This window comes from Gopherus evgoodei, chromosome 13, assembly GCF_007399415.2.
Source record: "Gopherus evgoodei ecotype Sinaloan lineage chromosome 13, rGopEvg1_v1.p, whole genome shotgun sequence".
In the NCBI taxonomy this organism is placed as follows: Eukaryota; Metazoa; Chordata; order Testudines; family Testudinidae; genus Gopherus; species Gopherus evgoodei.
Genome location: NC_044334.1, coordinates 3,368,327 through 3,438,456, shown reverse-complemented (window position 1 = coordinate 3,438,456; position 70,130 = coordinate 3,368,327). Strand labels below are relative to the sequence as shown.

Here is a 70,130-nt window from a genome sequence, read left to right as displayed (position 1 = left end):
GCCATGTAAACTCTGAAGGAATGTCCCCTGAAGATACAAGTTCACCCTTCTCCTACCCCATCCTCTCTTTGACCTTTCTGCTGCAGGGCCTGCTGGCAAGGGAACACACTAGGGGCACTGGGCCTTTCAGACACAGACACCTGCTTCCAACTCCTTTCACAAGAGATTGGCATGACTTTGGGTTGTTGTTGTCTCTGGCTGGATTAGTAATGTGGAGACAAAAAGCTGTCTGTTGTCCTCTTCTCCTCCCCAGGAGGCCACCAAGCACCTGGCTGCCATGGAGCTGGGTGGGTAAGTGAGCAGAAAGATGTTCATTGGACTAGATGATCTCTTGAGGTCCCTTCCAACCTTGTGAATCTATGAAAAAACTGCTCTCTGGACACTGGTGCCTGAGATGCTACAATTTTCACCCCTCCTAGAAGGGGAAGTAAATGTGGCATCTCAGCACTAGAGTGTGGCCAGGGCCGTCTCACGGGCGTCATGTTGTGTGGGTAGGTGGGTTATATACCTACATGGATTGATTTGCTTTTAGGGGGGCCTACCCTAGTGCCAGTATCGCGGAGCAGCTGGGGCGTGGGGCTTGGGTGTCCCTATTTCACCGGTTCAGACTGAAACAGGAACTGCCTGGCTGACGGAATTGAGGATCAAGTGGCCTATGCACCGACCGCTGTCATTGGTTCCCAGCCTTTGCCCGGGTGACTGATTTCCATGGAGCTGAGCACTGCCTGGCCACACTCTAACTGCGCAGCTCGACTTCAAGTGCAGGGAGCTGGGCCATAAGCCACAGGGCACTCGACCCACTGCTTGGCTTCCTTCCATGCCTGGAAATCTGATTAGTGGCCTTCGAGGGGTTAGTAGCAGGAGGGCTAAAACCAGGCAGCCCGTGCTGCCTCCAATGGACCCCAGCGCAGCCGCTGTCCTACATTACTGCCTGGGGATAGCTGACGGGAGGCAAGGTGTCCGCTCCAGCTAACACACAGGGATTACCAGCTTTGCTTGAGCCCAGAAAAGCGGCTTACCTTCCCGAGGAGGTGGAGACAGAAGGGCAGGAGCCCTTCACCCTGTAATACCCTGAACCCCAGCTCTGGCTGCAGAGAGAAACTGAAACCTTTTGGCTTGTGCCAGCCCTTGTGCCCATTGGGAGGGCTGGGTGTCAATATTAACATCAGGGCAAAGATGTCAGGCTCTGACTGCCCAAGCCAAGTGGCCAGGAGTTTACCGAGACTTAGAAAGGGCTTTCCCTGGCCCAGAAACCATTCCCACCGCCACTCGGGCTCAGCCTGGGCCTCCCTGGGCTGCCACTCTGGTTTGCTTCAGATGAGGAGATGGGTCCAGCAGCCGGAGGGGGTGCGGGAAGCAGCTCCAAACTGTGTTCCAGCCGGGACATTACCGGGATTTGTGTATCTATAGTGTGGGTTTTAAACAGATCGTGTGTGTGTGTGTGTGTGTGTGAGAGAGAGAGAGAGAGTGAGGGGGGGTAAGATAAAATCCAAATGTGTGTGTGTATTGTCCATTAACTCCCCCCCTACACACACACACACAACCTCTCAACTTGGCACATACCAAGTGTGAAGTAGCCTGGGGACCCTTAACTCTGCCCCCTTCATGGCTATGACTCAGTGCCCAGGCAGCAGGTCAGTGCTGGGAGCCTTGACTTTCTAGGCAATACGTGTGATTACCCAGCATCTCTCAGCACCGTGTGCAGGGGGCCCTGGGAAGGCCCTCGTGTGGCCAGAACACGAGCGGCCAGTGCTGCACAACAGACCCCAGTAGGGAGCAGCGCTGCCCACGTGGCCTGTGCAGGTGCTCAGGTGCTCAGCCGACTGCCAGAGAATTGGGCTGATGCCCAGGGAGTCCTGGGGGCTCATGCTTTGTGTCATGCCCTACGACTAGCTCTCGGTGACTGGCACTGGCATTTCATCAGGCAGAGGCTGCTGGCTCAGCCACACTGTTAGGAGGACCCTGGAGAAAAGGAATCGGTCTTTGCCATTTGGGGAGTCAAGGGGGGTCATGTGGAGTTTGGCCTTCGAAGAAGGTCTTGCAAACATGGGCCAGAGCAGGGGCTCTGGGAGCTAACCAAGTCATCCCACTGGGGCACCCATGGGCTGGCTAGTGACTTTCTGCCCCTTTCAGCCAGCTGAGCTTCCTCGTACCAGTCTTGGTGTCCCCTGTAGGTGTCAATCTCCAGAAACAAAGCTGAGTGTCCGGAATAGGCCAGTTTTTCAGTCTCCGTCTTGGCAGCGCCTGTGCTGCCGGGGTCCTGAGCTCTGACGTGGCTCTGTCTGTGTAAACCAGCATTGGTGCGGACTCCTTGTCAAGTCCGAGAGGAGTCAAAGTACAGCCAGAGACGTGGGCCGTGGCCATAATTGGGATGGAGTAGAGGGGCGAAAGGCGTTAACAGAGCCCTGTTACTGTCCATTGTTAAACAGTGGTACACGAGGCCTAGGGTGTGGCTTGCAGAGACCGCAGCCTGCTTTGTACCAGGGCAGATACCCCATTAAAAGCACTTTTAAGCTTTTATTAAAGACCAAAAAGAAGAGGAAACAGTGAAAGCATTTGAAATGTATGGTATTAAATATGGCTTTCATTCAAACCGCGTCCCTTGGTCCCTGTCCCTTTAGCGGGAGGCAGTTTTTAGTAGGAAAAAAATCTCTTGTTGTCTGACAATCTAGCAATAACTGTCATCCCTGCTGTTGTCTGGGATTCAGCTGGAGCTGGTAGGGCTGGTGATGATCTGAGTCCGTCTCTCTGGCCCGTTCTGGTCAGGACCCCTCTGAGGCCTGGGGTTCCAGGAGCCTGTGGGAGTGGCAGACACCTGCATCTGTTCTTTCCCTCTGTTCTTATATTCCCCACAAAAATCTCACAGACATTAAGGCCAGAAGGGACCGTCGTGATCCTCTAGTTTGAGCTCCGGCACATTGCAGCCCCCTGAACCTCACCTGCCCACTCCTGTAACAGAGCCTGGACCTCTGGCTGCGTTACTCACATCTCACTTCTAAGGGTCCAAAAGGGGGTGTGCGGCGGGGGGCGGGGGGCAGGAATAGCCCATCCCCTTATTATTTTGTCCACCATTTAGGCCAAATATCCAACATGCCAATTTAGGCTTATTAACTTCTGGCTCCACATCTCCTGTATCTGCTTCATCCCGCGCCCCTGCCCAGATCTGCTTCCATTTGGTTTCACTGGGCACAGGACCAAACCCCAACTCTTCAGGCACTAGGTTGCTGGCACACCTTTGTGGACTTTTCTCCACTTTGCTTGATGGATCCAAACTGCTGCTTGTTACCTGTCAGAAGCAGCAGAAGCCGGCTGTCCCCTCCTCCCAGGGGAACCCCTGCTACCAGCTGCACGTGGGACTCCTACAGCCCCCAGAGAATCTGCTCCCAGTGGGTCTGACAGGACAGATGAGACAGACAAGAATTTATGGAGCAGGACACCCTCTTCCCCTAGTCAGGCCCCTTGCCTTCGGCCTCCCCCGGGGATCTGACCTGCTCTCCCTCCCCTTCAGTGGCTCCATTCCCCTGGGAAAGGTGGTGAAAGGCTGGCAGGGCAGCCCCTGGCAGCACACACGACACCCAGCTGTAGAGTTCCTTTAATGCAACGCACCGAGCACCCTCGCCAGGAGCGAGCACGTGTCTAGACTGGAACGTGGGCATGCTCAATGGTGTACTAGCCAGGAAGAGAGAGGTTTCAAAGGGCTCACTGGGGCACTGACCTCCTCTCCCAGCAAAGGCATCTGCTCTGAACCCTAATCCTAGCAAAGTGGTGCGATGCATCAGGGGCTTGCTGGCCTGCTCATGAACCCTGCACGTCCCAGTAGAGTCAGCATCTCCAACCCCAGCTGGCAATGTAACTTCTCTCCTGCCCCAGACTAACTCCCTCCTCCAGTGGGGCAGGACCCAGGTACATCAGTGGCTGCACCCCTCCAGGCCAGTAAAACTCCCAGCCAGCTGCTGGTGGGACTGGCCCTCTGGGAGCAGGAGAGAGTCTCCCATTGGGAAAAGCCATAAAGTGGGGAAAATGGATTCTTTGCCTTGTTTCCCAGGGAGGATGGGGGCTGGGACTCAAGGGGCCGGGATCAGCAGCATGCCGTCTGCATATGTGAGGCATGCATTGCATGCTCCAGGACCGGCTATGCCCCTGGGACCATTCCATCCAGTCCCCAAATGCACGTGGAGGACCGCAGTTTTGTAGAACACACTAGCATCCTCCACACAGCGTGACCTCACATGCACAATATGTACAAGGTCACGCCGCATGGAGGATGCTGTTTTGTATGGAGGTGTACAATGTCACAGCACATTACGGGCTGGGGTTCGGTGTAATAAAAGTCTCCATGCTGCAGGGACCCCGTGGGAAGGGTGGGCACAGCAGGAACTTTACTTTGGTATCAGTTTCCCTTGGTAAAAGGAATTCAGTGAAGAGGCCTCTACCATATTTACCACTGTGCTATAAATCAGGGGCTAGCAGCTCTAAGGAGCAGCGTGATTCATCTAGCAGGTCTAGAAGTCATTACATTTCATTATGAGGTGCACTGGGTTTTTATTATTTAGCAGTTTAATTCTCCCCTCAGATATATCCGTCTTGGCAGATTTCACTGTACATGGGAAGATTTCAAATGTTTAATGCACAATGGCCGTGTTCCTCTTTAACAGGTGCCTGCCTCTATCAAGTATTCATTTAACACAAGCTCTGGCGGATATCTGAGAATCAGACTGCACCAGATCAGGTAAGTAAGTCGATACTCACAATGAATACAGACAGCTCAGCTAGGAAACAGCAGCTGGCAATACAAAAAGAAACACTCTTCAGAGAGCCCAGTGCAGACATGTTCTGGGACCCAGGGCAGTGTGTCCATGTGTGCATGGAGTCCCTGTACTGACTCATAAATCCCAGTCATCACCAGATGGCACTTTTGTGACCATCAGTAACAACTCGTGGTCTCAAGTATCAGAGGGGTAGCCGTGTTAATCTGGATCTGCAAAAGCGGCAAAGAGTCCTGTAGCACCTTATAGACTCAAACATTTTGGAGCATGAGCTTTCGTGGGTGAATACCCACTTCGGCGGATATAAATTGCACTGCTGCAAAAGGACGCATCCGACGAAGTGGGTATTCACCAATGAAAGCGCATGCTCCAATACGTTTGTTAGTTTATAAGGTGCCACAGAACTCTTTGTCACTTTAACTCAGCATATGTGTCTGAATTCTTATGAGAAGCAGTTGCCAGGAGTAGTGTTAAGTGATCTTCAGGCTTCCTATGGGCTCATTAATCTCTTTGACCTGATCCTTCTTCCAGGAAGAGCTCAAAGCACTTTGTAAATGTCACATTACCCATCACTGAAAGGCAGCCACCCCGGGCATGGAAGGCAGCAGCTTTCTGACAACTCACATCTAAGGATCTGTGACAGCTTAGAAGAGGAGGTGGCTATGGATTTGATACTATATTGAAACTGGAGTATGGTAGATTCTGAGAGCTGCAAAATCCGAGGGCTCTGTGGAATGACAGTGGCAACAGAACTAACCCACTCTTGATTTTCTAATCACTTGCAGGCATTCCCTTCTCCAAGTGTCACATCTCACCCTAAAGGGGGAACTGCCATGAGCACAGCACCCCTTTACCCTACACAGAAAAGGGATCCCTGTACTGCATTGACACACCTGGGTTTCTTTGGAGGCCTCCCCTCCAAGCACTGAACTGCCCCAACCCTGCTTAGCAGGTGAGATCCCCACTCCAGGGGTACAGCCTGTTTCTGACAATCAGCTGATGCAATTAAGGAGCGATGCCATCCTGGGGTCTGCATCATGCTCTTCTAGCAATGCGCTAGCAGGCTCTCTGCGAGGCAAGGACGTGCACAACGAGCAGTTTAATAACGTGTCAATGGGAAAATAATGACATTTCTGGTCTGCAAATATCTTTCCATTAAAATAATAATAATAATAATTTTAAGGAAGGAGCCGATGAAGCTGATATTAAACTTTGAGTCTGTGTGGACTCCTTGAGAGTGAGGAGACAGGCAATATAAATTGCACTGCTGCAAAAGGACTTAAAAAAAGCCCCATCTCTCATTTTGATTGATATTAGCTTCACAAATTAAGCTTTAAATTTATCTAAAAATAAATTTGCTTCCGCACTCTGCATTCCTGATGACAAGTGCTTTTCTCTTCTCTTTGTTGCACGCTGGCAGGTTTGTCATCGTGGTATCAGCTTCCTAGGAAGGGAAGCTCTTAAATGAGTTTGGAAGGGCCTGCGTGCAGTGGGGCAGGGGCCTGGTGAAATGCTCATGGGTTGCATCAGATCTTCACGGAGATGCCTTGGGCTGTGGGGTCTCATTAAGGGGGCTATCTGGATGCTTTTTCTCTCCCCCACCCCGACCCCCCAGGACTCCAAGGCAGAACTACAAACCCAGCTCCACACAGTGGGAATATGCTGTGGTCTGCGACTGGTCCTTATATGCTTGCTGGTCTTTGGGTGTGTAGCATGAGCCCTTTGCCATGCATTTATCGACTGCTTTTTCAATCCTCCCTTTGTTTCAGTTAATGGGGACCTCGGAGGTCAATTTGCTTTGAAATTGACCTTAAAATACATCAATATGTGTTTATTACCCAGTCGGTGTTCCTGCAGCGTCCCATTTGTGGTTAATGCAAGGCTCAGGAATAATTTACAGACTATTGACTACAGGCTGAAATACATTTCATGTCCTGATGCAGTAGCTGCATGCATCGTTACTGTGCTGCCACCTGGCCTGTTGTCCTGAGCAACTAGTACTCCAGAGGAACTCCTCCTTCACTGCCCAAGCTTGCCATGACCTTCAGGGGCGTACAGCCTGTTGGCTTCGTAACTCTCCCCCTTGTCTCCAGCAAGCCAGGATCCCTCCCTAAAACAGCTGCACCCAGTTCCTGAACCAACACACTCCTCAGTCAGTCCCGTGCAGACAGTTTGGGGAAATGGTGCCTGGAGAGAGAGACCTTGGGAGACCCCCAGCTTCCTCAGAATCTGGACCTGAGCCTCAGTACCCATGTGAAGAGCATGCAGGTGTATTAGATACCTTAGTGCAGGCAGTAGCCAGCCATGGACTTGGGCTGGCCCATAGCAGGGATCTGCCTGACCCTTCTGCCCCCGTGTTTATGGGTAGAGTCTGCACTTCCCAAGGTGCCTGTCTCTCTACTGTAGCTAGTTCAGGTGTGTATATGTTGCAGGGTGTGACGAACTGGGAAAGTTCTTAATGTTTTCTCTGAGTACTGTGTTGGTGCCTCAGTGTCCCCATGTCAGTTCTTAAGTCTCTGGCAGAGCCAAGGGCCAGTGCACCTAAATGCCTGACCCTCTGTCTCCTAGCAACTGATGGCCTGGGCCCCTCCCCTGCAAAGGTGCCAGCTGAAGGTGTTGGAGACAAAGGGATCAGGTGACCTCCTGGCCCGGGAAAGGAGCTGAGCAGAGAGGAGGGGCTGGGAGGGGTTGTGAGTCTGGAGCTGGCTGGGGTCGAGGGTGGAGGGCAAACCTGGGGGTCTGGCTCACTGGCCCCAGAATGGACCCAGCCGAGGGGTCCAGTTCGCTGTATCTACAAGCTCTGTTTTAGACCCAGTTCCTGTCATCAAATAAACCTCTGTTTTACTGGCTGGCTAAGAGTCACGTCTGACTGCAAAGTGGGGGTGCAGAACCCGGTGGCTTCCCCAGGACCCCGCTGGGGTGGACTCGCTGTGGGAAGCGCACGGAGGGGCAAAGGATGCTGACTGCTCCAAGGAGAGACCCAGGAGGTAAAGCTGTGTGAGCTTCTTGCCCTAAACAAGTCTGCTCCAAGGGAGAGGAGGCTCCCCAGAGTCCTGACTGGCTTGGTGGGGAGCAGTTCCAGAGCATCGCCCGGTGACTCCGTGACAACTGGTGGCAGCGGTGGGATGTACTGCACCCTGTGAATGGCGCTGCTTGCAGTAAGTGACTGGGGAGCAGTAAAACAAAGGAGGGATAATGAGGACCAGGCATGCTGAAGGCTCAGAGAGGGATGGTTTCAGGGGGCAGTTAACCTCTGGGAGCGTGTGACCAGCGAGAAGGACTGTTGGAGTAACAGGGTCCCCCTGAGGACTGCAGCGAGCAGTCTCAGGGGCGGAGGAGCTTGCCGCTCGACCCTGGGAGAGAGAAGGATTTTTGCAGTAGCAGGGTTCCCCGGGGGATTGCAGGAGCAGTCCCAGGGGCGGAGGAGTCTGCAGCTCGACCCTGGCAAAGAGGTGGTGATCACGAGAAGGGCTGGCACACCCGGGGTTCTTCCTGGAAACCATCGGGGAGCCAAGAGCACACAGGCCTGTGAGTCCAGAGCCACTTGGGAACGGTGAAGTGATGGCCTATCACCATCTCCTTGAGAAGGACATTGTGATCCTGTGCAGAAAGAGAGGGTTACGCATGGGGAAATTCACCAAGGCACAGTTAATCGTGCAGTTGAAGGAGAAGCACCGCTCTGAGGAGCAGATTCCTGGCCCAGATGGGGCTACAAGAGGATCTGGGAGCAGCTGGAGCATCAGCCAGGCATCCCCGGGAGTCTGGTCCCCAATCAGACGAGGGTCTTCACGATTGGGTTCCCCATCAGGAGATTGGAGACGAATGGGATGGGAGCAGAGCCCGAGAGAGCGAGAGGACCATGAGAGAGAGCAAGAGCCTGAGGAAAAGCTGCATGAGAAGCAGCAGCAGCGTGGACTGGTGATGGTGGAGCAGAGAGACATAGGGGGCTGCCCAGGGGTCAGTGGGGAAACACGCCTGCAGGGGCGAGACCCTGGGACAGAGAGAACTGTGGTGGTGCAGCCCCAGATGCTGAGGGGCTGTGGGACCTGGGTGAAGTTCCCTGGGGTGAAGCCCCTCGCCCTGCCTATGGCCCAGATCCCTGTGCAGACCCAGGAGGGGTCGGGCTGGCTGGTGGTTGGGGTTCTCCAGGATATCGGCTGGGAGGCCCTGTTGGGGGGTGACTGTCTCCCCATGGGACAGGATCCAGGCCCCGCTCCTGTAATGGCCGAGGGTTTGAATTCAAATCCAGGAAACCAATTGGCTAGGATGGAAATAGTCAGTAAAAATGCAAATGACCTGGCTGGCAGGGGGGAGGGGCTGCTGGGCTCAGGATACCTGCCTACCTGTAACCAGCCCCCTGGGGCTGAGTGGGAGGGAGAGATGCTCCCCACCCCCCTGCACACCGGAGAGGGGGCTCACGCTGGCTCTGATGCTGGGACCAGAGCAGAGAGCTCGCTGCCTGCCCCCACTGGGACAGCAAGGGCAGCGCTGAGCACGGGGGGAGCTGAGACCCCAGCTGAGTGGGGGGACACTCAGGCAGGGCAGGTCAGCTGCCAAACAGGTTTGCCTGGTCCAGACGTGCTGCTGGGAAGTGATTACACAGCAGGGAGGGAGCTACCAGGGACAGGGCTCAGGGGGGCTGTGACCCCAGGTCCAGCCAGCGAGAGGGAGCAGGTCCCACTCCCTGCCCCAGCCGCTGAATCCCAGACTGAGCTGCAGAGGGATCCCTCCTTGGAGAAGCTGAGGGAACTTGCTGGCCACAGCGCTGCAAACCCCCTTGGGGAAGGCTGCAGGGACAGAGTCCTGCAGGAGGAGGAATTCCTGTACCGAAAATGGGCTCCCCAAGGGGAAGCAGAACAGGGGGGAATCGGGAGACAGCTGGTGGTGCCCCAGGAATCCACAGGGTTCTTCCCTTTCGAGCTGCTGGATGGGAGGAGAGTGAGGGGACCCCTGAACCTGAAAAGGGAGGATTGGATGAAGAAGGGGGAAGACCCCCAGGGGGATCTCTTCTCTGAGGTGGGAGACAATCTCCCTATCAGGTGTTCCCCATTCAGAGTCACTGGAAAAGCAGCCCAGAACCTGGAGAGAGAGGTCAGGGACATGCTGGCTTTAGATGGGATCCAGCCATTTTACAGCCCATGGGCCTCACCCGTGGGGCTGATCCCCAAGCAAGACAGGATGATCTGGTTTTATGGGGGCTATCAGAAGCTTAAAGCCATCACAGTGTCCGATGCCAACCCCATGCCTAGGCCTGGGGAGATTCTAGACAAGCTAAGGGGGATGGAGAACTTGGCCCTGGCAGACACTGATAACATGTGCATCTTTAGCCAGACCTGGGAGGAACAGGTGTCCCAGGTGAAGAGGGGGCTGGGCTGCCTCAAGGAAGTGGGACTGATAGTAAAAGCTGGAAAATGTAAGGGGGGACGGCAGAGGTGTTGTGTCTGGGCCACAAAGTGGGAAGCGGCTGCCCAAGCCCAGAGCTGGCAAAGGCCAAAATGGGGGCTCTTAACCAAGGGAGCCCGAATCACAAACCAGAGTGCTTGGAAAAGACCCAATCCCAGCTTGAAGCCCAGGGGTACTGGGGTGGCAAAGGGTGTGGGCTGCATAAACCTTCCCACATGCAGCCTGCAAGGGCCATCAAGCACACCCGACCTAAGGGAGGGCGTAAGACTGAACTGTCCTGGTGTAACTCACACCAAGGGATGGGAGAGATGCTGGGGCATCCATGGGAACCTTGGTGGGTTCGAACTTCCCCAGGTCACTGGCTGGAGTGACCTCGCTCAGTTCGGTCTCGAAGGGGGGAGAGATGTGACGAACTGGGAAAGTTCTTAATGTTTTCTCTGAGTACTGTGTTGGTGCCTCAGTGTCCCCATGTCAGTTCTTAAGTCTCTGGCAGAGCCAAGGGCCAGTGCACCTAAATGCCTGACCCTCTGTCTCCTAGCAACTGATGGCCTGGGCCCCTCCCCTGCAAAGGTGCCAGCTGAAGGTGTTGGAGACAAAGGGATCAGGTGACCTCCTGGCCCGGGAAAGGAGCTGAGCAGAGAGGAGGGGCTGGGAGGGGTTGTGAGTCTGGAGCTGGCTGGGGTCGAGGGTGGAGGGCAAACCTGGGGGTCTGGCTCACTGGCCCCAGAATGGACCCAGCCGAGGGGTCCAGTTCGCTGTATCTACAAGCTCTGTTTTAGACCCAGTTCCTGTCATCAAATAAACCTCTGTTTTACTGGCTGGCTAAGAGTCACGTCTGACTGCAAAGTGGGGGTGCAGAACCCGGTGGCTTCCCCAGGACCCCGCTGGGGTGGACTCGCTGTGGGAAGCGCACGGAGGGGCAAAGAATGCTGAATGCTCCAAGGAGAGACCCAGGAGGTAAAGCTGTGTGAGCTTCTTGCCCTAAACAAGTCTGCTCCAAGGAAGAGGAGGCTCCCCAAAGTCCTGCCTGGCTTGGTGGGGAGCAGTTCCAAAGCATCGCCCGGTGACTCCGTGACACAGGGGCATGGGGAGAAGGTAACATCTGCTCCTAATGCATCCTAAATCATTTAAAAAAACCACTCACATCCGGTCCCTCAGCTTTGGGACATTGAAATCTTCATTGGGAAAAATTGGTTTGGATTTTCAATTAAGCTGGAAAATCCCATCTCCTGAGTCGTAGCCAGAGGCACCCACAATGGTGACAGCCCGAGCAGCGCTGAGCATCCAGGCAAGGAGGAGCTGCAGGATCAGAGCATCAGCTTTGCCGTGGCAGGGGGTATTCTCAGCGTGGCCCTGAAAGGTCCTTTTGCATGTGCACGTCTCTAGGACAGGGCTGCGTCTGCCTCATGCACAAGATGCTTGCTGGCAAGGGGCCTGGCACGTGTCCTCCATGCTAGGGTGGGAACCTGACTCGAAAACAAAGTTGATCATTTTCAAATATTATCTTGCCTGAAATCTGCAGCCGGTGCAGCTCCTCATTTGATTATGCAGCCTGAGCTCAGAGCTGAAACCATCAGCCTTTCCTAAGTAGTGATAATGAAACGTATTCATTGCCTGGCCCTGGGGAAATACTTACACCACCCTATGAGAGCGATGTGTAAATCACATTTAAACAGAGCCAGCGCACTTAATGCTAGGGGCTAGTAATCAAGTCTGAAGATGAAGTGTCCCCTTTTTTGCAATCTAATTTGCTTAGCGACTTGGGTTTTCTCCTTCCCGAGCGCTGGTGAATGGCGACCTTTGCTATCAGGTACTGCCAGGGTCAGAGTCAATTCAGGGGACAGCTTCACATCGCCGAGACGTTCGGGTGCCAAAGAACCTGGCTGAGGGCTGACGTTTTGCAGGCAGCTCCAGTGGGAACCCAAGAAAAGGCACTATGAGTGCAGGGAACCAGCAGGCCTGTGTAATGTGGACAAAGGGGCCTGGTTTCACAGGACCTGGGCGCTCACTGGGGCTATGAGCTTGTTCCTGTAAATGGACTCAGCTCAGAGTCTCTCATGGTGATTTTTTTTTTCCTGTGCAAGATGCAGGCATTATTTCATCTGCAATGTGGGTTCAATCCAGGCAGGACAGGTCCTCGATGGGTCAAGCTCCAAGGTGACCAATGAGGGCCTTCCAGCGGAGCCTGATGAGTGCAGCGCCGAACCCTCGGCCCACCCTGGTTCACTCTGCCCCCGTTCCGTTGGCTCCCAGCCCCAAGCGCACGTCCCCACTAAGTACCAGGGTGCTGCAGCGCTGGAGCTGGGGGGCCTGGCAGCGCTTCAGCACTGCTACTTAGTATTTCTGAATGCTGACACCACCTTTAGTTAACACCCGTGTCTCTCTCACCTCTGACTTTGGCTACATCTATACTTGGAGCTGGGAGAACGCACAGACGGACTCTTGCTAGCTCTTGTCAAGCTAGTACACTAAACCGAGGAGCGTAGCCACAGCAGTGAGCCACTGCACCGCGTGGCCACCCCCAGGATGGCCCCACGGGCTCTGGCTGAGTTTGGGGTGGCTGCCACTCATCACTGCCCTGCTCCTGCAGCTCCATTAGTAGTGTTAGTATGCTGGCTTGCTGCGAGCTAGTGCATGTATGTCTCTGCGAGTGGGGGACTCCCACCCCGAGCGCCAAGGGTAGACACCATCTTTGGGGGTGACCCTCAAGGGCCAGGGAAGTGCTGGGGTCATCTAAGGCAGCAGTTCCTTCTTCCCGGTCACGGGCCCCTTGCACTTGCCTTGCTAGTGTTTACGACAGCAGGCATGACAAGCAGAGGCACTGGACTCTCGTGGGGTCAGGCCTTATAGATGCCTGCGTGTTCAGCACCACAGAGTGGGAGCCTCCAGGCCCCTGGCAGTTCGACTGAGAAGTAGCAGGGATGCTAACTTCAGGCCTTCTCTGAGCTAATTTAACCACTGGAAAAGCCAAACAGAAGGGCCAGCTGGCACACTGCTGGGGACCACGCAACCCGGCATTATTCCAGCTGGGCTAATGAGGCCAGTAGGTGGTAGCAGCAATAATCAGTTGGGCTGCCCCATTTCGCCTGCCAGGAGTACTGCATCCCCTGCGGCCCCTCTCTGAGGTGCAAGCATGAAACAAGAGCATCGGCGAGAGGAGGGCAGGGGGAATCTCTCCCTAGGGTGACCAGACAGCAAATGTTAAAAATCAGGACAGGGGTGGGGGATAATAGGAACCTATATGAGAAAAAGACCCCAAAATCGGGACGCTCCCTTTAAAATCAGGACACTGGTCACCCTATCTCTCCCCTCAGACCAGGGCCGGCTACAGGCACCAGCAAAGGAAGCAGGTGCTTGGGGCGGCCAATGGAAAGGGGCAGCATAACCGGGTCTTTGGCGGCGGGTCTCTCAGTCTCTCTCAGAGGGAAGGACCTGCCACCAAATTGCCGCCGAAGACTGAAGTGGCGCGGTAGAGCAGCCATTGAAGTGCCGCTGATCATGGCTTTAACTTTTTTTTTTTCCTGCTTCACTGCTTGGGGAGGCAAAAAAGCAGGAGTCAGCCCTGCTCCAGACCAGCGTGTTTGGTGGAACAGACCCAGGCACTCTCTCTGCCTTCAGAAAGCCGCGGGGCCTGCATCACCTACAGTAGCTTGGCTACAACTTTTTGCCCCCAGGCAATGCACTGTGCAAAGGCCAGGGTGGAGCCTGGGCACTGACACCGGTGGGCATCTGGGTCCCAGAAGCTCTGCTCCACATCCAGCCTCCCATTTCCCTGGCTAGCTGTGTTGCTTCCTCAGCTAACCCTTCTGCCTGCCACCTCTGCTGGGTTGTCGTCCCTCCTGTGGGCATGAAATCCAATGACACAGCAGGCCAGCTCCCTCCCAGCCCTCCCTGGAGCACACTGCGCCCCCCACCCCGAGTGCTCGGCTGGCCCAAGCCAACCACATGCCCCTCGTTTTCAGTCACTATGATTTACTTTTATAATGATGATATTGCAAGTCACTGCTGCCTCTGCTTCCATGTCTCCCCCCATCCCTCCCAGAACTGCTCCCCCTCAGCCACTTTCAGCAGCCAGCTGCATTGGGCCCTGAACCCAGTCTACCACCCTTTGCCCCAGTTCATCTGCTGCTCTGGGCGATTAGTGCCCCTCCTTGGGGGCACCCCCATCACCAAGACCCTGCTGCCGCACTGGCTGGCTGCTGCAGTCTCCACAGGCTTTCATCAGGAGCAAGTTTTCCTTTAATCTACACACATCCTCCTTTCAATTGAGGGCCCTGGCTTTGCATACTGTGTCTTTGATCAGCCCGTAATCAGCCTCCCCTGCCTTTATGCTATTTCCTCTGCAGTACTTTGCACAGCATTCCCAGCCCACCCAACACCCTTTCTTTAAACTGTGCCTTCCTTCACCTCTTGCACCTGCCAGTCCTACCTGCCAGCCCTCTTAACACCTTCGTTCTAGGCCTGGGCTCCAGTAAACACAGGGGCTTTATGGAGACTATGCCAAACTCTCCGGCTATTGGGGTAATTGCTGAGAGCAGAAAAAGTACAAGCCAGAGATCACTCAGCCTGCTAAACCAAGAGCAACTGATGTCTGTGCAACTTAGTCGAGTTTAACACACACAAAATGAGTTGGTTGGTGGGGGGAGGGGTAATCACATGTTCTGAAGCCAGAAAACATTGTTTTAGGTGTGTGTGTGGGGGGGCAATTAGCAGTTTCGAGTTTGAAATTGCTTTTAATTAAAAAAAAATAAAATCTCCCGCTATTCATCTTCAAACAATAACAGTTAATACTAAGGGGATCAGCAGTAATGCACCATTCATAGCCATAAGAGGTAATTGTTCATTTAAGATTTTAGTGAAGTCAAAAAACAAAAGCCAGCACATCAGACAAGACAGCCCAGAAAGTCTAATTCCTTCCACTTGTACTTCAAACTCAGGGCTGGGGGGTAGGACATTTCCTGTCAGCCATGCCTTGGCATTGCGAAATGCCCCCCACAGCAGGGGAAAGCTGACGGGTGCCTTACACCAACAGAAGCAGGTGGGGAGCACCAGTGGGTGCAGAAACGGAACTGTGTCTTACGTGCTTTGAGGCCACAGCTTTGTGCCCGAAGGGTGTGGGGGACTTGGGCCTAGCTACCTGACTGTCCATGTGATTGCTCACCCTTAGCCTCGGCTGCCTAGTACGCGGTACACTCCCTTGTTGTGCCCTGCTGGGAGACGAGCCAAGTCTGTCAGTCACTGTGCAGCGCCCAGCCCGTGGGGGGGTTCCAGGCCTTTCCTCGGGCATGGGACACGATAGAACTAGCTCATTCAAGCTGCCCCTCTCTGCCCCCCTGCCTGTCCCAGGTGGAAGTTGGGCAGCATGGTCACCTCACTGCCAGGCCCCTCCCCATGAGGAGAGGGGCTTGGCACAATAGGGGCACTGCCAGCCAGCAGCTGCAGACTTGCCATGCAGAGAGTTATAGACGCATCAGCTGGAAAGGCCCTTGAAGGGTCAGCAAATCCAGCTGCCCAGCCTGAGGCAGGCCCGAGTCAACCTAGCCCAGCCCCGACAGGTTTATCCAACCTGGTCTTAAAAACCTCCCGTGACAGGGATCCTACAACCTCCCTTGGAAGCCTGTTCTGGTGCGTGACTACCTTAGAAAGTTTTTCCTATCTGACCTAAATCGTTCTTGCTGTAGATTAAGCCCATCACTTCTTGTCCTACCTTCAGTGGCCAGGGAGAAGAATTGATCTCCCTCCTCTGTATACCAATCCTTGACATATGTGAAGACTGTTCTTAGGGGTGCCCTCCCCCCTGCTTTTCTCAAGACTAAACAGCCCCAGTATTTTTAACCTTTCCTCAGGCGTCAGGTTTGTATTGTTTTATCATTGCTGCTCCTCTGGACTCTCTCCGTATTGCACACCCTCCTGCAGCGGGGAAGACTTCACCTGGCGCTGAAAAGCTGCAGCCATTTTCCACAGAGGCACTGAGGGTTTCATGGCAGCTTCAGCCGCCAGCTTGGCATTTGGGAAGTAAAGGGCTGGGCTGTTTGAAGGCAGCTGACAGCTCTGCTCTTTGTACTCCATTGCTCTCTACTAGACAATGCCACGAGTGCCGGGTTTGAATGAACTGACTTTCGCGTTTCTAGTAACGATGACTGACATTGCCTGAGTACCAGCGTCTGCAGGCTCACTGCTGGCTTCTCCTCCGAGACTTGAATTGCCATTCAGAGCCAGCAGCTCGGGTTTGCGGATGGTGGGGAGGGAAATTGGATCTCTCCCGGGCCATTTCCAGCCTGAGGCGAGCTGGCCCTGTGGCGCCCTGACTGTATGGCACGAGAGGTGAGATAGTCTCCGTTGTCTGGATGTCATGCAGTGTGTCAGAGCACCAGTGCTGGCAGCACGTGACTTATTGTGACAGGCCCCAGGTATTCAGGAGTCCCCACGCCCTGTTGCCTGGCTAGGCTGTCCCAGTCCTGCGTGAGGGCACTTAGGGGTGTGACATGGGCACCAACACATGAGGGTCCATGGCTGGAGCTAGATGAGGCCGGCAGCTGATTTGAATGGCCCCTGGAGCAGCCCACAGCTGAAGGCAAGCGCCGTTCCTCACCCTGTTGAAGTGACATCCTGTCCCCGTTGTGGCCAGGAAGCTTTCTGGTGAGCTCAATGGTGTAGCATGGCTCTCTAAACCGTGCCCCGTGCCAGGCCTTGGCCCCAGCCCAGAGAAGCAGCTCTCCACACACAAGAGAAAAGCAAGGTTCTAGCAGGGGTCAGAGACAGGGACCAAGCAGCTCCCTTGTTAGTGAGTCCCTGGCCCAGTGGAAGTCAGCGTGCCTGGGGCCTGGGCCATGCAGCCGGATCCCCCAGCATTCCTGGAACAGCTCAGCCTCTCCAGGAGGGGTGGGGGATTCCTGTCAGGAGAACACAGCCCCCAGGGAATGGACGGGGCTGACCTAGCAGGGCCGCTCACGTAGATTTTGGAGTAGACACCTCTCTCTCATTGCCAGCCCCTTTGCTGGTCTCAAGAGCCATAACGCCATCAGCCTCTAGGTCCAGGGCACACGCCAGCATCCCAGGAGGCAGAGCCCCTCAGGGAGACGCTGGCATTAAAGGTAAGCTTAGAAAGCTATCGAGGGAGCCGGGAGAGGATGGGTGCTGCCTTCCCCTGTGGCTTAGTGGCCTCCGCAGTATAAACATGGGGCTTGAGAAGATGATTACACCTCAGAGAGTGGGGTGACCTCAGGAGACTTTCATTAGCACGAGCAGCCTATTGGATTTTCCTTCTCCGAGCGGTAAATCTTCCTGGCTTAAATGAGGATTTATAGACAGCTTGTTTTCTTTAAATAAGAATTATATTTTTAAAGGCAGATAATTAACAGGTGAGGCTGTCACTTCATCATTCAAAATTCAAATACAATTAGGGTAAGTGGCACCCGTTTCTCTTGGATGGCGTGGGGCTCAATGAAACGCCTGGGCAGGAACCCAGCAGCTGGGGAGAGGCTGGGAAAGGCCAAGCCTGGCTCGTGAAATGGGCCTGCTATCGGGGAATGCTGCTCCATGCTTATGGGGTCAGTGCTAGAGCAGGGGCATGGGGCTCAGGCCTTCTGGATGGCGGCTTTGAACCTGCCACTCACACACTTTGTGCCCTCAGGCAAGTCATCTCAGACCATGCGTTTCAGAGGCACTGAGCCCCCCACAGCCCCTCTGAAAAGCACACCCTTCAACCTCACTGCAGCACGAAGACAAACCCTACATGGGCCCAGGCCAGGAGAGGGTCTAGCCCTGGAGACGGGACTTAAATCCCGGTTTCACTGCAACACCAGCCTGCACTATCAGGCCCGGAGGAAGGCCCCTGCAGCCCAGGACATAGCAGAGCATGAGCAAGCTTTGGAACAAGGCTGCCTGGCATGAGGGATTGCGGGGGCTGAGGCAGAGAGGAGCCCGGGGGTAGGCTGAGCAGCCAGAATGAGGAGCCCTAGGAGACGCCAAGACTGGACATCATGTCTTCTTGTTCTTGTTAGTTGAAGGCGGGGTGAGTTTTGACCCACACAGGGCAGCTGTGGAACGTAGCTTGGGGCTGGAGGGGGGTCAGTGGCTCAAAGGGTGGGGCTGAGGCTTTGCCAGTGCGTGACCATTGGGCCTGTTACTCCTGTGAGAAGTGTGCAGCTTTTCTAGGCGGCCTGGCGTACCCTTTTGGCTGCCGGTGCCGTTTTCCTGGATGTGGCCGTCGCAAAGACGGCCTGGGTGTTTCAAGGACATTAGCACACCTGTTAGATGGAACGGCTCCAGCTCCCGGGCTGGGTGGGAAGCAGCTATTCATCACACAGCCCTCCCCACTCCTTTGGTTTAGAATCAGGCCCTGCCAGGCACGGGCTGGGGCTTTAAACATACAGCAATCATGCTTGCTCCTGGTAGCAATATTTCAAACAGAGTCATTAAACAATGCAGGGCCAGCACGTTGGGCACCTCACTACCAGGGCCGGCACTTCCATTTAGGAGGCCTAGGCAACCGCCTAGGGCGCCAGGATTATTGGGGGGGCTGCATTTTGCCGGCGGGGGGGCGGCAGGCGGCTCCAGTGGAGCTGCCACAGTCGTGCCTGCGGAGGGTCCCCTGGTCCCGCGGCTCCAGTGGACCTCCCGCAGGCACGACTGCGGCAGCTCCACCTGAGCCTCGGGCCAGCGGACCCTCTCCGCAGGAATGTCTGCAGCAGCTCCACCGGAGCCGCGGGAGCGGCACGCGGGGCGGTGAAATGGCCGTGCGCCTAGGGCGCTAACAACACTAGCGCCGGTCCTGCTCACTACCGTCTGTACCTGCCTAGGAGTTACCCCGCACTCATGCCACCAGCCTCCCCCTCCTGTATTACAGCTAGTCACTGATGGAGCTATACGCTCTCTGGATGTTTTCCTGCCTAGCCGCGGTGCCACAGGGTATCCATGCGGCCAAGCACTTAACAGGTTCAAAAACTACACCTGCCTACACTTTAGAACAGGAGACTCCACCGGTCCCGGCCCCTGGACCACACCCGGGGTGAAGCAGCTAGCTATCGCTGCGTTGGCGAGCTGAGACACAACAAGTGGAAGTCCTGTGCAGCCAAACGGTCTTGCCAAAGTTGGAATTACAGCAGGGAGGGAAGAGCTGTAACCGACGCGCCCAGGATGGGAATAAAAACCAGGCAAATGAGGCAGCACATTGCAATAAAAACGCAATGAGCTTCTCTCAGTCTTGTAAAGTGAATTGTGCAATTTACGACTGAAATCCCTTATTCTAGAAACATTTATCAACCTCATCTTCTTTTTACTGCCCAAAGGCAGCGGTGTCATTCAGAAATATGGGGGAGGGGGGTGCGTGACCTTGGGAGTGCATGGAAGATCTGGAAGCAGAATCTTACGAAGCAATTCAGAGCCTCCCGCAAAGTAACCTCAAAGAAAAGCCGCATCGGTGTCAAAAGCAGGTCAGCTTCAGGCCTGGGGACCCGGCAGGCACGACCCCATTTCTAATCCCGGCTCAAAGATGTTGCAGGCTGGCTGAGTGGTAGAAGGAATCCACTTACAGTATTTACCCTTAAAGTTCTCCTCACTTGGTTAGTTCATTTCCAATGTGCTCATCTGACGTGCACAATTTATGCTGCATTCCATCACGACCCACGTGCCTGTCATGCTCGAGTATGACAAAATGATATTACGACCCCCGCTGTAATTGAGTTTCCCTGGTGCCAGTAGGTGCAGCAGGCAGCCTTTGTTTAGACATATTTATTGCCTCTGGATCACCCACTGGAAGCTGATTTCCCAGCACAGAGTCATTAGGGCCGAGTGTTTGTTTTGCCTCTTTTCCCTGCTGGCACGTCTGTCACTGCCAAGCCCTAAGCGCCCACAATGCCCGGAAGGGAAGGGGGCTGCCTACAAAACTTGGCTCCCAACTACTGTCCCAGAGCCCACCTTCCGGCCTCTACCTCTGCCAATCCATCACAAACCCAAGGACAACAAGATGTGAACAGAAGAACGGCCAGACTGGGTCAGCCCAAAGGTCCATCTGGCCCAGGATCCTGTCATCTGACAGTGGCCAATGCCAGGTACCCCAGAGGGAATGATCAGAACACATAACCATCAAGTGATCCATCCCCTGTCATCCATTCCCAGCTTCTGGCAAACAGAGGCTAGGGACACCATCCCTGCCCATCCTAGCTAATAGACCTCGATGGAGCTATCCTCCATGAATTTATCTAGTTCTTTTTTTGAACCCTATTATAGTCTTGGCCTTCACAACATCCTCTGGCAAGGAGTTCCACAGGTTGACGGTGCGTTGTGTGAAAAAATACTTCCTTTTGTTTGTTTCAAACCTGCTGCCTGTTAATTTCATTTGGCGGCCCCCTAGTTCGTGTGTTATAAGGAGTAAATAACACTTCCTTATTCACTATCTCCACACCAGTCATGATTTTACAGACCTCTAGCATATCCCCCCTTAGTCATCTCTTTTCCAAACTGAAAAGTCCCAGTCTTATTAATCTCTCCTCATACAGCAGCCATTCCATGCCTCTAATCATTTTTGTTGCCCTTTTCGGAACCTTTTTCAAGTCCAATATATCTTTTTTGAGATGGGGCAACCACATCTGCACGCAGTATTCAAGATATGGGCGTACCATGGATTTATAGAAAGACAATATGATATTTTCTGTCTTATCATCTATCTGTGCCATAGGGGGAATCTTCCTTCAGCAAGGTGAGAGCTAACGAGAGCTGGGCTCCAAGTGCAAACCCCTCTCTGGAACTAACCACACACGCGTTAACCGAGACTCTTCAGTTTTGAACCTGCCTCTCTGTTGCTGGGTCTGGGTGGAAGCTGCTGCTAGAAGGAGTCTGGTGCTTGGATGCCGCTCATAGGGGTAGAAACCTTGCAGAACAACCGATGTCACACATCCAAGATGGTGAAAATCTCACGAGATCTGATGGCCCACTGAGATTGCCAACATTTTGGGCTGAAATCTGATGAGGAAAGGTCCCCAGATTCTGATGCCCCCGAAGCGCTCAGGAAGTATAATGAAATGGATTGCAAGCAAGGCAATTTTAGTGGTGATTCCACAAGCTGATCACGACCTTTCCATCTCAGATGCCTCACTTCTACGCAGCAATGGCTCTGCTTGTGACTACACAGATCAGCTGGAAATACTTGACTGTGATGATGTGACTAATCTCTGCTCATCGCCTTGGCCAGAGTGGGAAACAAAATGTCTGCATCCATGTATGTCCTGCACTGACAGGGAATACAGCGTTCTCAAGGGCAAGCCCTAGGACCAGGGAATCCCTGTGTTTCATCACTCTCCAAGGCTGAGAGCCTGGCCCTGTGCGTGTTGTAGCTCGCAACATTAGTTCTTGCCCTGAACACAGAGCTTTTGCATTCCGCTTGCAAGAGGTACCGGAGCCTTACAGTGGTTCTAGTGCTGAGAAACATGAATTAAGCTGGCAGCATAATGGGCGAGAATGAACCCTTACTTCCAGGTATAAGTAGTACGTCAATGCAAGCAGGAAGGGTCACGCAGAGCAATCCCAGCTGCAAAGCCGTCAGTGGAAGGGCTGGTGGCGAAGGGTTTTCCTGGCCATGTCTCCAGGGAGGCAGGGATTGCTCCTTTGGGCCATGCCTGGAAGTGCTATCGGTGTGGCTAGGTTATGATTGGTCTGCATGCTAGGCTGGGCTCTATAGTACAAACTATTTGATTCCCTCATTTCTGTTGTATTAGGTCCTTCCCCACCAAGCAGCCTACCCACGTGAGGTCTGGGCCACACGGCAGCTTAACCTGATGCGAACTCTGGGGGGAAATCACCCTTGTAAACGCATCTCCCCTCCTCCAGCCAATTCACCCCAGTGTCTCCTTCGAGACCCACTGGAAACCCCACTCAGAGCAATCCCAGCCTGGACTCTCTGGCCCAGCCCAGGACAAGGATGTGATGGCACCGAGCTGCAGCCCCAGCTTGTGTCGAACGGTGAAAATCCCAGGCTGGGCTCCCAAGCCATGAACGGACTTGCAACCTGGAGGAATAGGAATTCGTAGCCCTCCAGAGCGCTTTGCACATATTCCCTAATTAATCCTCCCTGCCCCCACCCAGGCTGGTCAGCTTGTCATTGACACCATGCATCACCACACTACCCCAGGTTCTGCTCCCATTGGACAGCTGGGCAAACCAACGCAGAACCATTCGTCCCAGGCCAGGTCAGTGTCACAGCTGGGCTTTGAATCTAGCCTAGGGGTTCCGGTCGCCTGGGCATGCCACCCCCGCTCACACTCACACACAGTCATCTGGGCTCAGGAGGGGACATCGTCATGCCCACAGCGGGCACATTCTCAGTTTCAGCCATGGCGCCCAGCAGCAGGCAGTACTGCCATGTCTCTGCTATGGGCTGCTGCAGAGAGAGGTGGCCAGAGGCGCCATCCAGCGTGGCTGAGCTGAGCCATCGCTGTGGTGCAGACGTTGGTCAGCAGGGAGGCGAACAAGCAGAGCCTGGAGTGGTTCAGCCCAGGGCAGGTCCGAGGCTTACACAGCAGTCATTCCCTACACAGCGCTTCTCCTGCCATGGCCCAGCGAGCTTGGGATAAGCCCATCACAGACCATCTGAGCGTGCAGGAGGCCACGCTGATGGGGTTGAACGTCCAGGTGTCCAGCGAGCTGGCTTCATCAGAGAGGATGGTGCTAAGGCAGCATGTCAGAGCCAGCCAGCCTGGGCAGTCACTCCATGGGGCCTTTGCTTTCCCCACCCGGAGTCCCCACAAACCATGATTGGCGCTGTCATGGCAATCTGGCCACTTGACCCATCACAGGCACCTCTGCTCTCTGCCTCAAAGGAGTAACAAGTTGCCATGCCAACAGATGAAGCAAGGGAGGCTGGCGCGATGGAAGGGCCTGCCTAAGATGCCATGGTGCCTTTTGGGGAGCATGGAGCAGGGGTGACCCCTGATCACAGAGCCGAAGGGATGGCGGCCGTGGACGGTATCTGGACGGGACCCTCCCGGGTCACTTCCCTGAGCACCCTTGGCCCATGGCCTCAGATAGACTGAAGGGGTCTGTGGTCTCTACACCACCACCACCCCCAACCTGCCTTCCCCTCTACAGACACCACCATCCGCTCAGCAGGGAAAGCCCCAGGGCTGCCATGTTCTGTACCAAGCTCAGGAGGGGTTTGTGCAAACTTTACCCTGGGTTTGGGGGACAGCCCCCTCCCCCCCAGGCCTGCTTTGAACGTTCTAGTTAGAACAAACACCCCACACACACACAGCTCCAAACCCAGAGCGCAGCTCACTGAGCCCCACATTGTTCCACACGACTCCCCGGTACAATGGGAACCAGCCCGGCCACCCCAAAACCGGGACACCCCCCCACACACACGTCACACACACAGCTGGACCCCCCCGGCTCTGCCAGCTGAGCGGGGAGGAGCTGTGCCGAGCCAGCCTGGCAGTGAGGTGCTCTGCAGTGCAGGGTGAGGCCGTGTGAGCCATTCTCTGGGCGAGGACAGGGACGTGTCAGAGCATCCCAGAGACTTGGTGGGCACCAAGGCCTGAGCGACACGGAGCCTCACGCTGGGCCGGGGAAACGCAGCCTGACAGGGCTTTGGCCGAGGGACCCCAGGGAGTGCAGTAACCCCACCGGGGGCACAGAATCACATGGCAGGGCCAAGGAGCCCAACGCTTTTCAGCTCATCCCGCTAACTGTGGCTGGGCCCAGCCTGCTGGCCTGGCTGCTCTTGTGTGGTGTGTGGTGCCCTCCAGTGGCATGAGGTGCCAACCACCGCTCTGCCCGTCCCTGCTTCCAGCTCTGCGGGCTGTTCGCTTTGTGGCTGTGCAGCCGGAGCCCTCAGGTCCAGCCTGCTCACTCCAGCTCATTCCTGAGTTTCTGCAGCTGGCATGCACACCCCAGCCTTGGATGTGCCCCCCTACCCCCATATCACATAAAGCCGGCTCTGCCCACCAAACTGCCTGCAGGAGACATGCTTTCTTGTGGGCTGTAGTCCGTTCCCCGGCTGCTGGGGGGTCAGGCGAGATTTGCACCCTTCTTCCGAGCCAAGGAAACCAGATATGTTCCCAAACTACCATGGTGAACCCCACACACACTTTTTCACTCCACCCGGAGGTGCTTGTCACGGGCCGGGGCAAACCAGAGAAGTTTGCCCCAGGTTTTTGATGGGCCAATGCCACGTGCTGCTCCACTGACCTGCTGGTGGGACCTGTGTGTGCTACTCCAGCCCTGTGTCTGCACACAGAGTTCATTATAACCTCTGCTGAGAAACAGCGGGTTCAGCATGCGGGAAGGGGTTAATTTCCTCCCCGCACACAGCACACTTTTAATTAAAATATCCATCAACACCATCATTCCTTGCTGCAGCCTGTAACCCAGGGCGCCCTGCTGCAATCAAAGTCTCCAGGAGCTCAGCTTGAATTAAAGACTCTGAACTTGCCCTGTCAATAAATTTTAATGAGATTGTGAACAAGTTTCACCCACGTAACACAATTTACAGCTGATGGGGAGGAAAAGCCCTGAGCGTTAGTTCAGCCAGGCAGCTGGCTATAGGCAAACACACACACACTGAAGGCCTTGAGAGGCCATTTCAACAGTGCAGTAGATTCAAAATCATTGTATTTATTGCTGATTATCTATTCATCTTGTACTTTATACTGCTGCCTTTCCAGCTGATGGGAAAACGCCCACTGGCTTAAATAGTGCAGGATTGTACCCAAAGGCGGGGGGGCGGGGTGGGCTACATTCTTTCTTTACACTCAACTCACCTGATAACGTCCTCAAGGCCAATTTTAAACTCCTGAAATTCTCATCCCGACTCAGGGAGCTGGCTGCTCTGAGCACAGGCAGTGCTAGGCTAGGCAGGATGCACCCAGCAAATCTTGACACCAATTTCCTGCTGCCTCGTCAAAGCTGCCATCAGAATTCTCCCCTCAGGGTGGTAGATTTTTACCCCTGTTCTCCCCCCTGAGATAAGATAGAGATTGGAGTCACTGTGAATAGTGCTCCGAAACCACCCGCTCAATGTGCAGCGGCAGTCAAAAAAGCTAACAGAACATTAGGAACCATTAGGAAAGTGATAGATAAAAAGACAGAAAATATCATAATGCCACTATATCAAACCCTGGTAAGCCCACGCCTGGAATAGTGCTTGCAGTGCTGGTCCCCCCATCTCAGAAAAGATATATTAGAATTGGAAAAGGTACACAGAAGGGCAACAAAGCTAATTAGGGGATGGACCAACTGCCACATGAGGAGAGATTAAAAACACATGAGACTGTTCAGCTTAAAAAAAAGACAATTAAAGGGAATGTGATACAGGGCGATTCTCCCCACCATTTTTGACTGTAAGTGAATTGGGAAGTGTTATTTACTCCTTCACTTAACACAAAAACCTGGGGTTACCCAATGAAATGAATAGGTGAGTGTCTGTAAGCCTCTGACTGCCAGATGCTGGGACTAGATAACGGGATGGATCACTTGATAACTGCCCTGTTCTCTTCGTTCCCTCTGAAGCACCTGGCATTGGCCACAAGATCTTGGGCTAGACGGACCATTGGACGGATCTAGTATGGCTGTTCTTATGTTCATAAGCAGTAGGTTTAAAATAAACAGAAGAAAGAACTTCACACAACACACAGTCAAGCTGTGGAACTCATTGTCAGGGGATGCTGTGAAGGCCAAAAGTAGAACGGGGTTCAAAAGAGAACTGGATACGTCAATGGCTGTTAGCTAAGGTAGTCAGGGACACAACCCAATGGCCTGGGTGTCCCTAAGCCTCTGACTGTCAGAAGCTGGGATGGACGACAGGGGATGGATCACTTGATACTCACCCTGTTCTGTGCATTCCCTCTGAAGCACCGGGCACTAGCCACTGTCAGAAGACAGGATCCTGGGCTACATGGACCATTGGTCTGACCCAGTAGGGCCATTCTTAAGGGTGTGAGGCGAAGCTACTGCATCAGAAATGTTGGATTGCAAAAGGGACTCATGCAGCACAGCACAGGCCTCCATAGCAACCTTCCCTTGAGACATCAACTTCCTGGGCCACCTGATCCTCTCAGCCAGGCCTGAAGAGTGACTTGCAGATGGCTCAGCTTACAGCAGACGCCCGTCCCCTTTTCACACCGTGGGACACTTGCTAGTGACCAAAGCTACCCACACACACACCATCGCTCCCTCCTCCTCCTCCTGCTGCAGCAGTGTGACATCATAGGCCCAGCAGCTGGTGATGTCATAGTTACAGAGATGCGACATCAGGGCACAGACAGGGAGAACTGAGGCTGTGAGGAAGGATGTTCATGCTGAAAACACTAAGGCCCAGTCCCTGGCAACCTTCTGTGGCATGGAGGAGACCAATGAGCTCCAGCCTGCAGGACTGGGCCCTAAAGGTGGCCAACAGAGCCAGTGGGGATCAGAAAGCACCAGGCCAGGGACAGCCCCTTGTTTTGTTCCCATGGAAAAGCGCCTCTAATGCCCAACTGGAAGGATTTTGCCTGGCAAGGCATTATCTGGGCAGTTCCCTGGCACCTAACACAGTGTAAGGAATGCAGTGCTGTGCTCTGCCCTGGGGCCCACCAGCGACAGAGGGAACCACAGAGCCCTAAACGCATACGTCTCAGCAGGTAACGTGAGAGCCAATGATCCTGTCTGCAACTGTATTTGTTGATCTTAAGTCTGCCCCTTAGCATGAGCATGATTTGTAGAGTGCTGGAGGCACGCTCGGTGCCACACAAGATGCAGGAGAAGAGACAGTTCCTAAGGAGCTTCTAATCTACAAAGAGAATGAGCCAGACATCAAATGCCCTGGGTGCCCATGGATGGATTTAACACAGGTCGCTGCCTAGACATTCTCTTGATGAGCTGCAATCTTATTTTGCCATTTCTAAACTCCACATTCTCCAGTTCCCCTCTGTACGCCACGGCCTGCAGGGTCTCCTCTGTGCCCTGGTCAGATGAGACCACAGCTACAGCTGATAGAAAAAGGAAGTCCTATTCTCGTGAAAAATGTCAAGGCCGGTTTCACTGTGACAAGTTCAAAACGGACCTATTTTTCTCTGGTTTCCAAACATTTTCACCATCCGCCCCACTCTCCCCAATTTTTTTCTGAAAAACAAAAACAAAGAAAAAGGGTGAGGGGGAAATGTCGGCAATACTTAGTTCTGCGTCAGTGCCAGGGACTGAAGTAGATGACCTCCTGAGGGCCCCTCCAGTCCTACAGTTCTGATTCTAAGATTTTTTGACCAATTTTTTTTGGGAGGGCCATTTTTCAAAACAAAACTTTTTATTTGCAAAATTCAACCTGTTCTAGTCCCAGCCCTGAGCCAGGACAGGAAAGCGCCTCGTTCCAGAGCAGAGAAGAGCCTCAGCAGGAGTGGGATCATCACATCCTTTACCACCTCGAAGGAATATTGGATCACGGACACAAGGAGCTGATGCACATAGTTGGCCAAGCGCACCATGTATCTGAGCCAGCAAAAGGCCCCTGAATACTGGAATAAGACTTCCCCTCACACTGGGATCCCGTGAAATAGGACAAGCAGAACCCATTCCATGTGAGCGCCTGAAGAGATGAGTCTACAACAAGGACCTGATGTCTGAAACCCTTAGAGCTACATAAGCTCCAAGTTTTTGCCCTCTCAGGGCCACATTGCCAGAGCCTGAGACATAATCCTACTTCATCTTTAACATGAGGGTGTAGCTCATGAGGACTACAGGTCCCAGCATGCACTGCTCCAGGATCAGGCTACTTACAGCAAGATGGTGCATTGCAGGATGAAACCTGCTGCCTTCGCTCTGTATTAAAGATGAGTGGCCACGAGCCAGCATCATAGAATCTGTGGCCCACTTCCGGCCACTCACAGATTAGAGTGTTCGGCTAACAGAAGGGATTCTTGGCTTGTAAACCAGCACCTCCCATTCACTGCTGATAATCAAACAGCAGGCTCACCCAGCCACGGAGAAGAACCTGAGCTGGCATCTCTTGGACATTGACCCTTGGGATTAGCCATTCCGCAGATTTCTGCTTCTCCCACCAGGGAGCCTGGGACACATACAGTCTTGCGCTCTCAGAGCGAGATCAGCAAATAAAACATAGAGGCAGAGGGCATTGTTCGGTTTTTATTACTAAATAAATAGTTGTATAAATCTTGTGCAAAAATGTATATGGCGCAACCACTGGCCTTTTGGGGGATGTAATGGATAATGCTCTCATCTTTCCTGCTCCCCTTCGTACTAGTGAAATATCCCTCCCAGGGATGGTACAGTCGCCTCCCGATAGCTAGAGAGAGGGCAGTGCTTAGCAGCCGCTTTATCACTCCCTGGTGAAACTACCCTCAGGTTTGGTGGGTCTCTCTCCCGGTGTCACAGGTACCAGCTGGAAAGGCAGTGCTGCAGAATACTAGCTCTTCCGCTCTCCTGCCTGAACTAGCATGACTAGTTCTCGTGGCTTCTTTAAAACTTGACTCTCATCTCTCTTGTTAAGGCTGGAAACCTGGCTAGAGCTGGCCTGGGAGCTACTGGTCCGGAGAATAATGTCTCAAGGGGAGCCCATCACGAGATGATTACGAGGCTGGACAAATCCCTGAGGCAGCTAGGAACAATCCTGCATTTGCAGTGGAAAGCAAAGAGAAAGGAACGGGGCTCCCAGGCCTTCTCCAGCACTGACGCCTGTGGTTTTTACCAGACGGGGTTTGGAACTGAATGGAATGCCCCACACTCCAGTTGCCTGCATCTCTAGTACAGCGGGGCAAAGGCTGGCAAATGGCAGTGACAAACATTCGTTCGCATAAACATCAGGATTGTGCTTTGCCTGTCCACGGCCCCCCCGATTTACTCCTCGTGAACAGTCTCACAAGTCACATTTTGGTCCCAAGCACCTCCAAAGAGAATAAATGGGACACTGTACTTGTGCACAGAAGGCTTTGCATGCTGTGTATGGCACGAATTTGCACAGGCATTCACACCCTGAATATTCAAGGACCAACTTGGAAGATTTCTGTGGGCGTGGGAACCATCCAGTCAGGAAGCAGAAACAACGCCACGTGACTTAAGTGCCCAGTCACAGAGTACGCATTACAAAGAGCATGTAGCGAGCACAACGGGCACAAGACAGAGCCAGCGAGCAGCCCTAAGGCTGAGTAATGGTGGCAGGGCCATGCCTCAGCTGATTGCAAACGAAGTCATAAAACCTACATCTGTTGGCAGCTAATTCCCCAACTCTTCACCCAGCTTCAGTGGCCTCAGCTCCTGGAATAGGTCGGGTGCTTGGGAGGAGACTCAGCAGCTGGCATCACTGCCCCAGCACACACCTTCCCTGCCACCCCTTCGGGCCCTTTGTCAGAGCAGGACTCAGTGGCAAAGGAGACCATGGACAGATGAGCCCCTTGGCGTTAACAGAGCCGGAGCCCTGTGGGTAACAGCAGCAATTCCACTGCATGGAGCCCTGTCCTACCCATGCAGGGAGGGAAATGAATGGTGCAGCCGCGGCGTGTCGAGAACGAGCACTGGAAATGGTCACTGATTAACACACTTTGTGCAGGGAAACGGGCAGCTGTGCCATTAGCCTGCAAGGCACCTGTGGCCCAGAGCGGGGTGAAGTGGGGAGCTGCCGGAGACAGAGACCAGTCCCTCTGTCCAAGCATCTCTCCAGAGAGCCACGTTAAGGTAAAAGTAACCTCTGCAGGGAGAGGGAGGGAGCCCCGTTGCCCAGGACGTTGGAAATAGGCTGATCTAAGACCTGGAGAACGTGCTGTAGGGAACCTCCCTGCACTGGGCAAGCTGATTTCTAGGCTCTCCTGCAGCTTGTGGAGGGCCCAGACTGGATCCCTGGCTAGGAAAGGGCTGGGGGATCTGCACTAGGCCCGTGTGCTTTGGCTTTGCAGGGGCACCCCTGGGGTCGGGTTTGCTGGCACTGACGTTTGCAGACAGCAAAGGTTAGGCTTGAACGCCGACTCCTGGGAGGAGGCAGCTCAGACAGATTTGCTGTCTGTCGCTGGACAATGGCGTTCCCTTGCCCAGCCGATTGTTGGGGAAGCTTGTGCAAATGCCGGTGCCCCTGGAGATTTGCCCATGGTTGGGGCTGGGAGTGGGGTTCCATGTGCACAACAGGCTCACTGATGCCACTCACTAGGCACAAGATTTCGTTCTCCAGGGGACACTGAGCAGTTCCTGGTGCAGCTGGAATCCTGGTGCCAAGGGCAGGGGTACACATGACGCTCTCACTGAGACGCTCTGCACGCCGACAGACTGGCTGCTGCCAAGCCAGGGGAGTGTGTGCCAAGGGCAGCCCTGGTACGGCACCCAGGAAGTGACATGGCATCTCAGCACTGGCCGGTCTCTCCACCAGGGCCCCAGCACACACAAACCAGCATGGGCAGAACGAGAGCAGGGCATGGGCACACCGTAGGGCTTTGGGGTGGCAGAGTCGGATGCTACCCTGTGAGCATCTCATGAACATTCCCTGCAAATCCTCTTCTCTCTACAGCCCTGCTCTGCACTTCATGATGGTCAGGCTCGAGGCGTTTGGAGCCAGGGGCTCGGCACTTGGAAATACTAATAGCAAAATGATTATTTCACCGCTGCTGGTGTCTGAGGCAGCCAGGGCCCTGCTGGACAAGCCCTTTCAGACCCAAGGGCCGTGCGCAGGGCTCCGGGAGAGAGCGGAGGCTCCGACTGTGCGCTGCAGGCTGCTGGCGGGAGGGAGGCTGTTTCAGAAGCTCCGTTGCTGGTTGGTTTCTGCCTGCCTGCACTGTGTGTGTCAGCCCCGCAGCCCCACGCTGAGGCCTGTGCATGGCGGGCAGCCAAGGCCGGGCAGAGGACAGAGCCAGCGTTGGCTTCTCTCTTCGCGCCTGACCCCGCTGTTAGATGTGGGAGTCCTCTTTCCGCCAGCCTGAGGGATGCCCTTGCTTCCAGTCGTGCATATCGGATGTCCCCCTGTTCTCCAGCGGGACTACCACCTCCTCCGGCTGTGAGCTCTTGTTCAGCTCCACCACCCGGGGCACCACGCTCGACCAGCGATCTGCCGGACGGGGATGGGGAGAGGCCATTTAGTGACAGTTACCCTGGCACAGTAACTCCAACTCCCTCCACCCCCCGGTCTGGATTTTACCTCTGTGGGCTCGTCCAGCCCTCATCTCTCCCCCTGCCTCTGCTCCTACGCTGGCTTCCTCAGCCCCCTTGCTCACTGCGTTGATCTCCACACTCCCCCACACCTGCACGCCCGTTTCAGAAGCACGGGCAGCACTGCTGAGCCCAGCCAGCCCCTGGCCAGCATCCTTCATGCCTGCTGGGATGCAGGGAGGCCTCTTCCCCAGCATCCCCGTTTGCCAACACCCCCTGCTTAGAGATCAGCCAAAGGAGGCTCCCCCAAGGGCACAAAGCAGGTTATGCTGGAGGAACATGAACATGGGACTCCTTAACTCCCATGAGATCCCAAAGGTGCCACCAAGGGGCAACCCCCTCTCTGCCCCCAGAGCCCAGATCCCTCCCCCAGAGCAGTGCCCTGGGTCCATGGTCCCCCGTCCCACCGCTCACCTCTGCGCAGCCGGCCCACTGTGTGGGAGAACCCGTAATACTGGTAGGTGTCATTCTTGCCTGGATCTTCGTTGATGATGCCCAGATTCTGGTTCCAGTGAGACCAGTTAACCTCATCGACCCTGTAGGGGAACGAAGGCATCCCTCGGGCAATGGCAACGAATGGAAGTGGGGCAACAGGCCCTGGAGCCCAGCCCTGCCCCCCCCGCAACAGGAATTTATCTGGGTTCTTTCCTGCCGCATACAGGCTCTTACGCAGGCCCATTGCCATGGTATCTGGGCAGCAGGATAAGAGTGAGTGCCGCTGGACAGTGGGGCTGTGCAAGGGTAGGTGCATGGTCCATGCAATGATCAGCAGGAGACTCAGTCACTGCCTTTCCCTCTCCCAGGCCTGAGCTGCCCTCCCCAAGGAGCTGCTGGCAGCTGGTGTGGGAGAGGCGGCAGGGATGGGAGCAGCCCCCTGGAGCAGCCAATGCACTGGCAGACCCTTTAGCAAATGGCAGGGCTCAGCCTACGTCCAGCAAATGGGGCCTGGCAACGGGGGAGGCGCTGGGGCGTACCCAGAGCCAGGAATCCCTCCCATCAGCTGTCCCTGCTCCCCAGTGATCTGGAGAGAGCCCATGAACACCGGGTGACATGCCAATGCCAGCAAGCTGGCTGCATGAGAGTCCCCAGCCATGGCACGGGCCTGTCACAACTCATTTAGCACCAGCCTGGCACCATGGTTCTTCCCAGTGCAGCCCCATGCCCCAGGGTTCACCCAAAGCACCCCGGCCTGGAGCCTTCCCATGCAGCACGTCGGGGTGAGACAGGCTGGGGGAGCCTGTCCCGTTAAACGGCGCCAGGTTGCGCCTTTGGCAGACTGGCTCCCGAGCTCTGGACAAGTCGGGCCCTGGCTTTTGTCTTCCCTACAGGTCCCCCAGGACGCTCTGCTGACTCGCTCTGCCAGGGGCACCCTGTGCCATGGGACGGCTCCCATACTTACAGCCGAGCTGCAGCCACGCGAATCAGCCACTGAGAGACAACTAGTGATTAAGCCCCACACAGAATGGCAGAGGCTCTGCCTAGCTCCCGGTTAGTACAAACTACTAGGCTCTAACGAGGCCTAATTATGAATCAATGGAGAAACTCCATGAAACACTGTCACACCTGGGAGTGAGAGTCCCTCCTTCATATTTACCTGGTTGCTTAAATAGCGACTGCTGGCCCCCGCTGGGTGCCTTCATGCCTATGCAAACGAATCCACCCTTCCTTAACAGTGCAACCACAGGAGCCCGTCAGCTCACAGCAGGTTTGGAGCTGCGGGGGGTGGGGGAGATGTTGGCAAGGGGGCTCAGGATGGAGGTTAACTAGCCCCATGGTTCGGTTTGCTTATGGGTGTTGTCAGGATGGGCCCAAGGCCGGGATGGGTCTGGGCTTCCCAGGGCGTTGGGTCTGAGCCCAGGTCAAAGGCACTTGGCGATGCACTAGCCCAAAGAGCTTGTAGTCTGCTGAGCTACTGGCCACCTGATTCCCCACTGGCCCCCAAAGCTTGCCTGAAACACCATCTCCGGTCCGGCGTGCCATCAGTGCCCTTCCCCACGGTGACCATCTCCCCCGAGCGGAAGGCTTTCCTCAGGAACACCGGGAAGGACCTCTCGATGTCCAGGATGGTGGTGGCCCACTGTACAGGGAGGAGCACACAGGCCCGTCAGCCAGATTGGAACCAAAGGGGGAGCTGGGCATCTGACCCCTGGCTTCCAATGAGTGCTGGGAGGACTGTGGGAAACCCCACCCTGGTGGTCACATGCTCCCTTGGATGTCCCTAGGCTGGGACCTTGCTGGGGCTAAGGCCAGCCACGCGCTGCAGAGAGGGTCCCTGGGACGCAAGTGTCACTCAGCTCCACAGCTTCGCATTCCTGTTTTGCCTGAGCTCCCCAAAAGGGCTCAGACAATCATGCCAAGCTCCCCACAGCCAGAGTCATCCTGGGGCTGCCCCTTCTCAGTTCGTTCAGTGCCTCCCTGGGTTAACGGCACAGGCCAATCCTGCCCCTAGGTACTCGAGTGTGACACCTGATGCAACAGATGGAAGGTGCATGTGTATCTGAGGGCAGGAGTGTCCCTCCTTCCCATGAGGCTCCGTCAGGGAAAACACGCCAGTCTAGAGTCCAGGAGAACACAGGCCACAGGCCACTCTCCTGTTCTGGCCAAGAGGTTGGTCATGGACCAGATGGGACCTGCCAAGTCATTTCCATGTCCAGTCCCTGAGCAGGGGAAGAGAACATGGCGATAAAAATGCCAGAGACCTTTCTACACCACAGCTTCCCCCTGTGCTACCCCAGTAGGTGCCTGCTGGGAGAAGGGGCTGACACAACCTAGCATAGGGGCTGACACACCCTAGTGTCCAGGGCTGCGGACCCAGTGTCCTCAGCACAGCATGCATGCTAATGGATGGGCCATCACCAGTTTGGGCAGCATAGAGCATGGATTTCAGCCTGGGGGCTGAAACCCCAAGGGGCCACCAGCAGCTCAGAGGGCAATAGGCCTCAGCTGCTCCCACTTCCCATGTCCAGGAGTCCACTGCACCACCTGCATCGGGTGCTCCGTAGATGCTAGGAGCATCCCATAAATGGCCATCCTATCCTATGCTTCCGGGACAGGGCGTGGAGTCGGAATGGAGGATTCTGGGGAGGAGGCCAGTCTGTGAGCAGCTTAACATGGCCTCAGCGAGCCCCCTGCATTCGGCCTGACAGGGTGTCTGTCCCTAGCAGCCAAGGCCTGGCTAGATGTTACCTGTAGCTTCCATATGTGCTTGCTCTCCTTGGAGACCTGCCCCACCGTCTCCCCCATCAGAGCGATCAGCATGTTGAGTAGCAGCACAAAGGTGAGGATGATGTAGGTGACCAGCAGGATGATGAAGACGCCGGGGTACTTGGCGCTCTCGATCATCTCCAGGTCGCCCATGCCGATGGTCAGCTTGAAGAGATCCAGCAGGAAGTTACTGAAGGTCTTGCTGTCCCGGCAGGACGGGTAGGCGGGCACTGTGCAGTTGGACTTGTCTTGGTTGCAGGCCTCGGCACTGGCACAGGGGTTCAGGAGCGAGACCAGAGCTGGGTCGGCGGGAGAGGGAGGGATATGGGTGAGACCCCCAGACAACTCAGCCAGGGGCTTAGCTGAGAGAACTGGCCAAATCAAGCTAAGGTGCCAGTCAGTGTAACCACCTCTCCGGATGACTCGTTAGGCTGCGCAGCCGAGCACCGCCTCGCTGGGAGCCTGCACTTGTGCTGGGGACCTGGGCCCCACGCTCTGCCCTCATCCCAGTCCAGCCTGGAGAGCTCCCCACATCTTCCAGTGGAAGAGTGAAGGCTCTCAAAGCCGAGGGTCAGAGAGCAAGAGCAGCACTCCCTGGCCTCCCTGCATAACTCCCTCACTAGCGCCCTGAGGTGCAGAGGAAGGTAAATGAATGGTCAGCGCGGGCACTCAGCACCTATACCACAGCCTGAGCCACGCTGCGCTGACATCTCTGTCCACTGGCACACGAGCCTTTCCTCACAGCTCCCGTTCCAGGGGATCTGAACAATAAACCCTGGTGAGATTCCTCCCCTGACGCAGCAGAATTCAGCCCTTTGTCTATCCGGCCACCACGAGAGCCTGGAAGGGTTGCCAAGGGCCAGTGCCAATATGCAGTGTTTTCCCTTTCTCAGGCCATGGTTCTCCAGCCTGGCTGAGCTGTACGCCAGGGCCCATCTGCTCTCTGCCAGATTCCCCACTCTGCGCACCGAACTAGCATCCCCTCCACAGCTCCCACAGACATGCCGTACCTGAAGCATAGCCGATCATGAAGAGCACATAGACCAGGAGGAACCGGAAAAGGTCTTTGAAGAGGATCTGAAAAAATCCCAGAGGCAGAGCTTAGCTGTGCTGGGATCAGAGCCAGCCTCTTATGTCCCTGGAGCGCCTCACAGCAGCCACTTCACTGAAATGCAACCATCCCTGGGGTGGGCTATGCCTCCCGTGACAGGGCCATGTCCCACCCCTGTCTTCTGCTGTCTACACAGACTCAGAGACACCCCAGGGCAGTTCATTTACCTTTGCTCTTCCTACCGCCTTCTTGCCCACACACAACAATCATTTACAACATCAGTTTCTCCTCAGGTCTCTGCTGAGGAGAGGGAAGAGCTCTCTCTACCCAGAGATCTGTTCTGGTAGCCTCCCTCTCTCTGCCCTGTGCTTCCTTCCTCTGCCTTCTTATACCTCCTGTGCTAATGGGCCAATCTGCTCATTAGTCCACTCCCAGCACATTCTAATCCACTAATTAGGCCCCATCAGGTCCACCCTGGGGGGAATTAATGGGTGTTTAGGTGACCACAGTGCTGGCTCCAGCACCCTGTCACGCCGCTGTTTAACAGCACAAAGAGATGCCACAGGAACATAGAAATTACTGGACTGAATTGGCCCCGAGGTCCATCTAACCAAGCATCCTGTCTCAGACAGGCCAGCACCAGATGCCTCAGAGGAAGGTATAAGAACCCTGCACAGGTCGAATGGTTAATCTGCCCCCGGGAAGGTCTCATCCTACACCCTAATAGCTAGAGATTGACTTAATCCCTGCATCCCTTCCCTCAGGCTGTTTGCAGCAGCAGTTCAGGACAGGCCATGGAGACGACTCTTGTATCCAATTGCAACTGCTGGGTTGGTTTAGGGAGAAAAATGGGATTGCCTGGAATCTGGCCAGGACAGAGGTTAAAGCTCTGTACACACCTGCAAAAGCACCGAGAGACCTTGGCCCTGGACCCAGGTACATCTGTTACCACGATCAGGTGCATTATGATACCACTGTGCTGGGGGCTGCACAGACACATAGTGAGAGAGAGCCCCAGCCCAACGAGCTCCCAGTGTTAATAGTGGCACACACACACACACACACACACACACACACACACACACACAGAGAGAGAGGCCTGGTCCCTTCCTGACCTTCTGAATCATGATGCTGTAGGTCCCTGTAAGCTTCAGGCCTCTGGTGAAGTAAAGTGCGTTCATCCAGCCCAGGACCAGGGCAAAGACCATGACTGCCAGGTAAGCTTCGATCCCCGCCAGGTACAACGCTGCTGTGATGATCACCAGCACCGAGTAGATGAAGCTGAGGAAGAGCAGGAGGATTCAAAGGCAAGATCAAAACATCCCCCTGGAATGAACCAGCCCAGGAGGGTCGAGCTCCTGCACTCTGCCAGTCCTGCCCTAGGGCACCGTACGAGCAATGGGACTGGCTACCGTCGCTGTAGCAACTTCCAAAGTGCCTTAGCAGGGCCCCCCGCCAGCCAACTGTGGGCAGGCAGCAGAGCAGTGTTTTTGTGGGGATCCAGAGCAAGCCCACCACCCCCATATGCACTGCCCTGGCAGCTTCTGTTGAGAAACCCACACAGAGCACAGGGCAAGGCAGGCCGCTGATTTCCATCAGGAGGATGAGATCCCTGCTGAGACGTGAACCCGCAGGTGCAGGGATGTCAGGATGCTGAGCCGGCCCCTCGGAGGCGGCATCCCCTGGCAGGGGGCAGACACAGCGAAGGCTGGAGAGAATTCTGCAGCCAGGGGAGGAGATCTTGGGATGTCTATTGGGATGCCCGGCGAGAGCGCCAGAGACGGCATGCCGGGAGGCCTCTGCGCTTTTGTCCACCACAAAGGAGACTCCATCAGCACCAGGCCAGGCTGACATCTCCCCGAGACATGGCTGATCCCAGCATGCCGGGCACCTGCAACCGCCCCTTCCCTTCCAAATGCATTTCCAGGGCTGAGGGTTAGTGACATCGCAGGGGGGCTGGGTGGGGTACATCGGGGCAAAGGGCATCGCCACTTACTAGAGCAGCTGGAAGGAGCCGTCTATAAAGAACGAATTCACCCCTGGACATTTCTTCATAAACAGATCCTTTAGCTGAGGAAGAAAGAAAAGAAGGTGGAGCCAGAGCCTGGCGGACGGATCCATGGAGGCTGAGGGTGGGACCGGCTGGGGTGCACACAGCGAGCACATCCCTGCAGGGTCCTTGCCGGCGTGGAGGCAGGACTGGCCCTGCTCCACCCAGAGGAGGGGAGGTGAAGGAAGCTGCCCAGCGGGCTCAGTGCTAAGAGGCTCCAACCCCACCCGGTCCCGCAGGGATCGGGGCAGCGCTGGGTTTTATCCTAAATTTGTAAATGCAAAGCCGTCTCGGTCTGCATTTAACCCTTCCCCTGCTGTGCAAGGAAGCCAGACCCACAGGCTAGGGACCAGGACCGGCACCACGAGAGATTCAGAAGAGGGACTGCCAGTGGGAAGGGGCCACCTCCCCTGCTTGTGCAAGTGGGTGTGGCCCCATGGCATAACACCACCGGCTTCCATGGAGTGCAGCCGGTTTACACCCGCTGGGAGCGGGCCCTCAGGGTGCCAGCTCCCTGCAGTCCCTGCAGTGAAACAGAGGACTTTTTTGGGTGTGTTAAATACCCTGAATTAGAGCTCCCAACCCCATGGCCCACCCCACCCCACTCTGCCCCTGCCCTGCCCCAACCCATGACCTGGGGGAAACTCTGGGGAGATTGGCAGGAACAGTCTGAGGGGGCTGCAGCCCAAGGGGCAATTGCCAAGCGCAGTACAGATCCGGCCCTGCAGAACAGCCCACAAGGGAAGGGTGCTTAGAGATTCCTGGGAAAGGTGTGGGTGCCCGCTGAGCTCTCCTGGTGCCAGGCAGCTCTCTGTGTTCTGTTCTCAGGGGAAGCGTGTGTTGCGGGGTTTGTGGGTCTTATGGTTGGGCCCTACCCCTTGCATGTGTGTGACACAAGACATCTGTGCAAGTGCAAAGTGGCAGGATGGGGGACACTTGTGTGAGGACCGAGGGAGTGGGGGCACTTGTGCAAGGGACACAGAGGCACTTGTGTGAGGGTAGACGGACATGGAGGCTCTCGTGCGAGACAGGAGGCACTTGTGCAAGGGGGTGAATGGTTTCCACTTACATTGGTGAAAAAGAATAAGACTCCAGTGAAGAGGGTTATGATCTCCCCAGCCAGGCGCAGGTAGTCTATGGTCGTTGTGTAGGGATACGGCGGCTGCAGAGCAGGGATACGGTGATGAGAACGTTACCTCGAAATCCCAGCACTATGGCCTCCTACAAAACCATGCACCCTGTCCCCCACCCCCAGCACCATGCCAGCCTGCCCTAGGCAGAAACGAGAGCCCTCCCCTCTCCCAGGCACCAAGAGCCAGACGCTGCCCAGGACACACCCAGTGCAGGCACTCAGACGGGCTCACCTTCCTCTACGGGGGTCAGGCACTGGCCATTGCCAGAGGCAGGGATCCCAGAGGGCCCAGTGCTCTGAGCTGGCGCAGCCGGAGGTGGGATCCGGGCCTGTCTCCCTGGACTCCTGGCCCAGCCTGCCAGGGCTCTGGTGTGGGCTGCAGCTCCCATGGGGCAGGGAGACCCCCAGGCATTAAACGGGCTGGGCTGTGTGGGAACCGCTAGGGACTGCCCAGAAAGCTCAGCTCTGCGTACAGCCTAACAGTGGGACCTGCTGCTCCTGCACAGCAGCCTCCCCGAGCCCCAGGGACCCGTCGGGCCGGGCGGCGTGAGACTCACCGTGCCCTCCATGGGGCGGTGGTAGGCGATGAGGGTGAAGACAACCATGGCACTGAGGTAGGAGATCACGCTGATGTAGAAGGAGACGGCCCCGAACTTCCGCCACTTGTCGCGCAGCAGCTCGTTGATGGGCTCCACAGCGAGCATCTCATGACGGTTCTGCAACAACCCAGCACGCTGGCTGTGAGCTCAGGGCCAGGGGACGGGGCTACACAGGCCACACGCACACCTGAGCAGATGGGGCAGCCAGGGGGGATGGAGCCAGGGCGGCGCTGGCCGTGCCCGCGGCTGCGGGGGTGGAGAAGGGGCGGCACTGGCCATGCCTGCGGCCAGGGTGAGATGGAGACGGGGCGGCGCTGGCCGTGCCCGCAGCCAGGGGGATGGAGATGGGGTGGCGCTGGCCGTGCCCGCGGCTGCGGGGGTGGACACGGGGCGGCACTGGCTGTGCCCGCGGCCGGAGGGATGGAGCCGGGGTGGCGCTGGCCGTGCCCGCGGCTGGGGGAATGGAGCTGGGGCGGCGCTGGCCGTGCCCGCAGCTGCAGGGGTGGAGACGGGGCAGTGCTGGCCATGCCTGCGGCCAGGGTGAGATGGAGACGGGGTGGCGCTGGCCATGCCCGCAGCCAGGGGGATGGAGATGAGGTGACGCTGGCTATACCCACGGCCGGGGAGATGGAGACAAGTGCTGGCCATATCCGCGGCCAAGGGGATGGAGATGGGATGGCACTGGCTGTGCCCGCAGCCAGGGGGATGGAGATGGGGTGGTGCTGGCCGTGCCCGCAGCCAGGGGGATGGAGACGGGGTGGCGCTGGCTATGCCCACGGCCGGGGAGATGGAGACAAGTGCTGGCCATGTCCACGGCCGAGGGGATGGAGATGGGGTGCCACTGGCTGTGTCCATGGCAGGGGGATGGGGACGGGGCAGTGCTGGCCGTGCCCTTGGCCGGAGAGATGGAGCCGGGGCGGCGCTGGCTGTGCCCGCGGCTGGGGGAATGGAGACAGGTGGCGTTGACTGTGCCTGGCCTGGAGTTGCATCTGTGCATGAGCCAGGCAGCATCCTCCTGAAATCTTCACAATGGCTGAGGGATTGGGGACTGGGTCCTGCAAGGGGCCTGCCATGCCTATGGGCCTTCGCTCGGCAGCCTAGGCCCACATCAGGCTATGCACCCACCATTTGCTGCCTGCCTCCCTGGTGCCAACTCAGCGCTCACCTCGATCTTACTGTTGTACACCAGGATCTCCAGGACAGACACCTCCTCCCCACAGGTGTCCAGTGAGGAGAGGTCATAGAGCGAGGAGTAGACGGGCCCATAAGCCCAGTCCTTGAACTTCCGGGAGAGGTGGCGGGCGTCCTCATCTGTGATCTCCCTGCGGATGATGTGCTGGAACATCTGGAGGATGGGGGGAGAGGTGGTCACCCACAGCACGTGTATAGAAAGTGACGCTGCTCACAGCCCCCTGATCTCCCTGCAGCCCTGAGCAGCCGGGCACCAGGACACACTGCTCAGAGCCCCCTGATCTCTGCTCAGAGCCCCCTGCTCTCTGCTCACAGCCCCCTGATCTCCCTGCAGCCCTGAGCAGCCGGCACCGGGACACGCTGCTCACAGCCCCCTGATCTCCCTGCAGCCCTGAGCAGCCGGCACCGGGACACACTGCTCAGAGCCCCCCGCTCTCTGCTCAGAGCCCCCTGCTCTCTGCTCAGAGCCCCCCGCTCTCTGCTCACAGCCTCCTGATCTCCCTGCAGCCCTGAGCAGCCGGCACCGGGACACGCTGCTCAGAGCCCCCCGCTCTCTGCTCAGAGCCCCCTGCTCTCTGCTCAGAGCCCCCCGCTCTCTGCTCACAGCCCCCTGCTCTCTCTGTTGCACGGAGCAGCTGTGTTCAGGAGGTTCCACTTGCTCTAAGTGTCCAGGCCAATGTTTTCGGCAGTGGCTGCTGATTCTGGGCACCCAACTTCAGGCCAGGTTTTCAGAGGGGCCGAGCCTCTGACTGTCTGACACTTCAACCCAGTGTCCCACACTGAGCACTGATAACTGTGGCAGCCAGCCAGAATCAGGGGCCAGCATGGAAAGATTTTGCTTTAATATTCCCATAGCAATTACTGTGTGATGGAGGCTCTTCCCCTGCTTCCTCACCACCCACACTTCTTTTACCATCCCGGAGAGCACCTCATTTTCTCAAGGCCGTGGGGTAACTTTTCTGCCTGACCATGATGGGCTGGGACCCCTACGATGCTGCCACAGAGTGTCCCGGGGGGTGCTGGTGAGTGAGACCCCGAGGCCTGACGGGTGTTGGGGACCCCACAAGGCCTGCTCCCTGAGTGGAAAGGCACAGCAGTGACCGGCACGGCTGTACCACTCTGTTTCCAGAGGAGTAACGTCATACAGTGCCTGTTCTTTCACAATCCCCGTGTCTTTAACTGGAGACACACCCAGCCACGCGGCACTGCAGCGCCGTCCCAGCTGCATGGTGCAGGGGGAGGAGGACAAGGTAGCAGAGAAGGGAAGTGGTGCAGTCGAGACACCTGAGGTTCATTAACCGAGCCTGTTAATGGGCTGCTACCCGTATGCCCAAGATCAGGGACCCCTTTGCCACAGAGCCGTTTGTCTTGTAAGGTCTTGGACACTCAACCCCGCTGGAGAACTGCGACGGGCCGCTAGGGGGAGGCAGCCACCAAATCACAACCCAGCCAGGCCCAAAGTCACTCCCCAGAGCCGTGCACCCTGGGGCGATCCGGGGAACCAGCTCCTGCTGTGGGTGGGTGGCAGAGCACCCAGGGGTCCTGCATGTGCCTATCCCAGCATGTGGTGTCTCATCTGGCGCATCGGGAACCCCAACCAGCCAATCCCTGAGCGCGCAGATGAACTCCCGCAGGACAATGCTAACGGACCAAAACCCCACAGCGCCCAGGGCAAAGGTCCCTCCAGAGCTGCCCTACCAGCCCTCCTCCTCAAAGGAAACCTGCCTTTTTAAGTGGTTTCTTGCAACATGCGTTAACCCCTTGTGCGTAACAATCTGTCCCACCCAGATTTAGCTGGGACCCCCTGGGTCCCTCATCCAGCCCTGAAGAAGAGCTCAGAGCAGCTCGACCCACCTTGTCTCTCTCACTAGCAGAAGCTGGTCCCATAAAAGATATTACCTCACCCACCTTTTCTCTCTCGTATGCTGGAGCAACAGGGACTTGGGGTCAGTCCCTGCTGCCCCGTGAGCTGAGCGCTCGACTAATGTGCTGGGTCGTTATCGATGCACAAGGACACACTCGCTGAGCTGAACTCGTGTACACAGGCTGCCCCCAGTACAGAGACTGCCCCGTCACCCAAGAAAGGAGCCCTGCCCAGGAGCCAGATGCTAATCAGCATCTCCTGCCCTTCTGGGGGGTGCCACTGCCATCCAGGGGAGCTGCGGGGGCAGGGGGGGAAGAGGGGCTCTTGACAGGGCCTGGCGGAGCTGGATTTGCCCTTTCCCTGCAGCAGCAGCTGGAGGGGAACAGGGACAGCAGGCCCTTACCCCGATCTTGCCGATCTTGGCTGCCATCATAAGGGGCGAGAGACCGTCATTGTTGAGCACGGCCTCCAGGTTGGTGTCGGGGAAGAGCTTGGCGCACTTGATCAGCAGCAGGTCGTACATCTTGGTGACGAACTTGGTGTTCTCCCGGGTGTTGTCGGCGATGGCCACCAGGGCATGCAGCACTGTATTGCCCCGGGAGTCCTGGCGCCGTAGGTCTGCCTGCTTGTGCGCGTTCTCCGTGAGGTAGTGGACAATGTGTGGCTGGTTGGTGCAGGCGGCGAGGGAGAGGGGCAGCTCGCCTGGCAGGGGAGAGAGCATGACAGACGTCAGCCTTTCTCCGTCCTGCCACTCTCAGAACCGGGCTCTGGGCGCCGGGCAGCCAGCTATGGGAGCCAGGCCAGAGCCCTGGGGAGAAGCAGCTGCTCTGCTCCCCCAGGCAGCGAGCGAACAGCCAGTGGAGGGAGCAGAGGTACAGGCCTGAGTAGTGGTGGAGTAACCAGGAGCGTGAGTCTGTAATGGGATTGCCTAGAGAGGTGGTGGAATCTCCAACACTGGGGATTTTTAAGAGCAGGATGGACAAACCTGTCAGTATGGGCTAGATAATACTGAGTCCTGCCTTGAGTGCAGGGGATTGGACTAGAGACCTCTCGAGGTCCCTTCCAGTTCTGTGATTCTATGTGTGACAGCAAGCACACCGTGACTGCATGTGAGACTGTTCATGTGACCCAACAGGGCAATCCTGCACAGACTGGTGTGTACCAGTGCAGGGTCCTGAGAGTGTAAGGGATTGCACACGTGTGTGACAGCACGCACACCGTGACTGCATGTGAGACTGTTCGTGTGACCCAATGGGGCAATCCTGCACAGACTGGTGTGTACCAGTCCAGGGTCCTGAGAGTGTAAGGGATTGCACACGTGTGTGACAGCACGCACACCATGACTGCGTGTGAGACTGTTCGTGTGACCCAACGGGGCAATCCTGCACAGACTGGTGTGTACCAGTCCAGGGTCCTGAGAGTGTAAGGGATTGCACACGTGTGTGACAGCACGCACACTGTGACTGCATGTGAGACTGTTCACGTGACCCAACGGGGCAATCCTGCACAGACTGGTGTGTACCAGTGCAGGGTCCTGAGAGTGTAAGGGATTGCACACGTGTGTGACAGCACGCACACCGTGACTGCATGTGAGACTGTTCATGTGACCCAACAGGGCAATCCTGCACAGACTGGTGTGTACCAGTGCAGGGTCCTGAGAGTGTAAGGGATTGCACACGTGTGTGACAGCAAGCACACCGTGACTGCATGTGAGACTGTTCATGTGACCCAACAGGGCAATCCCGCACAGACTGGTGTGTACCAGTGCAGGGTCCTGAGAGTGTAAGGGATTGCACACGTGTGTGACAGCACGCACACCGTGACTGCATGTGAGACTGTTCGTGTGACCCAATGGGGCAATCCCGCACAGACTGGTGTGTACCAGTGCAGGGTCCTGAGAGTGTAAGGGATTGCACACGTGTGTGACAGCACGCACACCATGACTGCGTGTGAGACTGTTCGTGTGACCCAACGGGGCAATCCTGCACAGACTGGTGTGTACCAGTCCAGGGTCCTGAGAGTGTAAGGGATTGCACACGTGTGTGACAGCACGCACACCGTGACTGCATGTGAGACTGTTCACGTGACCCAACGGGGCAATCCTGCACAGACTGGTGTGTACCAGTGCAGGGTCCTGAGAGTGTAAGGGATTGCACGGGAAGGCAGGTCATTTTCCAGCAACGCGTTAGTTCTAGGCCCCGGCCGACATGGGGGCGGGGTTAATTTTGGGGTGATCTGTGGGACACAGGGCTGGTGAGACCCCAGAGCCCACCTCCCAGGCCAGCAGTCAGCAGGCAGACAGGGACACTTCCTGGCACCCACACCCGGGAGCTGGGCCGAGGGGCGGGTAGGTCTGTCTCATTACCAAGCCTCCCATTGGGGCATCCCCCTCACTGGAGGTGGCTTCTCCACCCGCTATTCCAGCTCGGACCCCCCACCACCTGAGGACGTGGCCTTTCCCGTGCGCAGGGCCGGGTAGCACTCCCCACTCACCAAAGTAGAAGTACCCGCCCTCGTTCTTGGGCTGGAAGAAGCGGCCGCGTGCCTGGGCGTGCACGTCCGCCCCCTTCTCCACCAGCAGCTCCACGTAGTGCTTGCAGCGACGCTCGATGGCGATGTGCAACGCCGTCTGGCCTGGAACCACACGCAGGCCCGTCAGTGCCCCGAGCGCCCAGCCCCAGCCCCGGCCGAGCCAGCGGCACATCCCCAACGCACCGCAGGGAGGGCAGGTGTGCAGGGGTGAACATGGCTCTGCCCCTGCCGCGGCTGAGCTCCCAGCAGCCCGCCCAGTGCTGGCCATGGCCAGGAATCCCACCCCCTTCCCATGTCACAGCTCAGCCCCCACCTCGGTAGTAGACATCTCGGAAGGGCGAGTTGATGAACTCCCGCATGTTGCCTGTCTGCTCCGCAATGGCCAGCAGCAGGGGGATGGTGTCGTTTTTGCCCCCGCTCAGATTCAGCAGCGCTTTGGGCAGGCAGGTCTTCCCCGTCGAGGGCTCTGCAGGGGAATGGAGGGGCTGTGAGAGAGGGAGCGGGGCAGGTAGGAACAGCCTGAAGCGCAGAGCAGGCACGTGCCCACCTCCAGGGGTTCCACCTTCACCCAGCCACAAGCCCCCAGGTGTGCATGGCCCAGGAACACCTGCGTTCAGAAGCGTTTCTTGTCACATGGGGGCCTCAAGCCTGCTTGGCTGGAAGAGAGGCTAGTTCCCCGGAGGGGAACCCACCAGCCCCGATGCACTCACATGGGCACGGGGAGTGGCTGCGCAGCCAGGCTCACGAGTGCCAAGCTGTATACGCACAATCAAGGGTGCACGCCCAATTTACCATCACTACACGCCCCGCCACGCTGACTGCACATGAAGCACCCAGCCCAATGGACTCTGCTGTGTCCCTCTAGATTCTGCAGCAAGGACACAGGGCCCGTGCAGCACAGCCACTGGCTTCCTGAGCTGGTATGTTCAGCTCCACACGCCCCCCCGCAGGAAGCCCCAGAGCCAGGCCAGCTGCTGACGCTGCCCATTTCGCAGCTCACCTCGAAACTCCTCGTCGGTCAGGCGCTTCTTGTGGGTCAGCAGGAAGGGGAGGAGCCCATCCAGGGCAGCGGTTGAACCCCGAGACACGATGTCGAAGAGGATGGGCCGGTTAAACACCTTGAGGACTGGAGGCGGGTTGGGGGCCGGGGCCTTCGGGCTGTGGGTCTGCTTCCTGGAAAAGGGGCACCGTTTCTACAAGGAGGCTCTCAAAGCGCGCAGCTCCTCCTGCCACCAGCACCGGCCTGATGCCTACAGGGCCAGGAGCTAGTCCATGAGCCAGACATGGCCACTGACATGTCCTTTACTACAGCCTGCTCCAGGTGCCTGGGTGGGGCATCTGGTCTCCTGGCCCTTGACTTCGCCTCTGCCCCACAGCATTGCAGTTACCCAGGTGCACAAGAAGCAGTGTGACTCAGCGGACAGGATACTGGACTGGGAGTCAAGACAGGGGGACTGAACTCTACCACAGACTCTCTTAGACAAGATGCTTCCCTGCTCTGTGCCTCAGTTTCCCCATCTGTAAAATGCAGACAGTAATACTTGGTCAACTGTGTAAAGTGTTCCATTTCCTATGGAAGGAAACCCATCCGCATTCACACTAGGGAACATAACTCAAGCTCCCCCCATTACACCACTGATTCCGGCATAGCTGGATGTTTCTACTAAACTGATCAGCAGTGCAATAGTTAACAATGCTAACATGTTAGCTGGTGTCATTAGGCTTCAGAATTAACACACCCCATTGAGAGGTAAGGGCCAATTTTGTTTCAGACAGGCAGCACTGTGCCAGGGCACATTAGAAATGAGGCTAGACATTTACTTTTAAAATATTAAGTTAAATTAAAGTTTAAGCTTTCCAAAACCTGACAGCGGCACCAAAACAGGTCTGGTACAGCTACCGCCATGGATGGGCTCAACCATCCCCTCATGCCTGGCTCTGCAGGCCTGCCCCTCGCTTCACAGGGCCCAGGGCCATCAGCACTTGAATTTCCTGATGTCTTCCTGCTTTGGAGGCCACCTGCCCCCCAGGGGACCCTGCATGCTCTGAGAGAGGCCAGCCGACAGCTGCTTGGCAAGGACTTTGCATCACAGGGGATCCAAAGAGCAAGCCTGGGCGCAGGTGCAGGCAATTATCTCCCAAGATACAACTATACACGCAGCCCCTGTCCAGCTCCACACTTCTGCTATCAGCAAATCCCAAATCTTCCCCTTACGTTCCAGGAGCTGCCCAAGAATCCCAGCCCCGTGAGGGATCTGCAAATAAAGGGATTGTGTCTGCAAAGGAAGGTGTAACTCTAGCTGGCTGCACACACCAAAATCCCACGCAGGCAGTGCGGCTGTAGCCGTGTTGGTGAGACCGGGTGGGTGAGGTGATATCTTGTATTGGACTCAGCTCCTGGGGAGGAGAGCTTGCTGGTCCAATACAAGATAGCTCCTCACCCACCTTGCTGCTATTTGAAATCCCCTGGCCAACAAGGACTGTGTGAATGTGACACAACACTACCTGAACCCACTCCTGCTTAGAGGCTGCAGGCAAACGGGCTTAGCAATGCAGCTGTCACAGCTGCCTGCTGCCCCCAACCCCAGAAGGCACCAGTCACAGTCCCAGGGTGGAGAATTCACACCTCACGCTGGGAAGGCAGCCCAGTAACCGGGTGGTTAGTGCTCCATGTGGCCAGGCAGACCAGGGCTCAGTTCCAGGGCCAGCAAGAGTTACAGTGGCAGCAGGCTGATGGCCAGAGAGGGGCAGGATGATGGACTAGGTCCTTTCCCAGAGCTAGAAAGTGTAATAAGCCTGCAGCGCCCTCCTCTGGTTACACTAGGACCAGCACCAATGGGCCTCGGGATGCAGATCTGCCCCAGCACAGTGAGCTTGCAGGGACATGTAGCCTCTTCTGAGTGCCTTCCACCCAAGGGGCTTTGCAAACCTTAATGCCTTTAGCCGGGGGAGACAGGCGAGCATCATTTCGCACCAGGATAAACAGGCTCAGTGACGACAGGGTGGGGGTGATGGAGGCCAACTCCCTTGCTGAAGGCCAGGGATGGCTAAATGCCACTCTCCAGAGGGTACGGGCCCTCAGGCCAGTTCTGTGGATGCAAGCTGGGCTGGTTCGGGCACCTCTGTTGTCTCAGCTAATTACATCTAAACAAACCAGTCTCAGCTTAGCACCAGGCCTAGGCAGAGGGGAAAGCGCAGCCTGAACGAGGCTTCTCCCCGAATCAGCCACTTACAGAACAAGGCGTCATTAAAGGAATTTCCATCTCGCCTGGCAAGGAGCGACCCAGGACCTTTGGGCAATGGAATGAGCTTGCCCACCCCAGGGGGTTCGCAGGGCTGGATCGGTCCAGGCAGTGCTGCCGGCACAAGAACCCAAACAACCAGCTAACCTCACCCGGGCCTGGGCCCCGGCCTGGCTGGGCTCCAGCCTCAGAAACATGAGCAGCAGTTGCCTCACTTCCTGGCGGGTTACAAGCAAACCACCCAGCTATTTGGGAGGGACCATCTGGGTGGCATAAGGGGCCAGAAATAAGAGTGACGGGGGGATATGCGGGAAGGGAAAGTGTGGCTAAATGCCAGGAGAACCTCCCGAGCAGAGAGATCACCAGATTGTTGCTATCAATGAAAACCTTGGCATGGCGCTTTACAAACAAATCGACCCCACTCCCAGCCCCAAAGAGCTTCGCACAGGAACAAGGGGAAGTGTCCTCCTCCGCAAGGCTGCTCCAAGCTTTGGGGACGAGTCCTGGCCTGGCTGCCGGGGGCCCAGCACCCAGGTTGCAAAGCTCAGGCCATCTTCAGGGGACAGTGAGGGAGTGGCATCTGGGTTCAGCTGGCAGCTAGACTTCATCCACAGACCCCACCCAGGCCAGATCCTACCGGAGAATGTCCACGAGCTTTTGGTCCTGCCCCCATGGAAGTCAGAGGCCACGCTTCGGGGGGGCAGGATGGGGCCTTCAGACCTGCCGGTCCGATTTCAGTTGTAGCTAATGTCCCTGCAGCGCATGTGGGGGACAGTTATACCTGGGGGGGGGTAGGACAGTCAATATAGGGTGCCACACCATGCCCGTGGGGGCGACATGAACACACACTCCCCTCCGAGCGCTGGTCTCTGCCGCAGACCCCCAGCCCTTGGGAATGGAAGTGATTCAGGCAGGCAGGGGAGGGGGAGACCCCCAGCACCATCTAAGGCAGGTGACTGTGTCACAATGTCATCTAGGCGTATGCCCCTATCCTAGAGCAATGGCCCCAAATGCTACTCCACGCACACGTGGCTGCTGTGGGGCTCAGGACCTTGGCTGCTACGGACAATCCGGGATCCCCCGCACCCCACACATATACAGGAACCAGGGCGGGGGAGAGAAGCGGGAGGCAACTCGTTCTCAGCATCTGCAAGAGCAGCATCTGCCTCTGTAAGCCATACAGCACCATGCACAATGGCAGCTCTCCAACCAGTGCCTGCTAAACCAACTGGGAGCGTCTCTTCCCCTCTGATCCCTGCCCTTCCCTTCACTGCTTCCCTGCTTCACTTGTTCTCTGATCTGGGCAGTGCCCCCCATCTGCTAGCCCCTTTCACCCTAGGATCTGTGGGGGGAGTGTTGTCATCCCTTTGCTACAGACCATGTGGGGACAGTGAGACCCGGAGGTGTGGATTTGGCCCCAGGCCACAGAAGGGTGCAGTGGAAAAGACAGAAGGAAGGGATCTGACAGATAGCCTGAGCATGGGGACACACTGCCTCCCAGAGCAGGGCCCAGAACCCTGGGTCCTGCCCCCCAGTCCCATTGCACTAAGCAGTCCTGGGTCCCTGTCAGTCCTCAGCCCCTGAGGTCTCCTGTGTGGCCATCGTCCCGGGAAGCACAGTGGGTGCAGGACCCCAGCAGGGCAGGAGCTGCGTCATGCTGTCTGAACGAGCGCAGGGAGCCCCGGGGAGCGGAGCTGGAGTCTCTCCAGCCCAGGGCTTGGTCAGCCCCACAGTGCGGGGAGTTTCTCCAGGACAGACCGGTGCATTGTGCCCTGCTGCCAGTTCTGGGGCAGGCGGGGCCTCCATGTCCCCCAGGAGCATTTCCTGGCCTAGCTTGGCAGGGAGCGGGGGGGGAGCACTCCTTGAAAAGCCCATTCATGCCGGAGCCCGGCTTGCCACGCCCAGCAAGGAAAGCCAGGCTGCACAAGGCAGAGTGAGACGGCCCAGCACAGAGCCCTCTTTCAGGGGAGCACGCGAGAGGGAAATTGGCAGCCGGCAGCCCTGGCGAGTGCTAGTACCTCCCAGGCCAGGCTGTCTGCACCACCCTCCAAAGCGGCTTACCCAGGGGACAGTTCCACACAGCCCTGCTCCCTGCTCCCGCTGGCCTCCCCCCCATCCCGCTGCTCGCTCGCAGCCCCCAGATCTAGCTCAATGTGATCTCGCGCCAGCCTGCGCTGGAGTTCAAGATCTGTTCCAGACCGTGGCTCCAGCCCATTTTGGTCTAGGCACTGGGGTTCCACCCCCCAGTATCAGGGCTCATCTCACCCTTATTTCAGGGACAGCTCAGGCAGGTCCAGCACCCCTAACCCCAGCCTGGAGCACCAGGAGCATCTCCTAGCTAGGGAGTGAGTGCTTCATGTGTCTCAGCAGCTACCGCAGGCTGGTAGAGGCAGTGCACTCATGGGCACCCTAGGGCATCCCAGCTACTCCTCCTGCTTGGGACACAGGGGAGGGGAAATCTCCCTGGCTCTGATCGTCCCTTGGGCTTCTGGAGCTTCCCAATCCTGCTGCAACAGCCTTACCACCTGCTGGGCGGTCTACACAGCTCATTGCTACCTTCTCCCCCCGGAAAGCCCCTTCGCTCTGTGGCCTGCCCCACCTGCATTGCCCTTGGGTGGCAGAGGTTTGCTTGGGGCCAGGTCGGAGGGGCCTGGCTATTGTCCAGCTCCCAGCAAGGTGCCTTTAGGAAGCTGGCATCTCTGTAACTCCAGTGCCTCCCTTCTTTGCAAGTGACCATGGAAAACGTTCAACCAGACACAAGCAGGTGGTGTTGAATGGGGACATTCAACAGGAGCACTGCAGAGCCTGCTACCACATGCAGCTGCCCAGTGCTAGACATGCTCCTTACTGTTACTAGCTGACACCTGTGAGAAATTACCAGGTTGGTCAAAATGCCCTTGCTGAGCGCTGGGACTGTGGCATCAAAGGTAGCGACCCCATCCTGCCTCTCCATGTCTCTCCCTCTTAGTGCATTTGCTTCCTGCAATCCTAGCAGCTCAGATAAATAGTTTTCACTGCAAATATCTCAAAGAAGGTTCATATCCACAGCGAACAGTTCCAAATATTTGCAACAAAAATGTGGACTTTTTTTTTGAAAGTAGCATTAAAATAAAAGAAATGTGGCTCGGTAGGGCACCTGAGCACCGAAAATAATAGAAACAGGAGCACAAAGATCTCTCCAGCAAAACATCAGAGGCAAAAAGGCTCACAAACTCTGTGATGTTTGTGGACGTGACATTTTCTGGATTGGCCCAGAGAGATGCTGGGCTGTGAGGTGGGAAAGGCAAATGCCCCAAGCTAGAGCCGGCTGATATTTTTCAAAACTTTGAGTAAGCGTTGCATTTGGAAATTCCAAAATCTGAAAAATGGGAAAATGTTGGATAAAATTTGCTCAAAAAATGCCCCCTTTTTCCAGGCACCTCTAGAGCACGTAAAACCATTTGAAATTAAAACAGCAATTCACAATTCCACCCTCCTTCCCTCTCTTTCCCAGCCAGATCTACCGTGACCCCGGCTGGCATCTCGTGGCTGGATGCCCCGCACAGCCCTTGGCATGGAGAGGTGGCAGCGTAAGCAGGCATGCTGCCCATAGGGGACTGGGGTGCCATACTCACTCCCCGATCTTCTTCCGCCAGCGTTTGTTCTCACTGGGGTGCTGGCGGTATGTGCCGTAATCAAAAAGCGAGTCCATGGGGGCTTTCTTGGGCCCTGGGACGACAGAGGACTCAAAGATGGTGGACTCCAGCTGGTCCTTGGGGTTGGGAACGCCCTTTTTGAAGGCCCCGTGGAATTTCATACGCAGGTTTTGCTGCTTGCTGTCCCCTGAGCCGGGGGGGAGCTGGGCCGCCTCAGCGGGGCAGGGGCCATCCTCGTTCTCAAACAGGTTGGCCAGAGATGAGAGCGGGAAAGCATCATTCTGAAGGGAGCCCTCTTCGCCTTGGGCCTCGCCAGCCTCCCCAACGTGGAGCCGGGGGGGGTCGTCGGAGTCTGCCATGCCGCCCGCTTTGGAAGGGCCCTGACCCCTCCCTGTGTGCCTGGAAGAGAAGGGTGGGTGAGAGCATGAGAAATGACATGGTGGGGTGGGAAGGGGCGTGTGTGTGCAGGGTAAGAGAGACGTCCTACGCAACAAACCCTCCCAGCCAGAGACACACAAAGCCAGGCTGGACCCTCCTCCACGCCTGCTCAGCTCCGCCCGCTGCGAATCCCAGGCCTCCCAGCTCTGGGCCACAGCTTGGGCCGAAGCACCATAGCGCCCCGAAGAGCAGCAGCCCGGTGGGGGAGTCGCTGCCGAGCCTCCCTGCGTCAGAGGGAAAGGAAGGGACAAGGCCGGAGGGGGGACTGTCCACGTACCCGGGCAGAAAGCCAGTGGGTGGATTTGGGGTCCCACTATGCTGCAAGGGAAGGGGGGATTGCCCTGCAGGTAAGAGCACCCTGGAACTAGCCTGCACGGGTAACAATAGGAGCACAAAGATGGCAGCACGGGCTAGTAGCCCTGGTACAAGGCGGCCACAGACCCATGGGCTGCCTGCCTCTGCTGAAGCCCTTGCCACCAGTTCTACTCTGCTATTGTTACCTGTGCTAGCTAGAGTAACGCTAACACAGGTACGCTTACCCCCCTTTGCAGTGTAGACACCGCCTTACATGACCCCAAAGAGGAACAAGATCTCCCAGGGGGTGGGGGTGGATCAAATCGATTCAAACCCTCCTAAAACAGAATAACCGAGCAAACAGGGTGAGCTGCACACGTCAGATCGCACGGCCCCCACTCCACTCACACCTTTGCCTACTGGGATCTTGCAATAGCTTCCTGGATCTCGCTGGCAGGAGGGATCGTTCCTAGCCAGTTCCCAGTTCTCACCCCAGTGCTCCTAGTCGAGGGACTCCCTGCAGCGGGGTTCAGTCCCTCTGTGCTCAGGGAGATCACAAACTCTCTGCATCTCACTTCTCCTGCACATTCAGTAAATGTGCTTCCCCTGCACTCAGAGCAAGGGCCCCCAGGATGCAGGGCCAGACGGGCAGGCAGCTAGCGAGTCCATGCCGTAGTGGTGGCTGCGCCAGCCAGGTCCCGACATATCTGCAGATGTGTGTGGGATCCAATCGGCTGCTGGCTTCATGTTTCAAAGAGCTGCTGTAATGACAGAGGGCGAGCCCTGCCGCAGCCCTGCCTTGCCCAGATGTGGTTTTGTTGGGCACAGCCCAGTGCAGGGGAGAGAACAGGCTCTTCTTTCTCCAGTCCCATAAATACAGACCAGCCACCCCAATCCCCCTCCAATAAACACCAAGGGCCTGGCTAGAAGCAACACAAGGCAGTGGATCCGGGGCAGCAGGAGACAGGCAGAAGCTGCCGCCCTGGCCCAGCAGGCTGGCCTGGCATTGTGCCATTCGCAGGACCCCACAGAGTGGGCTCAGCAGAGGGCTGGCATGAGGGCCCGATTCTAGCTCCTGCTGGTTTCACACCCCTGCTGCTCTGCTGACTTCAATGGCGACACTCCCAGTTTTCCCAGGTGTAGGCAAGGGGAGGACCAGGCTTCCCGGGCCCAATTCATGGTCACCCTGCCCCTCCTGCGTGCAGTTACACCAGAGCAGAGCTGGGTGAGATGCTGCCCCCTAGTGTTTCACGCTCGCACTGCACAGGTGGAAATAGTGACACAACTGAGGGGCAACAGAGAATCTGTTTCAATCAGACTCCGAGATGGAGGCTTGCAATGGGATGGGGGAGCGAATCCAAATGAGGGCTCTGTGGCGGGGGAGGGACCTGAGTGTGGATTGTCCTGCAGCTGGAATTCAAATCCACGGCCTTGATTTATTTTGGTGCACAGGAAAATTTGCAAAAGAAATAACCAGCAGGCAGCAAGTTCTAAGCCATAGCCAGCTATGGGATCCAAGGTGTCGGTGTCTGTGCTGTTGTTGATAGGCCCGGCAGCTCTGAGAGGACAGAAAAAGCAGCCTGGGAACATGTCATTTTCTACTTGGTTGTAGCTTTGTATAACAAGCCCTAATGTGGGGCTTTGCTCTCCAGGCCTCAGTCTGGAACGTTTGCTGGATAACATGCTTCTAATTATGTAGCATGTCATTACTAGAGAGCTAGTAGGTTTCAGTGGCACAGCAATCCTGCTGCCGTGTCATCGGAAATTCAGCGTCTCCCCTCTGGCCCCACTCTGGTGTCTAGAATTATCCCAGCACTGAGCGACGTCTCCCTGCCAGGCTGGGGCAGCACACGCACCCCGTGTGGCCAGGGGAGATGGTCCCGGGATGGGGAGGAAGGAAAGGAATGAAACAGCCAGGAGAATGGAGCCGGAGAGTCACCACCCTGGAGTGCCGTTTGTCCTGCCTTACGTAGCTTCGTGCACGCCAGGCTCAGTCTCCTCTTCACTTTGAAGGCCCTGCCCAGCTCCGTACCCACCCCCATCTCTTCCTGCTCCTCTCTCCGGGGTCAGCTAGGCCATTCTCCTAGCCACCCCCATGGCCCCTTCCACACCACCCCGTTCATCTCCCTCTCAAGGGAGGTTCTGACTCCAGGGAGCAACCCAGCCTCAGCATTTGCCTTGGTGGGGCTTGTCCATATTGTCCAGCCTCCTCTCCATGCGGTTAGTCTGTCGCTCCGCTGGGATCCTGGGTTTTGCAGGCACCCCTGGCCAGGTGTGAAGCGCTGAGCAGGCCTTGTGGAGCTGGAGAAACCTGGCTTGTAGAGAGGGGCTTTTCATTCCTATGGGAGTGCTTTACAAAGGGGGGAAGGGGTGTCATTATCCCCTTTCTACAGATGGGAAACTGAGGCCCAAAGAGGGAATGTGCCCAGTCCAAGGTCACCTAGAGAGCCAAGATTAGCACCCAGGTGTCCTGGCTCCCAGTCCAGCGTCCAGCCTCTGTTCCCTGCATCCCACCCTCTCACCCAGAGACAACATGGGCAGAACAACTCTGGATTCTCAAAGCAGCGACAAACGAGCCAAGCCCAAAGGGGTGGAGAAGACTCACATAGTTCGCTGCCTCACTCTTCCCCTTCCGGTGCTACCTCTGCTCTTCCTATGCTGGAAGGGCGGGCGAGAGGTGTGCCGGACCCCGCGGGAAAGGCTCAGGGTCCCCCAGCTGACCGAGAAATATGGGGTCCAGGCCACCTCTGCAGAGCCAGCCGCTTGGAAGAAGGGCTGATCACGAGCAGACTCAAAGCCCCAACCTCCGGAGGGTCTCTCAGCACTTCCTAGCACTAGCTGGAGCCATGCAGGCATTCGGCGCTTTACACACGGAGATGAACAATGTGATTTCACACTGCAACGCCCCCGGAGCCTGGTCACCACTATTCCAATGGGGAGCCAATGCCCAAGGTCACCCATCCACACGGGTCAGAAATAGAAGCCAGAGCTCCCAGGCCCCTGAGCTGGCCTCTGAATGACTGTCTCTGGCTGCCCTACGTCTCCCTCCCCGCTCACCCACACAGAGGTGTCTTTGTCCCATCTTCAGATTTGGTTTCCTTTCGCTGACATTTCCCCAGGTTTATCACCATGGTGACTCAGCCCTGCCAGTGATGGGGCCAGGACCGTCACACCAGAGTCTCCTCCAAGGCGTATTTACCTTAGCCTCTTTCAGGAGGTTTCCCGCTGGTGCAGCTCCAGTGGTGGTACCAAGAAGTAGCGGGCGCTAGAGCAGCCAGGGCACAGGTAATCACCCGTGATTAACCTGCAGGTCAGCTAGACCTGCTGTGAGCTGGGTCAAACATCACAGACATGGACATACCAATGTGTCCGCCCTAGTCACACCAGTGCAATGATGGGAGAGTCCCTTTTAGACACTGCCTCAGAGGGCAGATCTCCAGCTTCCACTGAATAATAATAATACATAACTCTTATCTAGTGCTTCTCATCCATAGATCTCAAGAACTTTACAAAGGTGGTCACTATCATTAGCCCTACTTTGCAGATTGAGAAACTGAGGCACAGAGAGGGGCAGCAATTTACCCCAGCAGGCCAGTGGCAGAACCAGGACTAGAACCCAGCTCTTCCAATACACTGTTCTAGCCACTAGACCATGCTGCTTCCCCAACACAAGGATACAAGACAGAGCCCAATGAACAATGCCTCTCTCCTGGCTGGAAAGGCAGCAGTCAGCACAGCCCCAGGAGATAGAGGGTAAAGTTAGCTTCTGTCATCAGGCTAATCAGTCCTTGGTTCCCTTCTGTGTAGCAGCACCACAAAAACTTCCTGCCTGACAAATTCCACACCCGTTTGCTAACATAGCTCAGTCACAGCATTAACCCCTTGGTGAACTCTCTGCAGACTTAGTGGTATTCAGCTATTGACAATGGGGCAGATTTTCAAAGGAACCAGTGGGTGCTGGGCCCCCAACTCTCCTAGCATTTACTAGAGGTGCCTAACTTCCCTAGGCTCCTTTGAAAATTCCAAACAAAGCATCTACGGTGCCATACAAAAAGCACAACATAAAACAAAACCCTGATGGGCAAAGCCCAAATAGCCCTCATCTCTTCAGACAAGCCTCCAGCCCAGGGCAAAGCCAACAACCATGGGCCCTGCCATCTGCTTCTCCAGATTCAGGGGATGTGCCCTTCTGCGGAGTAACCAACTATCAGTTATGTCATTGAGACCAAAGACTTAGTGGAAAATACAACCCAGGGTAACAGAGGCAACAAAGCAGCCCTAGGTGTCTAGCAAAGCTGCTCCAGGAGGGAGTCCTCCTGCGAAGAGCTGCCCTGCCCCGGCCCAGTGTAAACGCCAGGCACAGACGCAGGGCAGAAAGCAATAGCCCAAGTGCTCAGGGTCTAGGTCCTGTTGGGCTTTCGATATGAACAGCTACAGACACAGGCTCCCACCAGAGCTCAGCTGGCAACAGCCTGGAAATTGCCAGCACTCCAAGGGTTAATTTAAACACACAGTCAAATTCCATGGCAGATTTTACAGCTGTATGCTCCAGGCAGCCTAATCTCCAGAGCATCTCTCCAGCAGGGGCCTGCGGGGGTGGGAGCCTTCCCGCTGCCTGGATTTTACCTGTGCCAGGGGCAGAGGGAGGATTCCATTCCCCAGGGCTGCCCCGCCAGCCTCAGTAACATTTCTGGAAACAAGCACAACAACCTCCCCCAGTTTTTTAAGGAGAGAATCCTGCCCCATCAGCCCTAGGCCAATAGCTCCCTGCTCCCTCCTTAAAGGAGCCCACAGCCTGGGGCACCCTCCATAGCAAGGCAGCTGTGCCATTGTTCTGTGTCTTTCATCCTGTCTGGTTGTTTAAAGGGGATCTGAGAACTGTGGGGAAGGGATCCGGAGAAGTTCCTCTAGCCCCGCTCACTGCATGCAGCCAGTGCAATGGGCAGCTGGGATGGAAGGCCTGGAGTTCCCATGACCCTCCCTGGAAGGTCTGGGATGAAAGGCCTGGAGTTCCCATGACCCTCCCTGAAAGGTCTGGCTTTCACAGGGACGTGATGGATGCTGACAACTCTCCCGGTTTCCTCCAGGTACAGGATTCTGGATGAGGCACACCAGAGCTCCCCCATCAAAGTTTTGGGGAGGAGGAGGAGGAGCCTGGAGTGTGTTTGGACAGAGCCTGGCACAATGGGACCTGAGCTCAGGGCACAGAACTGATGTCAAGGGCAGAACTGACAGGAGAACCTGATGCATGGAGGGAACTGACGTGAGGGCTGGGGGGGCAGAATGAGAAGCTGGCAAGCAGGACAGGCAGGATGGGGGCACAGAATTAATGACTGACAATGCTGGGTTTGGGAAGAAGCTGGAAGTTCCACGCCGTCAGGTGGCAGTGAGAGCTCCTGCAGCAGGAGCCAGACCCACCGTACGCTGGGCGAGCACGGATTGGCACACAGAGCTGCAGAGAGGCAGTTCAATAAACACAAACCCCAGGATTTCGGGGCTAATCTCATGATTTCTGGGCTGGGACTCACACTGGGTGAACCTTTAGGGTTGGCAGTCATGTGCCATGCAGAGGGGGCAGGGAGCGTTATCCCTGATCTCGAAGTGCACTGTGGCAGCAGGAGTTCCCGCTCCCCTCCAGGGAGGAGAGAGGGTGGCGCATACAGAGGGAAACAGACTAAACTTCTAGCAGCACCCCAGCAGAGACTAAACACGATGATCTGCCTCCCGGTCACATAGTCACTCGGCCTGGCAGATGGAGAGGGCTGGGAGAGGACGATTCATGGCTGGGCTTAGGGAAAACAACCTGCCAAGACAGAAGCATCCGGGCATGCCAACAATTGTGCCGAACCCTGCAGATGGGTCTTGGTACGTCTCAAAAGAAGACCAACAAGAACACTTCCCACTAGTTGATCTGTACCCACAGATGGCTCCTCACGCATGCTACAAAGGCAGGTCCGCATCCTCTTCTCCACTGTACGGAGAGCAGAGGCATCTCAGACAGTTCATGGCAGAGGTGAGGCCGGAGCCCAGATCTCCCGAGTCCCAATCTCGAGTCCTAGCCATTGATCCACGCTACCCTCCCATTCTTGCCACTAACCCTAATTACGAAGAGACACTAAAACCATCCCAGGAAAGTGCCTTAAATACCCTGGGAGAGGAGTACCAGTGAACGAGGAGCCTGTCGTGTTGGGAGCCCCCTGACACAGGCAGCGAGACGGCAGAGACTGGATCCATTGTCCCCATCCTGCTTTTGGTTAATGGAGCACGGGGAGGAGGGTGATAGTGGCAGGGAGTGCTCTGGAGGGACGGGGGGCTGTGAGAAGCTGTTTGTCTTTATAGCCCCTCCTGCTCCCTGGGAAGCCAATGGGAGTTTTCCCATGGATATACTTGGGAGAAGGGTCAAGCCCTCAGTGGGCAGGGTCCCTGCAGGCTGCCACATGAGGGCCATGTTTCCAGCTCTCTCCCAGCGAGCTCACCCACGACAATAGCCTTCTCCTCCCCAGGGCTCCTGGAAGAGTCTTTCACACCCTTATGTGGGATGGGTCCTAGTTTAAAGCACTGGTGTCTTGATGGCTGAGTGTTAGCTGGGAACTAGCCCTCCCCACCATCCCAGGGCAGATGGCATTTGGGGGGATGGCGGGGACTCTATGTCTTTCAGCTCTTTCATTCATTTTCAGCTCCTCAAAGCCTGGCCTGACTGGAAGAGGTGAGGCAGATCCCCGGCCCCAGACACCCAGCCACAACCCCTTGGTTTTACGAACCATGGCGCCGGATGTTTGCGAGCCAATGGCTCTCCAGTCTGTCAGGAGCTTGTGAAAGTCTCATGTGCTCCCATGAAAGGCGATCCCAGACCCCATGAGCCGTGTGGGTGCAACCCTAGCTACTAACAGAGTCTAAGTGACACTTTGCAGCCTGGACCCCAAAGCGAGTTCATCACAAGGTGGCTGACACATGTCCTGATGCTGGCCCAGCAGTGCCATGCCTCTCCATGACACCCCAACACAGCGATGCTCAGAAGGAGGCATAAGAGCTGCACATGGTTTGCTGGTGTGTCTCCTTTGCTGCTCGTGATATTAAAACACAGGGTGATTTAATTATTAACCAACCTAAGCTATTAGCCGATCAGGATGCTTTTAAAAATTAACCAATTAAGTTATTAACTTATTTACTGTGAGAATAAGATATAGATATAAACTAAATATTTGCCCCGTCATGCTGTGTAACTAGGAATCTATAGCACTATAGTAAATGAAACAGTGAATTCCCATGAGTGTGGCTCTTTTGGGTAATGCTGATCCCTTACTTGGCCCCTGAACCCCCGAGGTCAGAGTATCGCTGCCCCAGCACAAGGTCATGCAGTGTGAACCCGCCACCGCACCCAATCTGAGTGACTCAGTCGCTGCATGTCTCAACCCTTCCGAAATGCCCTGGGGCACAGGAAGGAGATAGCGATCTGGGCGCTGCGTGCCAGGGCCAGTGACCTCACTGCTCACGGCTCAGCGTGAGGTTTAACAAACTGGCTCCAGATGCACTGACCCCACATTGCCTTTCTCGGGTTCCTCTTTCTTCTCACACACAGTGGGAGGAGGGGAAGGGATGCCCAGGCTTTACAGTCCTTTGTTATTGAATCACCCCGTTTGTATCTGCTCCTCCCCCCAAGGAGTATCACATGTCCCATTAATACAGCTGCACCCACCCCGGGGAAGAACAGATCACATTGTTATGTACACCCGGGGTCGGGCACACAGAGGCTTCTCCAACACTGAAAGTCAGTAAACTTTCCATGTGGAAGCTGGTGCAATGGGACAAGCTGGTGCAATGGGACAAGCTAGTGCAATGGGATGCCGTAGGGGCTAGGTCCTTCCATGGAAATGACCTTTCCAGAAGCAGCAGAGCAGAGGCAGGCATGAGACTGAAGAGTCCTCTGTGATGGACTAGAGTTGCACAGGAGCAGCAGGTGGTGCGATTCAAAACAAACCATCCACATCCAGCACGTTCCATCCCTGCACCAGCATTGGCTTCCAGTGAGTGACGTCCCCTGGCCTGCTAGCCAGCAGCGCTGGCTGTGTGTGCCAGGCACGGGGCACTCTGCTGGGTGATACTCAGGGCAGCAAGTGCTATGGCCAGTGAGAAGCATTTGGAGGACCAGGCTCTTAATAAACACCACTGTGAAAAAAACCAAGAGAGTGGATGGGGTAATAGGATAGGGGCTCGAGGCCCAGGACCATGCAGCAGGCCTGGCTGGTGCTCGGTTGGGAGCGCTGTCGGAGGAGGATGAGTGCTGCTGGTTTTGGGGTGAAATGCAGTGGAAGTCTCGGCGAGGGGATGGGTCGGACAACTGAAGGATTGGGAGAAGGAAGGGGACTGGGAAGCAGGGAAAGGAGCATGCAGCCAGGCCGGGGTGCGTGAGGCAGGCAGAAGGCACCATGCTGGTAGAAAGGCAGGAGTTCATTAGAAACAATCAGGAATTTCAAAGAGTGTTCAGAGTCCAGCTTAGAGATGGGCTAAAGTCACTCCAAGGACCCAGCCCCCAACTGACACGGGCTGTCAGCGAGCGAGCAAAGCTACTCTGCCAAAGAGAGAGCAAAGCCTGGCAGCTGAAAATTTGCCAGGGGAGTCTCACCTGGAGACCCATCTGCCTGCCCAAGACCAAGCAGAACACGGAATGTCAGTTCCACGCAGTCAAATCAACCGGGCGCTCCAACCTCAGCCACTCAACCCCATCAGAACTGGCAGGAAGCTCCAGTCAGTTTGGCATGGACTGGCAAGAGCATCTAAACCCAGTAATTGCTCAGGCAGACAGCGCTGGGCAGCATTTGTGTTCAGTACGTGAACGAGAAAGCTTTTATTGTATATTTTATTGATTAAAGCGTGTTAAGTCCAGAAAGCCTTGGGCAGAAGGCAACGTAGAAATCTTTATTACTATGACAAGTGGTTTCTCTCTTCTACACATGAACCTCCTGACTTGGGAGGAGCCAATCCCACAGAGCTAAGTCCCGATGAGGCCGGAGAGCTACTGATTCCGCTTCTGCACCCTAGCCCCACATTCTGCCCCATCTCGAGGGAGCCAAGGCAGGCTGGAAACAGACCAGGAGTGCCCCTCTGTGCGCCGGGCGTGTGGAGGAGACTGCAGGGCATGGTTTGTTGCATCCCATGTGGTCCCACGTTGCTGTAAATGTGCTGCTTGCCCCACCCATGCTGATGACAGTGGCAGGAGGGCAGATGTGAGAGCAGAACGACAGGCAGCTCCAATCTGGCTGTTTATGTCTCTGGCCCTTTTCTTGGCTTCCTTGTGTAGTAACACGGGAGGAGATTCAGTGACAAACAGGGTATTTAAAGGGACTGGGTGGATCTGCAGATTGTGACTATACGTTTGCTTTGGTCATTCACAGCCCCCTTGCCAGAGTGATATACTAATAGATCCCTTGGCTTTCCCTTGTCCCACAAACTCAGGCATGTTCCCGTGGACTTGACATTCTGGGTCATATAAGGAGGGGATCCAGACCAGAGCTGAGAGCAGAGATCTTGGAACTGCAGCTGCACGTCTCCGTGCTGGCAGGGCTGGAGCAATGGTGGGGATTACAGGCTCCCTGCCCAATTCTGCTGTCACTTAACCTCCTGCAAGTCTGCTGCAATCAGCGCGAGCACAGGAATTGAGTCCAGCTGCAGGGAGATTCCCGCAGATCAGACCCTGATTTTTACTGCTCAGCCCTGGTGTCACACTCCTCATCTATGGATGTCATTCCACCACCAGCACTCAACAGACGGACACTCGGGGCATATCTACACTACACAACACACCCGTGGCTGGTCCGTGTCAGCCGACTTGGGCTTGTGGGGCTCAGGCTACAGGGCTCTAAAATTCCAGTGTAGATGTTCGGACTTAGGCTGGAGCCTGGGTTCTGGGACCCCAGAGGGTGAGGGTCCCAGAGCCTGGGCTCCAGCCAGCCAGGATGTCTACACTGCAATTGGATACCCTCATGGGCTGGCCACCAGTGAACACACATCCTCAGGGCCTAGACGGATGAAGTGATTGGCCCAAGGTCATACAGTTAGTTAGAACCAGAGCCAAGAAGAGAAGCCAGTTCTCCAATATCCCAGTCCTTTGCTTTAACCATTAGGCCCTGTTTCCCCTTGTTATTTATTACTTTGTAGATCCCTTGTTGCGCTTCATTGGACAAGCCCAGTCCCAACTGTCACCATGCCCTCTGTGATTCGCAGCACACTGGTCAAATCCCAGCTGGGATAATTCCACTGCACCAACCAAAATTCCCCCTGCAGACTCATTGCATTCAGGATTCCCCAAGAGGACCTCAGCGACTGGAATACCTGTTGGAACAGCACTCGAAATGTGGGCCGGTGTCACTTCAGAAACACGCCCCTCCATGGGCTGGGAGTTTGTTTTTCGCTTACTCTGATCTGATCCCCAAAAGGAGAAAAACAACTGAACAGCCTCACTAGGTGGGAACTTGGCTTTTCCCATCCAAGCCCATTGTCACCATCGATTCCTAACTGGTTCTGTGCCTCTCTGTTTGCTGCCAGGAAAACTAGGCTCTGGAGAGGATGAGAATCCAGACTGACTCATGGTGTGGGGCAAACAAGCACAGCTGTGTTTAGGCTAGGCACAGTCACTGCGACTCAGGAGATCAGAGACAGGTGGGTCAGGCCCACAAGTCACGCCACAGGGGATGGGTGTTTAAACAAAGTTCCACCAGCCCTAATCTCACTACAGACATTTTAGGAAACACTAGCTTTGATTTAAGGGGCAACCATTTTTTTATTTGAATGTCAACATCCGCTCCCCCAGGGTCTGCACCCCAGTAATGCGGCTGATTCCTTGTTCCGTCCTATTCTCGGAATAGGACGGAACAAAGGCGGCGCTGACAGGTCTGCTTTCATGGCTGAAGCAGAGCGAAGTGCGGAAGGTGAGTCAATGCCCGGCACGATGGAAAATGCAGGCAGCTTGGTAAGATCCGGTGCTGTTATTAGAGACACGGGGAGGAAGTTTGCTTTGGAAACTGTGTGCTGATTATAACTGGCCCCATTGAGTGGGGAAGCCCCAACAATCCCAGAGGCGGGCGGGCAGCCCAATGAGATGATGGCCAGGGGATTAATTGGATTTCATTGAGCTTTTAGTTTATTTGTCTTTTTTCCAGATTTCCCCACCCTGCACGTCACCGTTTTCATAACCAAAGCCCAGTTTGCACAGTTTTGTCGGCTATGGGACCATTCCAGGCCTGAGCTCGGGTAAGCAACAGCCTGTGTTCTCTGGACTGGTGCAGCCATGCTGCCAGAACACTGCACAGAGCTGCACTCTGCTCCTTGGAGAGTGTGCAGCCTCCAGCCCGGGGTCACAGCCCTTTCCAGCTAAAGGCCACTATTCTGCTACCCTCCAGTAACGGGCTCCCACCAGAACACCTCAGCCAGAGACTTCCTCAGCTCTTGCAGCCTAAGCAAAGTCAGGCTTGGCCAATGCTTGGATGGGAGACCTCCCTGGAAAACCTGGAAGTGGTGTTAATGGTTCGGTAGGTGGCACATGTCCCTCTGAACCAATGTCCCTGTGCTACTGTCCTTCACATGAGACGTAAGTCCTGACCCTTGTGGCTGTTAAGAATCCCCTGGCCAAGAGTAGGGAGGGGCGTTAAGCACAGCATCCTGCCAAAAGTCCACTTTGGGTGATGACAGGCCACCCCCCTGAGCTCCCTCTGAAGTTTCAACTGTATCCTGGATTCCCCTTCGCTTCCTGGCCAAGCTATTGTGTAGTGTTGCTCCATAGGTGCTGCGCCCCATCCCAGATGCAGCTGCCTTTTCAGCAGAGATCCTGTATGTTAGAGCCTGTTTGTAGCGGGTTTTGGGCTCTTCTGGGATAAAAGGTGCTACAGAAATGTGAGATGTGGCCACCATCGATATTTCGCCTTTGAGAACGCTCTGCTAGGAGGGGCCAGTTTGTGTCCTGGCACATCCACGCCTGGTGCTTGAAGGGCTGGCCCAGGTCCTGATGCTGTATCAGCTCTACAAAATAGCATATTTCTAAGGCCTCTAATGCCATCACATCTGGGTACCACTTTCTGCAGCCATTCAAACCTCCCCTACACCGCACCATCGCAGAACACCACTGTCACACATAGCTCCACGGGCCACAACAGGCATTGAGTGTAGGCGGTGTCCAACCCACACCGAAGGGCTTGGGCTCCCATCTTTCCCCCACAGGTCTCCTGTATTCACCATCAGTCGTTCTCCATCTCCTCAGAGTTCCCCATTTTCCTAGCTATGCCTTCCTGGTCTCCTTTCCTCTCCTTTGGTTATAGCTCAAGCTCCTTCCCAGCTGCTCTGTGACGCAAGTTGATGGTCTTCGGCCAGTTCCTGGTGAGACACTTGTCCACATCCCTCAAGCCACCAGCACAACTTGTGTTAAAGCTGGTAAAATATCTTTGGGATTGCCATGGTGTCAATATGCCCAGGTATTACACTGTAAAAAGGTTGCCGCTGCTGTTAGGAGACCAAATAGCAGAAATAGTTCTATTCCATCAGCCTTCGGCTAGGAGACCCGACCTCTCCCTTGGATGCGGGCCTCTGCCTTCGGCTAGGAGACCCGACCTCTCCTCAGTATGGGGACCTCTACCTTTGGCTAGGAGATCACGGCCTCGCCTCAGGATGGGGGCCTCTGCCTTCGGCTAGGAGACCCGACCTCTCCTCAGTATGGGGGCCTCTACCTTTGGCTAGGAGACCCGACCTCTCCCCTGGATGGAGGCCTCTGCTTTCAGCTAGGAGACCCGACCTCTGCTCTTCTCCTTCTAACCCTAACCTTCTGTTCCAGCCCACAGCCCCCTCCTGTACCCTGAAACCCCTCATTTCTGGCCCCACCCTGAAGCCTGCACCTCCAGACAGATCCCTCACCCCCTCCCACACCCCAACCCCCTTCCCCAGCCCAGAGCCCCCTCCCACACCCTGAACCCCTCTGCCCCACCCCCAGCCTAAAGACCTCTCCTGCACCCCAAACCCCTCATCCCCAGCACCATTCCAGAGCCTACACCCCCAGTTAGAGCCCTCACTACCTCCCGCACCCCAACCGCCTGCCCCAGGCCAGCGAAAGTGAGTGAGGGTGGGGGAGAGCGAGCCACCAAGGAAGGGGAAATGTAGTGAGCAGGGAGCAGGGTAGGGGCTAGGGTATTCGGTTTTGTGAGATTAGGAAGTTGGCAACCCTAGTCTTTGGCTAGGAGACGGCAACCTCTCCCCTTGGACAGGGCCTCCCCGCAGTGATGCATGGCCCTGCCACCTCTAAAGGAGAATGCCACAATAGTCTTGCACATGGACACTTGGGAACCGCAGCTGCCCACTCCCTGGGCTGGGCACCTGTAACATCTCTGCCCTGCAGTCTGCTCTGATTCCAGTCCCTTCGGGCAGCGGGGACGTTCTGACCTATATAGCTCGGGGTATGGACACACCTGAAATCCCCTCTCTGCCTGAGACGTCAGGACAGCTGGGAGTCCCGGGGTCAGCGAGGGGCTCTCAGATCTGCAGCTCAGTCCTCAGAGCTTGTTGACCTTTAGGTCACATTCAGAGGCCTGTTTATTTGCACAGGCCTTTGGCAGAGGGGATACTGGGTGGGGTCAGAGGCTCTGTTTCCCTTAGGGGCTGGGGCTGCAATTTGCATGGAGCCAGGTGGTAACAGGGTTCCATTCTTGACTTTAAATTTCCAAAGAGACTGACTGACCCAGGCATGCTCCAAATCCAAACAGGCCAGCAGATATCCAGCCATCTCCATGCCACCTGCAGGTTTGCCCCTGAGATCAAGCCTGAAAGGTGGTGAGTGACCCACCTTGGGGGAGTTGCAAGCCACACACCAGGCAGGCTCCAATTTTGGATCCAGAGTTACTATTTGTGGTCCCCAGGCTCGACGGACACCACCCGCTGCGTGAGAAGCACCAGAGCTGAATGAGACCGACCTGCCATTGATGACACATGACATAGCAGGAAGGGAGGGCCGTGCACGCTAATCACCTCATTTCCCCAGGCACACACAGATTAGTACAGTCCCAAAGTTACATTTGTGGAAAAAAAGCAACGCCTGCAGTCTGCCTTGTGAACTAGCAGCATCTGGGTCGCTCCTGTCCTTGGCATTCAAACCGCTGCTTCTCTGATGAGCCATCAGACGTGTTTCCTCTTAGGAGGGAGCCACTTGACACAAAAGATTTAAACTTCCAGTTTCTATGTATCCCCTCAAGAGAAGCGGGGCAATCTCACCACAGACTGAGAGCCGACGCCAGGGGAGAGTCACTAATAATTATCAGTGCCAATCACAAGAAATCACCAACAATTTCCGACTCTGGGGCTGACCTGGTGTACCAGGCAGGGGTTGTGTTGCTGTGTCTTGTACAGCACAAGATACACTCTCAGCCGGGGCGCGGATGGGGGGCTGCTGACGTGTTACTGTGGCTCTTTGGGAACGTACATTGGTAAATTCTGGCTCCTGCTCAGGCTCAGGCTGGCCGCCCCGGTCTAGTACTGAGCTCCCCTCTCTTCAGGGCCTGGCTAAGCGACTCTTTCTGCTCAGTGATGGGGGAAGCCACAGCCTGCCCTACACCTGTCCCATGAGGACACAATGCCCTTCAGTCTCCAGGGCAGCTGGTCTGGCAGAGGGAGACCCTGTCAATAACATAGGACAGCCTGCCTTGGACTGGGCTAGTGTCTCCAACAAGGCCCAGGGTGGACAAGCAAGTGGGATCCCTTCAGATTTATGGGCATCGCCTACAAATGCCAAGAATTGGTTCAACAACCAATTCCTGTAGAGAACTAAGAAAACTGCTGCTCAAATTGCTCCCAAACGAGCACGCTCCCTAATCTACCCTGGAGATTCACCCCCACAGCCATAGGACATGGGCCGAAGTGACACAAACACTCTGGAAAACAGCTCGACTGACTTTGTTATCATACGAACAATCTGGTGAGTCTGAATGGTTGCTGAGATATTAAAGTGACAAGCAGGGTAGACTGACAGATAGTAGACAGACAGACAGACAGACTCACTCCCATTAGAGTGTAGAAGGACCCACTCATATCAGAGTGCTGGGTGTATCCGAAACACCCAGATGAGTCAGACAGATAGATTAGACATAGACCCTTCTAGGTTTGCAATAAGGCCTCGGAGAGAGACTGCTGGAACAGGCTGGTGAATTTCCGGATTCTCAGCCATAAGGAGAGGGAAAGCAATGGTAGGTGAAATGGAGGCAGGCGGGTTAAGAGGAGCTCCCCTCCGTCACCAGCCAGAGAGCTGCGGATTCAGCCTGATGAGCATTTGTGGGTTTCAATGCGCCTGCAGCCATTCCTCACCACATCCCAAATCCTGTCACAACATGCCTGACTGCCCCCGAAAGCGATTCCCCTCCCTTAATCCAACTTCTGGCCCGGTGGCACTGGCCACTGCAGTGTCTGCAGTCAGCTCTTCTGTTCCCTGCCACCACAGATGCCAGATAAAAAGCTTTTCCGACAGTGCTGGGCCCCAGTGACACAGAAGAGCATTCAAGAGGGGTGCTGGAGCCCACTAACCCTGACATTGCCTTTAGCACACAGAGCATTTGCTCCCATCAGCCCAAAGACTGAATTGCAGGGAAACTCCCTGCACTAGGCTATTTCACCGACAATCTGCAACAGAGATTTCAGATATTAAACTGATAAGAACGGATATAACTTAGCCAGGCAGAAACCATTGCACTGGACCCTGCGCCCTGTCCAGGAGAGGGGGGGATCCCCCAGGTGTGTGCTGGGGAGCCAAACCCCAGGAGAGAGCAGGGGTCCCCCAGGTGTGGTAGGGAGCCGAGCCCAGGAGAGAAGGGGGGTCCCCCAGGTGTGGCAGGGAGCTGAGCCCCAGGGAAGGGGGGGATCCCCCAGGTGGGGTAGGGAGCTGAGCCACGGGGGGGATCCCCCAGGTGTGTGCTGGGGAGCTGAGCCCCAGGGGAGGAGGGGATCCCCCCGGTGTGTGCTAGGGAGCCAAGCCCCAGAGGAGGGGAGGATCCTCCAGGTGTGTGCTGGAGAGCCGAGCCCGGGGGGGGGATCCCCCAGGTGTGCTAGGGAGCCGTGCCCCATGGGAGGGGGGGTCCCCCAGGTGTGTGCTGGGGAGCCGGGCCCTAGGGGAGGGGGGTCCCCCAGGTGTGGTATGGAGCTGAGCCCCAGGAGAGGGGGGGTCCCTCAGGTGTGGTAGGGAGCCGAGCCCCAGGGGAGGGGGGGTCACCCAGGTGTGTGTTGGGGAGCCAGGCCCCAGGGGAGGGGGATTCCCCAGGTGTGGTAGGGAGCCGATCCCCAGGGGAGGGGGGGGTCACCCAGGTGTGTGCTGGGGAGCCGGGCCCCAGAGGAGGGGGGTCCCCCAGGTGTGGTACGGAGCTGAGCCCCAGGAGAGGGGGGGTCACCCAGGTGTGTGCTGGGGAGCCGGGTCCCAGAGGAGGGGTTCCCCCAGGTGTGGTAGGGAGCCGAGCCCCAGGGGAGGGGGGGGTCACCCAGGTGTGTGCTGGGGAGCCAGGCCCCAGGGGAGGGGGATCCCCCAGCTCTGGTAGGGAGCCGATCCCCAGGGGAGGGGGTGTCACCCAGGTGTGTGCTGGGGAGCCGGGTCCCAGAAGAGGGGGGTCCCCCAATGTGGTAGGGAGCCGAGCCCCAGGAGCTCGGGGCAGCCCGGCGCGGCCTGGGCTCTGCAGACGGTTCGGTTCTGTCTCCCGCACCCCGCCCCACGCCGCGGGCAGACGGGACCCCGGTACCTTCCGTTCGCTTCCCCGGCAGAGGCGCAGCTGAAGCCGAAGGGGCCCGGCCCGTCTCCCCACGGATCGCTGGGGTCTCTCGGGCGCGCTGCGCTGGCTGGGAATGACCCGAGTCCAGCGGCCCCACCCCGCCCGGAGCCCGGGCCGCCCCCAGGCCAGCGCCAGCCCCCCCGGCGTCTCCAGCCGGAGCGGCTCAGGTTCCCTCCGAGCGCCCCGCCTCCTGCCCGGCCCTGCGCCCCGACCCTGCCCTGCCCGGACCCTGCGCCCGGGGACCCGCTCCCTGCGCCCCGACCCTGCCCTGCCCGGACCCTGCGCCGGGGGACCCGCTCCCTGCGCCCCGACCCTGCCCGGACCCTGCGCCGGGGGACCCGCTCCCTGCACCCCGACCCTGCCCTGCCCGGACCCTGCGCCGGGGGACCCGCTCCCTGCGCCCCGACCCTGCCCTGCCCGGACCCTGCGCCGGGGGACCCGCTCCCTGCGCCCCGACCCTGCCCTGCCCGGACCCTGCGCCGGGGGACCCGCTCCCTGCGCCCCGACCCTGCCCGGACCCTGCGCCCGGGGACCCGCTCCCTGCGCCCCGACCCTGCCCGGACCCTGCGCCGGGGGACCCGCTCCCTGCGCCCCGACCCTGCCCGGACCCTGCGCCGGGGGACCCGCTCCCTGCGCCCCGACCCGGCCCTGCCCGGACCCTGCGCCCGGGGACCCGCTCCCTGCACCCCGACCCTGCCCGGCCCTGCGCCCCGACCCTGCCCTGCCCGGACCCTGCGCCGGGGGACCCGCTCCCTGCGCCCCGACCCTGCCCGGACCCTGCGCCGGGGGACCCGCTCCCTGCGCCCCGACCCTGCCCGGACCCTGCGCCGGGGGACCCGCTCCCTGCGC

General features: G+C 56.5%; 1 protein-coding gene across 1 annotated transcript; it reads right to left on the bottom strand.

The window, feature by feature from the left end:
• Window positions 1-28,314: 28,314 nt before the first annotated feature.
• On the bottom strand, window positions 28,315-69,333 carry TRPV4 (transient receptor potential cation channel subfamily V member 4). Its single transcript, XM_030583337.1, has 16 exons — window positions 69,252-69,333; window positions 51,754-52,173; window positions 45,898-46,070; window positions 45,211-45,363; window positions 44,859-44,999; window positions 42,769-43,067; window positions 40,476-40,655; window positions 39,269-39,427; window positions 38,649-38,741; window positions 37,526-37,599; window positions 36,645-36,810; window positions 35,489-35,555; window positions 34,461-34,777; window positions 33,224-33,351; window positions 31,689-31,810; window positions 28,315-31,173 (listed from the first exon to the last, which is right to left on the bottom strand). Exons 2-16 carry the CDS (start codon window positions 52,131-52,133, stop codon window positions 31,016-31,018), a joined length of 2,610 nt encoding a protein of 869 aa, XP_030439197.1. The 5' UTR covers window positions 52,134-52,173; window positions 69,252-69,333; the 3' UTR covers window positions 28,315-31,015.
• Between the last annotated feature and the right edge of the window lie 797 nt (window positions 69,334-70,130).

Bases quoted from the DNA above. Each gene is read 5' to 3' on its own strand.
- TRPV4 (XM_030583337.1), bottom strand. From the start codon at position 52,133: ATGGCAGACTCCGACGACCCCCCCCGGCTCCACGTTGGGGAGGCTGGC. The intron at 46,071-51,753 runs GTGAGTATGGCA...CCCCTTTTCCAG, and splicing joins TGGCGGAAGAAGATCGGGGA to GAAGCAGACCCACAGCCCGA. The intron at 38,742-39,268 runs GTGAGTCTCACG...CCTGCTCTGCAG, and splicing joins ACCGCCCCATGGAGGGCACG to CCGCCGTATCCCTACACAAC.